The sequence below is a fragment of the Anabas testudineus genome, chromosome 21 (genome assembly GCF_900324465.2).
Source record: "Anabas testudineus chromosome 21, fAnaTes1.2, whole genome shotgun sequence".
Lineage (NCBI taxonomy): Eukaryota > Metazoa > Chordata > Actinopteri > Anabantiformes > Anabantidae > Anabas > Anabas testudineus.
Genome location: NC_046629.1, coordinates 169,975 through 230,922, shown reverse-complemented (window position 1 = coordinate 230,922; position 60,948 = coordinate 169,975). Strand labels below are relative to the sequence as shown.

The window sequence follows — 60,948 nt, the reverse complement described above, 5'->3', positions numbered from 1 at the left end:
GTGTTTTACCTGGACAACGACTGGATGGAAGACTTTTTCCAAGTTTTGATGCATTAAAATTTAAATTAAACTTTAGACAAAATTTTATCACAAAATTGTCATTAGTTTCATGTGAAAGACCAAAATGTCAGAAAGAACCTGATAAATCTAAGGTCACAACTTCAATTTATTCAGTTCTCCTGTCCCACCACATGTTGTTTTCACTTGTTAAGCCGAGCTTGACGCAGGTAACAGCTGTGGGGTAAACACAGCTTCCAGAGCCGTCTGTAAATAGCTATTTGCCTTTTTTATTTTATAGATTTATATGCACCCCCAACCCCCCCCCCCACACACACACACACACCCTGTACAGCCCTTTAAAATGAAACAGGAGCAACAGGACAAATGTTCCAAAGCTTTTTCTTTTCTATTTTCGTGGGTTTATATTTTCTCGATCACTCCTCCTGGTCCGACTTGCTGTCTGTCTTCCCTTCTCGTGAACTCTCGTCCATCAGCTGCGTCATGTCCTTGCCCTCCTCATCCCTCGCTAAGTCCATCTGGTTCCTACTGTCGCCTTCCTCCTCCTCTTCCTCCTCTCCTTCCCTGAAACTTGCCTCCTGTCCGTCTGTCACCTCCTCGAACATCTTGTTGTCCACTTTCCTCTCCTCCCGTTGTCCTCCCTCGCCACTGTCCCTCAGGATCATCCCTCCACCTTCCTGCTGGTCCTCAGGATCGGAGTATCCGAGGGGCCCCAGGCCCTGCAGGTAGGCCCTCCTCATCAGCAGCTCGGTGGGCTCCAGATCTCCTGCCACACCTCCTCCTCCTCCTCCTCCTCCCTTGTCCCGCGCCTCCCTCTCGGCTGCTTCACGCTCCTCCGCCTCCCTCTTGCAGTAGGAGTAGCGGTGGTTCATGTGCTGCGAGTACGACCCCGAGTGCGAGAAGCGCTTGCCGCACTTGTCGCACTGGTAGGGTTTCTCTCCTGAGTGCAGGCGCGAGTGCTCAATGAGATGGTGTTTGTGTTTGAAGGCCTTCTTACAGATCTGACACTGGTGAGGACGTTTCCCTGCAGACACACAACACACAGGAGAGAGGGACAGTCAGCGACACGAAAATAGACACAAAGCAGACAGACAACATGCAGCACCAGGAAGAGAAATCAGCTCGTGACGGATCAGGAAACAGAGTCAGGCTGAAATTGACAGATAACACTTTGTTTTCCTCCAAACTGAACAGCACTGCGCTGCGGAAATGTAATTTAAAAGCTCATATTTTGGTTTGGTGTGTGCCCAGTTGTTGGTTTTTCAGACAGGATGGAGAAACATACAATAAGTGACTGAACTGATTCGTCAAACACGTTTTTTGGTAGTTGTCATTACCACCTGTAGGCTGTTTAGTAATGGTCAGAGATGTTTAAGATCTACCAAACTTCATCAAACAACACATACATTTTAGTTTGTAAAAATCTGAAGAAACAATATTTAGTTCTTATGGCTGAAGCTCCAGCGTCTTTAATAGGAATATGTGCAGACTTTTCACTGGAGGAAACTATGACACCAAACAGTTCCATTAATCAGTCCCTACCAGCAGTTATGACTTGTGTTGATTATATAACTTTGTGTCTGTCACACATGGGCATGTCTGCTTGGTCAGTGATAATAATAACGACCCCCTCCATCCTGGCACACTCGCAGTACCACACTGTGGTGGATTTACTACAACACTGGGACGAGCAGACATGTCTTCCATCTGACTGAACAGGATGCTTCAGTCTGCTGCCAACCAATGGGCTGAACGCCGTCCAAACACGTCCTACGCACACATGCACCAAAAACATGTTTTCACCACGACCATGCCAGAATAAACACACACATGCAGAAAAACCATGCACATACATGCACACCTCCTCGCTCACACACATGCAGGCGACTCGTAGCCACAAATAGACCTTGAACGCCTGTAACATCCACCAGAGCTGGCACGGCTTTACTGCAACACACACTCACACGGTGCAGCAAAAATAACCGAGACGGCAGATTCCTGCTCTGAGTGACAGGAGGGTGGGGGTGGGGGGCAGGCATGAACGAGGGATGATGCAACTGAGTGAAAGAGACGAAGGTAGAACAGGTCACAGCTTTTAGAGAAGATGGCACTCAGGTAAGAGTTTTGCTTTCTGCCAAACTTCAATGAAAAAGCGTTGAATTGTGCCAAGTTTTCTGGTTTTTGGACAGAAAACCTGCTGCAAAATGATTCAACCACAGATCAGCCAAAATCCCTACGACAAACTCTAAATCTGTGTAAATGTTTTCCTAACACCTGCACGCTGACTCCAAACTTCAGGCTTAGTCACACGGTGTTTCAACACAAAATGCCACTCAGGTAGGTCTTAAACATCGACTGGAGTAGATTTTCTATTGCACCACAAAGTGTGGTTTTCTGTGCTGTGTGTGAGGCGAGAGGCCAAAGAACAAGACTCCAGGAGGAAAAATGCCTCCATATTCGACAGCAGAGTAGCAAGTCTGTAAAAAACTTTAAATCCACAGTGTTTGACCTACATATGACAAAAAATGGTCAAACACGTCTCGGTGGGACTGTTCGGAGTCAGTGTGCAGGCTTATGCCTGTAATTATGTATTTTTATTCATCTCCATTCGTAGTGTGTTCCTACCAAGCCCCACTGAGATACTAAAGCACAATTTGAGTTACTTGGTGCCCAGATTTTATATTAGTAATATTTCTTGGACAGATGTAAATGTAGATCAGAAGAGAAACTCTTTGGTTATGTCTGTGAATGGATTTATCTACAGACCAAAAACATGAGAAAAATAAGCTGGTAGCAGTGGTTTCAGTAAAGCCTCTGTTTCTTACAGGTCCAGGTCCCAGTGAGGTGATCAGTTGGTGGTTTGTACCAAACGTGAGGATAACTATGTTGTGTGAGGGTTAGATAAATAAATAACCTTTACATAAGTTCTGGTTGATTAGTATTTAATGTTTTTCATCCTTACAGAATATGTTTGGTACCTTTAGGATCTCCATACTGTGGGTTCAAAACTGTTTACGTCATGTAATGACTGAAAAAAACTGAACCACCTGAACAAGGATGATGAAAGCAAGGAACAATTTCAGATAGATTATTAGTTACAGTTTTAGTTTTCAACCAAGCTCTGGGGGAAAATCTTCTGTATTTTGTACTTTTTAAAACTCACATTAGGGAGATTTTATGTTTGTCCACTGACATGTTGTGTGTGTATAACATCTGATTTTCATGACAAATCCCTCAATTTGATCATCAAACCTCATTCAGTCTGAGTTCATAAACCAGTGTTTAGGTTGGTTGTAATAAAGTTTTAGACTCAGACACACACACACAAGAACAGATCAGGCAGTATGAATCCATCCACACAGTGTTGGAGCTACAGATGGTTTCTATAGAGCCAGTTCACTAGAGCAAACATTGAATGAGACATGGTGGTTTGTCCTCAGACGGTTTTCACCCGTCTTCTGTTCTGTTGGATTTGACACTGTTCTGTGAGTGTAGACGCCGTTTGTCTGCATCACATGCAGCATACAGCTACTGTTCTGTAAATTACATGCTGCCGTCCAGTAAACATTTACAACTTAGTGAATGATGCCTTCACATTCACGAGTTCACCAGGGTAAAAGAGAATTATTATTATATTATTATTATATGTGTGTTCTCTAACGAAGATTTCCCTTTGATCTTCCCGTACAGTCAAAGCACACATCCTCTACCACGTCTCTCTCTACACAAACACCAATATGAAAATGGTGCAGATATTTGGGGGCTGAGTGTTTATGTAATCCTCTCCTTATTAAAGGATCCCTACCCCCTGCTGAAAAGAAAGGAACATGTTAAAGGCCATGGTTTACAGAGAACAACAGAAAAATAACAGAAGAGAAAAAGAAAAAGCGGGGGCAGGACTACGTGACTAAAATAAAACCAAAAGGAGAGGATGGAAATCTGAAGACATACGTAAGATATGAAGGAGAGGACACAGAAGCATCGGGGGCGGGGTGAAAAAGAAGTGTCCAAATGTTATATATACCTGTGTGCTCATATTTGTGTCTTAGGAGGGAACTGGTCTTCTGGAATGTTTTGTCGCACAAGTCACACGCGTACATACCACTTTCAGTCTTCTTAATCTTCTTCCTGGAGAGAAGCGAATCGCTGTCTGTCAGGTCGTCCAGGCCTGACAGATAGTCCGCCGTCCCGTCCAGCAGCTCCCCCTGAGACACAAACACAGATCATTTCAGTACGTCTCATAATCCCACACCTGTCGACTTCACGCTCAGAGACACCTTCTGGCCCGAGCCCCCCACTGCCTCGGTGATCCCAAGTCTGGACAGAGCTTAAAGGCCCAACCTGGGTAAGTCCCTGTCATCCAGGGGCCACTTAAAAAAGGGGGGGGACATATGGAACAGGGAGGTGTGGTGCGAGGTGAATGGAAACACCAGGTCATGTACAGCAAGAGATCTTCACGTTATACCCATTTCTCCATAAACTGACAAGAACAAAGCTGATAGAATAAGGCTGACTATTAATCTCGCTTCAGTTCCCTGAGTTTATTTTCAGGATTTATTTCAGAAATAATAATAATAATCAGACTTTTCCTCAGAGAACAGAAAAAAAACATTTTCATCATGAAGGTTCATTTCATCAATGTAAATGAAGTTCAGTCAATCTGAATTTTTCTTTAGTAACAGTATAAAAACAGATACACATTTTTATGAAAATACTACAAACTTTACTTCGGGCCATCAGCAGCAAAACATTTACTGCTTTCATAAACCATCTGTAGCTTTCAATCATATCACACTGTCTTCCGTAACAACATCACAGTAAGATAGGTGTTAACAGTTGGCTGACTTCTAACCCTAACCCAATTTAAGACTAACAGCCGACTGTGAAAAGATCTACTCTGGACTACCGCCCCCAAGTGACAACTGGTAAACTCCACTGAAAAACATGACAAGATTAAATCACCACAATAACATTAACATGAACCTCGCTGGATTGTTTTCTCGACCTGCATCTACGTTATGTCAGGAAACGGAAGTGAAGTACCATGATGATGACTTGCTTCCTAACATCAAGGGTTTTTTTTCAAGCCTACACATCAGTTGCAAGTCAAGATACACCAGCATCAACAAATGTCAGTTATCCAGAAAACAATTCTAATTCTGAAACATTCTAGTTACTGGGCCCTGTCTTGCTACTTCTGTCTTCATGACACAACTTTCCCCACTGGATCAATGAAGTATCTGAACATTAAAATCTACATCAGTCACTAGTTTTACCTGGAAACCTGATTTCCGTTGGTACTTTCTCCTCTGCTGCATTTCAGCAAATGTAGCTGCCCCAGTGGCGTAGGTGTAGGCCATGTGGGGTAGGAAGCTCATGGGGTCAAGACCTGGGTAAGGCCGGAGGCCTGGGATGGTGGCCTGGGCAGGAGACATAAAGGTGGGTGGAGGAAAGGCTCCATGAGGTGGTAGGGAGGTGTAAACAGGACCACCAGCAAAGGGATTAATCCCGAAGATAGGACTTGTGCTTTTCTCCAGTTGGACAACAGAGTTCCCTCCACCATCAGAGCCCAGGACCTCCTTCTTGATGTTGACCAGGTCTAAGGGCCTGGACCCCTGTTCTCGTCCTTGCACATCACCATTGCACTCAATGACAAAGCCATTGGGTCTGGGTCGCTTCTCTCCTATAGAGACGAGTTTCTGCGCCATATGTTTGGGCAATGACAGATCCAGTGGTATATCCCCATGGGCATCCTCAGAAGCTAGGCTGTTTGGAGTGTAAGAGCTACTCTGAGAGTTTTTGGAGGAAGTAGAGGAAAGGTTGAGGGGAGACGGAGTGTTGCTCCTCAAGTGGTCCAAGGGGTCTAGTGGTTTGTCCCCTGTGGTCTGCCTGTTGGCTGTAAACTGGTTGGACTTTGTGAGCCTCTGGGATGTGTCACTTAATTCTGAGGCAGGATGAGACATCGGTGACCGGCTAACGCTGTGGTTGACGTCCAGTCTGCCACGGCCAGGAGCTGGCGACTTCTTCATCAGACTGCCTGCGTGGTGGCTTTGGTTCTTCCACTGGGCAAACCACTCCTTGACAAGCTCTTGAGGGACGCCAACAGCAATGGAAATCTTGAGCAGTTCCTCTGAGTTGGGCTCAGTGTTCATGGCAAAGTAGGCCTTTAGCACTGACACATGGTCCTTAAAGGGGTTGGTGGGGCTGGTGGCCCCCTCACTACTGAGCAGGTCAGAGGGCATCACCCCCCTACAGCTGATAGGACTGCTGTCAGCCGGCTGCAGGACTGCTTTGATCTCCTCATTCATTTTGCACAGGTAGCGCTCATGTTGGTGCAGTGGAATTGGGCCGGGAAAATTCTCCTTGCAGTATTGACAGGAGTATGGCAGGAAGTGGTTCTGACTTTCTTGAGATGTTTGCTCACCACCAAGATCAACTGAATTGCTTGTTTTTTCCTTCTTGACATTCACTTGACTCTTGGAGTCATTGATCAGACTCTTGGCTTCGTTGACCTTCTCCAGCGTGTAGTCGATGATGCTCTTTGTTGGGCTACTGTGGTCCACCACTTGAAAGCTGGCCTGAGCCAGCTTTTGCTCCTCCATCTGAGCACCTAGTTCCTTCATGTAGGCCCTGAGCTTGGAGATTTCCTCTGGATTGCCGTCCAACTTCTGCCTACACACCGTGTTGTCGACGATCTGAAGCACCTTTTGAACCTCACTCAGGTTGTTACCAAGAGATCCTGCATAGCCCAGCAGAGGGATGTCTAGCCCTATTCCTCCTAGGTGTTGAATGGGGCTCTGGGAGGAGCTATGAAGACCAAGGGGGCTTCCGCCACGACCATTTAGGTATACCCCTGGTCCCCCAAACCCATGCTGAGAGGCCATAAGCAGCCTGTAATCGTTGAAGTCCATGGGCTCAGCTTTAATGTCAAGCTGACCCTGTTGGTCTGGACCGAGCAGTCGTCCATTTTCCAGTTTGTGACGGAGCTGGGCAAGGGCAGGGCTCCCTGGTGAAGAGGTCGTGGAGCTGGGGGAAGAATTGGGCTTGCCGCTGCTTCCGTTGCGCACTCGTCCGTTGACAGCAATCAGACCGATGCATTTCTTGCTGCTGATGTGGGAGCTGTAGGAGCCGGAATGGGAGAACCGCTTTTTACAGTTGGAGCATTCGTATGGCTTCTCACCTGCAACGAGTGTGAAAGGATATGAATTCATTTTATTTCTAGGATTACTTACATTATTTTTTTATTTATTGAAAAATACAGTTTATCCAAGGAAATTTGTTGTGTGTGTATATATATATATATATATATATATATATATATATATATATATATATATATATATATATATATATATATATATACTTGTGTGTGTGTGTGTGTGTGTCACACAAGCCAAACACAATGGACAAAAAGTTGTTTAAATTTTAATATGTTAATATGTACTCTAGCACTTTTTACTGATTTAAATAAATGTGTGTTTGTTATTTCACTGCATTACAAAAGACTATATAGGCTAAGATATAATTTTATATATATATATATATATATATATAAATCATATAATATGAATCAGGGTTAGGGTTAGGATCAGGATCAGTGACAGTGCTGCAAAAAAGATAAAATCGCTCAATGTTCAAAGAAAGGTTGTGTTTGGTTCTGATAGAGTCTACAGGACTGAATCAGTCAGATATAAAAGTGGTTGACTAACTTCAGAAGGCCTGAGTCATTCACAGATGAAGGTGATGAAATGTACAACATGGATCCGCAGTCAGACTCAGTGTCACGGTGAAGGGGACTCACCACTGTGGATACGAAGATGCTCCTTCAGGTGATGTTTGTATTTGAAGGCTTTTCCACACTCGCTGCATTTGAACTTGCGGTTTCCAGCTCCTTCATTGAGCAGCGGCGACTGAGAGAGAAAAACAAAGTTTTCATGTGATGGAGGAGTAGGAGTAGGAGTCGGTGAGCAGATTATGAAGCTGTGGAACAGAAGCTAACGGGGAAATTTAATAGTATTTAGTAAAGCAGATCTGATAGTGGCAGTCTCTTTTTATCTGGAGCCATTCTGAGAAACAGTGTGGGCTGACTTTGTTCAGAGCTAACAGTTTCTCATGTAGGTGCATTCCCACCATTTGAAATGCAAATAAAGAGATAAACACAAACACATTCGGGGGGAGCAGCTGAAAGGGGGAGCACTCACTGAAATCCTGTAGTTTGAGCTGCAAAAATCTAAACGCTACAGACTCACAGTCATTTCTGTTTATTAGGCATTTTGTCCTGATTGGTTTGAGATGACAGATAAAATCAAAGAAATCACATGAAAAATAAAAATGAAAATGAGGAAAAACTCCAGAAAGTTATGTTTGTCTAAGCTGAAGAAGGCTGAGTCAGAAAATGAGACATGAAATGCTGAATGAGCTCCCTCTATATGCACACATCTCTATTTATCAGAGATATATCTGTTGGGTTTGAAAAAATAAAATCTGAGAAAATATTTTTTTTAAAAACAAACATTTGGGGACATGTGCAGTCACTATTTCTTAGTTTTTTATGACGTATGAAATATGATGTATGACCCAGATTTCACACGAAATTCTTGTGGTGGCTAACTGACAAAAAGTATTTTACATTTCTGTTCTTACTTTCTCTTAACTGGCATATTTTCTCTCCTCTCAGCTTCTCGTCACTGACTTATTTTGGCTACATGTGAATGTAAATGTATTTCTCTAAAATCATTTCTCACACATGCTGTTACAGATAAAAAGATGATGGTTCCCAAAGCTTCCCTCAAAAGCTTTAAAGACTAAATATGCTGACTATTGGCTCATTTCTATCATGGATCAACACTTAATAAACTACATAGTAATTAATTAAATATTTAGCTGCTATAATTGTCAACACACTGAAACTAATGTAATCAGCAATACATTTTCAAATCAACACATCAAAATCCCTGTTAATGATCTGGTTAAGAAACAATGCCGGGGACGTTCTGTAGTGATTTTTCTGATACACATAATTTTTTCCCCCTGAATTTTAGATGTTTTTTAAACTACAGTCTTAGTGATATTAGCTTTAGACAACATTATTAACATTACATTTTATATGTACTAGTGTGTAGCGTAAATATTAGTTCTGTATTACATACAAGCATATTCATTTTACTTTATGATGTTATACTACTGGTTATTAGGTATTATGATTTATTATTGGTCGTTATAATATTACTGTTCTTACTTTTATATGCTGTGTTTATTAATAACCATAAACCTCAATCTGCAGACTTTATTTTACAATCTTCTCTATGATTTACTGTTTTTTTTTTTCTGTTCCAGATAAACGCAGCATGTTGGCTCAGCATGTTCCTTCCTGATAAATAAAATTGTCTTTAATAATTAAATATAATGCAGAGGTAAAAGATGAGAAATAAAACTACTAAAGCTATAATTAACGTGTTTGTAATGCAGCTGTAGAGAAGTCGTGTGCTGGTTTAAATCACAATACATGTTTCCTTTTCAGCACCTTTTTATTGACGTAAAACATATTTTGTGCTCAGTGATGATGCTGATGTGAAACTCTCCTCAGAGTCTCTCTTTAACACTTTGACTCAGACGAAGTACAAATAAACAAGCACTTACAGTCATTTCAGGATTATGATTCTTTAAACCAGCAGGGAAAAGACCATCTGCTCCTGGTTAGGGTGGGAAGGGGGATCTGGCTGTTCGAGGAGGGAGGAGGGCAGGTAGAGAGAGGGAGTTTCTGAGGAGAAGTGAGGTCTGAAACCGAAGGGCTTAACTCAGGAAATCTCATTATCATCACAGTGTAATTGGAAAATTGAAGGATTCACTGCTTAGTTACCGACTCTAATGTGAGTTTTGCATGATGAGGGGCAGCAAACAGGCGTGTGCAGGAAACATTTAACACCGGGCTGTTATTAGATTACTGCTGTAACACCCTGAAGTATGTTTACATGCTGCACAAAATTACACAGTGCCAGATATTCTCAGTTTTAGAAAAGGGGAGACACGTTTCTTTATTAGAGCTGATTAATAATCAAATCTGTTCCAGTTTCACTTCCAGCAACAGCTGATGTAAAAATTCAGATGGCCCGGGGAACTCAATATGCTCGCACATCCCACACATGCAGCGCTGCAGGCAGCAGCTCGAGGTGGAGGGGTGGGGGTAAAATGCAGCTGCTAATGAGCTGAACGGGATCAGGTTTCACTTCAGGTCAACACATGAAAACTAAAATGAGAAAAGCTCAAAATCTATCATATCATCACTGAGGAGGTTTTAGGTCACTATATGTTCCTGGACAGAGCATAGAACAGTTCCATGAGTCTAAAGCAGTGGTGTCCAATCCTGCTCCTCGAGGGCCACTGTCTCCCTGCCCTTCCCACTGCGGATCATCTGGATCAGGTGTGTTCAGCCAATCAAAACTGTACGTGCAGGGATGGTTGGAAAACACCGGACAACAGGATTGGACACCCCTGGTCTAAAGGGTAATTTGAAGGATATGATGATTTTGAGCAAAGGCAGCAAAAATTGCTGCTTTATTGTGAGAACCACTAAGTCTGTGTGTTTTACCTGGTCGCTGGCAGGTTTGTGGGTGGTCATGTGACGCTCCAGCTGTGTGCGGTGGCTGAAGGTGTCGGCACACAGCAGACAGCTGAAGCTCTCCTCGTTCTTTTCGTGCCGATACTTGATGTGTTCCTTCAGAGATGTCAGACGCTTGTAGCCGCGGTCGCAGTATGGACATGTGAGCAGCTGGGCAAAGTCGTCTGGCGTGCCAGGCAGCAGGTCTGCAGCAGAGGCAGCAAAGGTCAAAAGTCAAATAATGAAAGATGATGGACTACAGTGATTTGGTGCAACACAACAAAAACTAAATGAGATGGAATTGAATTCCAAAGTCTGAATGTCTCAGGATTAAAGCCAAAAGATTCCAACTTTATCCTCTGACTCTTCCGATTCAGTTGTCAGGATATTTTAAATTCATTTTCACAGTATAGTTTTATTAGCGTATAATCATGCGTTTCATAGTTGTCAACAATTGACGCAGCCGTCTTGGCCAGGTACTATCTGATTTAGAAATTGCTAATCTCAGTGGGATTGCAAAAGTTAAATTAAACAAGGCTTAAATAAATAAATTGAGGTGTTCTCCCCCTCTTACCGTGCTCACTTTCATCCTGTCCGATGGCGTCTGGTGTGCTAAGTCGCGTCACCTCCTCGGGGGCTTCGGGGTAAATTATGGCAGTGTCGCTGCGATGCAGGTACTCAGCGATAGTTGCAGGTGGACCATCTACCTCCTCCAGTTTACGTTTTAGAAAATATTCGTCCAGCTCGGAGACACCGTCCAGTCGTCTCACTAAGCACAGGAAACAAAACAGGACGAGGTCAGGGATGGGACGTTTGGAAAATTACAAATTAAAACTAAGAGACCTTTTAAAGTAAGCTCCTGTTTATTAGGAAAAGACTGACCGAACTGAGATGAGATTATAAAACATAACGATCATAGCACTGTAAAAACAGTGAAGCAGAGAGGACCTGGAGTTAAACCTTGCGGGACTCCTTTACAGTCATTTTTATATGTAGATGTGTGGCCACATTTGTTTTTTTTTTGTTTTTTTGCACTAACTAAAGGTTCAGTTGGTGAATGTTGAAGATTTTTCTCAGTAACTGTTCAGAAATCAGGTTTTTTAAATGCTTCTCTCCTTGAATCTGTTCATAATTTAAGTGTGCAGAAACCTGATTTATGAGACACATGTGCAAAAGCTGGACTCAATCAGTCATGTTATAAACAGCATCAGCTTCCACACTGGGTAAAATACTTTGGTTTTATCAGTAACTCAGATAAATCACTATTACTGCAGTACTGGTGCTTTTGTACTTACTAATCCTAGTACACAGAGTGTATCGTTATTACCTGCACTGTTGCCCATGGCGTGTGGCGACGCCTCCGGACTGAGAGGTTCATACTCATCCTTCCTGTCGTCTGTTGAATGAAACAAGAGAAAACACAGATATTTATTGACGTCGCCTCAGCTGTCTGATGGAGATTTTGTGGATAATTGAAGGTCTGAGCGCTCCAGGCAGGTCAGCTGGATTTCTCCATGACAGAATCACAATCGGAACTTAAATGAGAAGAATGAACAGAATGAGCGAAGCTGCAACTGTGGTCTATTGTGTTTGTTCCTCATGGGCCTCCTCGTGACTCCTCAAGAGGAGTCACAAGTTATCATAAGCTTCATTCAGCCCTTCAAAGGAGGGACACACCTCCTCCTCCACAACAACAGAAAGAGGAACAGGGGAGGAAGAGTACCACCTCCCCCATCACCCACAGGAAATAAATATATAGTATAATACTAAGTGTGGCATGTATGGTGGGACAGACCTTAAAGCTTCTTGACCACAGGTCATTTGACAAATTTCCACCGTTCAACATCCAAATCTACAACAGGCCCTGATGTGGAAGATTAAATCTGTAGTTCGACTTTTACTTTGTAAAATGTCAGGAAGCAGTGACGTGTTTACAGCCTCAAGTATTTCAGTGTCTACGTACAAGTTCACATACTTAAATTAAAAAGATCATTTTAATTATCAATTAACCTGTTAATTAACCCCTGAAACCAACCAACGTTTCTCAGTTTTGCTGAGAAATGTTTTCTAATGGGCTCGTGTCTCGCTCTGTTGGTGTTTTTCTATATCCAGTGTAGATGAATAAAAAGTTGGTTCCGAAACCAAACTGAAAGTGTTAATCAGTCAGAAGCGTCCAGTATAAAGCGGTGTTAGGTTTCCTCTGATGGAAACACATTTCACCTCCTCCTCCTCCTCCTGCTGTTGTTGTTGTAGAGAGGAAAATGGAGGCTCTTTGTGTCTTCATTCCTCTTTTTTTCTTTCCTCGAGAGACAAGATGGTGGTGACGGCACAATAATGAGCTTTTCACTTCTGTTTGTGGTTCAGATGTTTCTCTGAGTCAACAGCTGCTGCTTCTTCTTTTCTTCTTTCTGTCTGAAACTGCTTCACTCCTTCAAGTTTTGTCTTTTCTCTGACTCTGACTAACTTTGCGTATTTCTTCTCCTTCCATTCGTCCCACACTTAATTTTTTCTGCCTTCTTTCCTCTCTGTTTCATTTCTACCTTCCTTTATTTTGTCCACCCCATTCTTTCCTCTCAGTCTTTCTTCTCCATATCTTTGACTTATACAATTTCTGCCGTTTCTTATGCATCTCTTTATTTTTCCAGTCTTCCTTTCTTCTACATCTTTCTCTCCTTCCTCCGTTCCTCTATGTTTTCCTCCCTATCCTCTGTGGAGGATCTGTGGATCAGTAGTTTTCAGTCTGGAGTAGTAGCAGCTTTCCTCGTCTCTGTCAGATCAGTGAGTTTCTTCACCCGGAGGTGTTGTTTGTACTCGAGAACATCGCTCGCAGACGCCATCTGCCCCTCAAACAATCAGTCTCATGAAAGAAAGGCTGGTACAACCAGATTCACTTTGAACAACACATTTAAGGACAGAGCATCTTTCTTATATTTAACAAGAGGCTCAGACGAGCCTTCACGCAGAAACGTCAGATTAACAGTCTGGGGATTGACTCGAATAAAGACACCACGATACAGATTCAAGTCATTTCCAACATCCTGTCTCCCTTTGTAAACAGCTCTCAGATCACATGAGCTTTATTATTCTTATCAACCAGGGCTAAAAGACATTTCCTGGTTGAATGCACGTTAAACCAAAGAACCACGTGCGGACGTCTTTCCTGAAGTAAAAGTATCGCTATCTGGAGAAATATTCCATCACACGTCTGCCTTCATTCGATAGCAGCAAAATGAAAGAGTCTTTATATTATCACCAGTGTGTGTGTGAGCATCAGTCTGTTTCACATCCAGTTGTAGAAAACCATGTGTTGTGTGTATGTGTTCACATTTACTAGCAACTAAATACAACCTGAGTACCTGCACTTTCCACCACCAATGATTTCCAGTTCAAGTTTGAGGTCTGATCTGTGCGAACAAACGTGACACGTGCACGAGTCTCCATACTCACTTTACCTCAAACGAATCATTGAACAATAAAACGAATTTCTTCTGCTGAGTCTGCTGAGTGCAGCAGCTGCTAATGTGTCTTCCCTCTGATGATGATGACGTCTTCTGTGTTTGGACACACGTTTTACTCAGGATGACTTTTTCAGTGTTTCTGGGTTCAGTTGGTCATTAGCGCTGATGAATGGATGCGGTGTCTGTCTCTGTATTTGTCGCTCTGCTCGCCTTATTATACATGCAAATGACTGTCATAAAGCTCCAGATTTCATTTAGCTCCGTTAATGAGCACCGTGCGTCCTAATGAGGGCGTTTGAATCCTAATTAAAAGTATTTGTCTTTGTGGCTCCGCTGACACCAACTGTCCCGTCAGCAGCTTCAGCATCTATTCTCAGTTCATCACGAGACATTACATCTTTATATCAACAGGGACTCGATCGTCGAGGAAGATGTTGTTCTAATGTGAGCCAAAGTACTGAAATAGTGAAATTTATATTATTTATTTTGGATCCCCAGCTACAGTTTGAGATAATACTGAGCTCCCAGGTAGACCTGCAACAGTTAGTGAATTAATCAGCCAGTCAATAGAAAATGTATCTAACTTAACTTTTTTAAATGCAACTCACAGGTTCCACCCTGCCACCTCATATAGGACCCATATATGGGGTGTAGAAATGTATTCTCTGGTGTCCAAACTGCCACACGTTGGTCACCTGATCCCACCTGGAGCTATGCACTGATGAAGACTGTGAAATGCATTCGAAAGCTCTGGGTCGGAATAATCTCTGGTACATTCATTGAAATAGTTTTTTACTTACTAAAACATCACCATCTGCTGAAGTAAACCATTTGATACGACCTTTGAGGTTTTTTTTTAAACTGTTTGATGGGAGTTGATGGTTTCAGAACTAGCTCTAGTACAGTTTGACTAATACCAGGTCTCTACAGTATTTTCTGTTGTGCTGTGCCAACTCACCAGCGCCGTTGAGGTGACTGTCTCTGACTCTCCAGCCATGGTGGTGGTTCTGCAGTCCCTCCCGGCCTTCTGCGTTCTCTTGATCTCGGTACGACAGCAGGGCGTGGGCAACCCGGGGTGACGCCTCCAAAGCAGGCACACCGGCCGGGCTGCCTGCCTCTTCATCCTCCCCCCCTCCTCCTCCGCCGTGTTCCTCAGAGACCAGCACCCTGTCATCCTCGTCTGTCTCCGAACCCGTCTCCACCACATTCTCATAGTTCAGCACTGCAAAACAAACACAACGCAACCATGTTAGGTTTCAACAACAACATCCGGACTAAGACCAGCACATTCCTCAACTGAGATTTTTTTCTGTCCGACTCAGACTCCCAGGGGACTGAAGTCTGTAAATGTTCCCTGACTAAACATAAACCTGGTTCAGACGGGGAACAGAGCAGGGAAACTCGGAGTGGTAACACCACCCAGTAAAAATAAAAGGAAGAGTTAAGTTGGATAAATGTGAAGCTGCAGTTGGATTGTTGTGTAAAAACAGCAAACAGGGAAGAATTTTGTAGGTAAGTGTGTTCTGCCCACGTGGCTTGAACTGACCTAGCTCCAAACAAGATGTTGTGGATAACAACACATGTTCTGAAAATCTATCTCTGCTAATAAACCTTTACTAAAATACTGTTACAGGAGCTGAGCTGATGGTGACAGATGACAGATATGAACGGGGGCCAGACGTGGATTCACAGAGTGATGGAGGTGAAGTAAAGAGAGGGGGACCGGGGGCGGGGGGACCAGGGAGGAGGAATAACAGCAGAGAGTAAAGCACCATGACATCATGGGAACCAGCGAGCAGGGCCCGAGGTCGTCCAGAAAAGGACAATTTTCAGCTTCATTTTCACTTCAGTGTATGCCTAATAAAGCAATATTTCGACAGGCTCTCATGCGTCTTATCTGTGGAGGCTGCCAGCTCAGGAGCGAGTGGGAAGTGGCTCAAGCTTTTTCTCCTCCGGGGATATTATCTACTGCCAGTTTCCAAACTGTAAACCTTTACATCCGAGTGGTGTGCAGGTTCCCAGGGAAGGCAAAATAAAATACAGCTTCCCAGGTTTTTTTCCTTCCCCTTCGGGTACGTGGAGATTAGTCTGTGCATATCTGTTCATAATATGATCTTTGTCTGCCTGCGAGCTGCGGCACTTGCCTCCCGGACAACTGCGCAACAGGTGCAAAATTAAAAAGGGGAGCCACGGTGGGCCGGGCCGAAATCTGCTGACCTGGGCTGAATACCAAGAGCAGGGGTGGGGGTGGAGGGCGTGGGACAAAACCGGCTTTAATAAGAGGTGTGACCGCCAGGATTTAGGGGGAGTTGAGACAGGGTAATGCCCTCTGTGATGAAGAAAAGAAAAGAGGAAGAAAAGAAAGAGCTGAAAAGTGAGACGTGAATGCTCGTTGTGTGGTCTGAGGTATATGTTGGAATATAATATGATCTCACTCAACGACTTAACCCCCTGCCGAATCCCCCAGCCCCCTCTACACCCACTCCTATTGTGGTTTTTGCCTTTTGACTAAAAGAATTTCTGACCTACTGCAGCAGGAGAAGAAATATTCACACCCTCCACAGCAGTTTGGTCGACTGACGACATCCAGACATTTCTATCATATCAGAGTTTGAGAGTCTGTCCTGGACGGAAATACAGTTTCATTCATCATGTGGGTCACCCCAAATCATTAGTGAAGCACAGAGCAGTAACGTCCTGGATTTCATTTACCGGCCCGCTATAACAAACTCGAACACATTAACAAGAGCAACAAGACAACAACTTCGCACACTGATTCCCTCGACACCATTTATCAAAGAAGAGCGAGCTACAGGATAAATCATAAATAGTAAAGTAAGCTGCTAGCACCCTTAACACCTTGTAACACTGTAGAAACAAACTAGCTGCCTGTCAATAGTATCAATAATCAAAGCCAACCACTGCTAGACAACTCCAGTTTTAGTTTTAGTGTAAATATCTCACTTATCTAATGTATATTTCATTTTATTTTGAACAATTTTATTTAAGTCACATTAAAAATAAGTAGTTTTATGTTAGATGTTTGTGCTGTCTATGTACAATGTTTTTTTAATACTTGTAAAAAGCAGATGTTCCTTTTTGCCCATTTAATAATATACTGCACGTGTTTATGTGTCTGATTTTGCATGTCACTGCACAGCGATTGGTTGGTCGGCGTGTTGGTGGGCAGCAGTGACCTCCCAAACAAAAGCCATTCACGGTGCTGTTTGCCTGCCGGGTCACATGACTGTGGTAGAGTGGCAGATGTCACTGGGGGCAAAGCAGCCGACTCACATCTCTGAAAACACGTCTGTCCACCATTTTGTCCCTCACATGCACACACAGCGACAGCTCAAACTGCAGCTCTGCTCTTCAAGAAGAAAAACTTGGGTTTTTCTGACGCAGCGCTCTCGTCGCCAACCCGCTCATCTCACAGAGCTCTGTTGTCTGCAGCCCTCACCTCTGCAGCCGCCCGTCCTTTGTGTCCATTCAGGGAGTTGAGGACAAAGCAGCAACGACACATCGCAGGGCATTACGCCCCCAAACCTCCCCCCTCCTCCCCTCTAACCAGGGTGTTTTACAAAGACACATTAATCTTCTCCCTCTCCTCCCCCCTCCTGAGTTTCATCATCCTCTGCTCAAACATTTTCTCTCAGACTCTGGATGGAAGAACAGACTCATTTCTAATGCAAACAAATGCCTCCAGCTGTTTCAGTGGGGGGACGATGGGGGGAGTCCGGGTTTCCGGGCAGGTGGTCATGGGCAGAAGGTATGCTACAGGGATCAGACGGAACACTGGCTCATGTGTCCTGACTCGTTTTTTTACAGCTCGGAGACTCGAGCGCAGGTGCTGCAGCCAAGCCAGAGAGAAAGAAAGAGACTGAACACTCGCTCCTCAGTTCAGCTGCAAGCGTCGGACCGGTCCTACTGCACACGTACACGAAAACACAAAATATGGATTAGAGTGTGAACACAGGGGAAACAGGAACATAAAGAAGAATCTGAGAAAACATGAACAAACCCAGAAACCTCAACTCAAAATAGTATGAGTGAAAACACACGACTCAGCTCGAATGTGAACATACAAGCTACGCGTTCGTGGTTTGGACTTGAAGTCAAACTGTCAATTTTTGTCTTTCTTTAAAGTATGAACCAGCACATGTGAATTTTTGGCTCGGCCCAAATCAGCGCTTCATTGTCTGTCGATCTGCTGATTGACACGTTGGTCTTCTGACATCAGACCATGGTATGAACCATCCCACCAGCTCTGAACCTTAATGTGAGTCTCAGGAACAGCGGCCAATCACAGCTCTAACGATCCAGAGTGAGGAGGGCGGTGCTGCAGGGTTGATCTGATCAGCAACAACTGCAGCAGATTTTCACGAGCCTCTTTGAGAACAAATGGAACGTGCACAGATCCCAAACGGAGCATCTGAAACATACCTGACAGGTTTGATCCCTTTTATCTCCATCAGGTCACAGCGGACAACTCCTCCGTTATCCAGCAGCACATAAAACATTTCAATCCTCCTATAATCATCCTGGTGTCCTCTCTGTCTCCTCTTACAAATAAAATACTCCACAGGAGATCAAACCACTATCGTCCAGGTGCTGTGTCCACATCCTGCTGCTTACTGCAAGGTAATGAGATATGAAACCAGCTCTCTCTCTCTTTTTTCCTCTCTCTCTCTCTCTCTCTCTCTCTCTCTGTCTGTCTCGCCTGAGAGCAGATCACCTGAGCGAACAACTGGAGGGGGAGGAGGGGGTGAGTAGGTAAGACAGGAGCTGCTTGTGTGGAAAATGAGGTCGCTGCCTAGCGGCTCCAAGGTGGATCACAGGAAAGCAGGAAAGCAGGTAACAGAATCACTGGACCAGTCAACACTATCATGGTACGGGTCATTTCCCCATAAGCATAAATGAACTCCGTGGCCAAACCTACGCAGACAGCTGAGCTCTAACTAATGTGGAGACGTCTGTTCATCTGGCTTCAGTTGATCCTCTGAAATCACCTCATTTCAATGACTTTGTTAAATTTGTGATTTTGGCAGCACACTGCTTCAATTTTGGGTCGTTTCCCTAGAGCGATAGTTCACTACAGTCCACATGGATCCGGTGGTGTTGGACAGGGTTAAATTCCTTCACATAAAACCCAGAGAGGCTTTTCTCTATGCAGCTGCTTCGTGCACTGAAACAGGAAAGAAACAAACACAAACTGTTGATGCAGAGCTGGAAGAACACTATTGTCTAACACGTCATTGTGTGCTGCAGCATTAAGAGCTGGAACTAGCAGGTCTAAACCTAACGATGGAAAAGAGCTCCAGACGAGTCGGTGCCCACCAGCCTTTGGACACCTTAATGCTGTAATGACTTTCTGGCTTTCTGCCGCATATACATCTGTAACACGTTGATCACCTGGTTCACACCACTAACCTCTATCTGCCAGCAACTGTTTAACATTTTGTCTGTTTCAGATGCTTGATTCCCAGGAGAAGAGCTGGATTTTCAGGCCACACAGTTTTTAAATGTGACGTTATGGAAAAAACATGCTGACACTGATGCAGCAATGTGATTTAGTTTAAAATATGGGATATATGAGGATAAAGAGGTGGGACAACAGCATGCGATGCCTGATAATATTTACAGAACTCCCTTTAGAAATCTGACAATTTAATTTCTTTTGCTTGTGGTGACAACCTGCCCTGAAAGTAAATCAATCCATCTGAAGAAGTCACAGTTAGGTCAGCAGGATTTTCAGTTTTCTTGGGCTAAGCTAGGCTACCAGTTTCCCCCTGCTCCCAGTCTTTTTGCTAAGCTAGGCTACCAGTTTCCCCCTGCTCCCAGTCTTTTTGCTAAGCTAGGCTACCAGTTTCCCCCTGCTCCCAGTCTTTTTGCTAAGCTAGGCTACCAGTTTCCCCCTGCTCCCAGTCTTTTTGCTAAGCTAGGCTACCAGTTTCCCCCTGCTCCCAGTCTTTTTGCTAAGCTAGGCTACCAGTTTCCCCCTGCTCCCAGTCTTTTTGCTAAGCTAGGCTAACAGTTTCCCTCTGCTCCCAGTCTTTTTGCTAAGCTAGGCTACCAGTTTCCCTCTCCTCCCAGTCTTTTTGCTAAGCTAGGCTAACAGTTTCCCTCTCCTCCCAGTCTTTTTGCTAAGCTAGGCTACCAGTTTCCCTCTGCTCCCAGTCTTTTTGCTAAGCTAGGCTACCAGTTTCCCTCTCCTCCCAGTCTTTTTGCTAAGCTAGGCTACCAGTTTCCCTCTGCTCCAGTCTTTTTGCTAAGCTAGGCTACCAGTTTCCCTCTGCTCCCAGTCTTTTTGCTAAGCTAGGCTACCAGTTTCCCTCTGCTCCCAGTCTTTTTGCTAAGCTAGGCTACCAGTTTCCCTCTGCTCCCAGTCTTTTTGCTAAGCTAGGCTAACAGTTTCCAATGTTGGAACTGGGTGTGTCCTTGTCACAGGAAGTGGTCAGCTGTCTTCCTCAGTGTGGTGGTGGTGGTGGGGGGTCAACATTGTCTGGTCCTTGATTGAATTAAAATCCCATTTATCTGCAGGGGCCCAGTGCAGCAGGCTGAAAACTCCAGGAGACCCCCCACCCCCCACCATCTCTGATATGAAGCCACCATCTGTGCCCGGCCTGCACACATGTTCCTGCTCTCAACAAATGTTCAGGGGCCCCCACCGCCACACAGACACACCCCCTCACAGAGAGAGCCACAGAGAGGGGGGGGGGGGGGGGTCCTTGTGGTCATAGTGAGTTTCTACAGTCCACCTGTGTTTGACTGTGGATCACTAAGTGTCGAGCACATGCACGCCGACCTCGCCCTCACACCAGCTGCTGACACATCAGTCGGTGAGGGGGGAGACCCGAGTACAGGTCACAACCCCTGCAGCGTGCTGTCTCAGGTGACCCCTGAGGACAGACTGACCTTCAACCTCTGACTGATGCCAGGTCACTGATGATCTCACCCATTAACCTCAGTTTCAGCTGTAGGTTATTTCCTCATTTCCTTCACCACCTTTTTCTGTCCTCTCTTTCCTTGCTTTCCTCCTTCTGAGTCCTTGTCTTCTCTATGTTTCCTAAACACCTTGTTTCCTTCCCTTCCTCCTCATTGAAAACCTTGACTTTCCTACCTCCTTATTTTCCTTCACAGCGTTTGTGTCCCTTACTCCCTCCTTTGTTTCCTTTCCTCAGGTCCTCTTACCTTTCTGAGCTGTGAAGAAGAAACACCTGTCAGTGTAAATGATGTCAGTAAAAATTAAGAGGAATTCATTCACAGGAAGCCCCCACCCCCCCGTCTCAGCTCATAAATCTTCCTGCAGCTCCTTTATGAACTAAGCGACAGTAAATATTTGAGTGTCTATTGTTTCTGCTGTTTCCTCTGAGGCCTCACCGGCTCCTCGGGGAGCCCCCCACCCCACCGCAAAACTCTCTACTGACTGTAGACAGGATCTGAAGGTAGTTAATTAATCCGTTTGTGAACCAACAGAAGAATCAATCTGTCATATTATGAACTGACTGATCTGTTTTTTTAATTCACAGGATCCAGGTCCCATTTCTCACTGGCGTTAAACCAAATGATGGTTTTTCTGTTGTAATTTTATATCAGCACGATGGAGACTGAACCTGATAATGAATAAAAGATTCAATAAAAACATTTCTGCTGAACCTCAGTTCAGATCTGACGTTTAGGTCCTGGCAGCAGAAACCTGATCATTTCTCTGGTATGTACTGTAGACGGAGGATCTAAGAATGGAGAGAAAAATCCCTAAAAGACAGCGGTGACGGGGGAGGACGGGTGAGGCCGGGCTGAGCGAGAGTTTCCATGGCCGACCTGTTGGCAGGCTGATGTGTAATTACAGTCACCACATCCCAGCCTTTTCCCCCATGTGGTCTCCCATTTAGAAAACAAAAAAGGAGATTCGCTCTGTAATTCACCCCTCACAGGGGGGAGGATGGGGGGAGCAGAGGGGAGGAGAGATGTCTTTGGCTAAAAAAAAAAAAAAAAAAAAACACCCACCGCAAAGAGGTTCAGGATATTTTACTCTCCAACTGAAACGCCAAGGAAAATGTTTCTGAGAAAGAAAGCAGGGAGTCGCTCGCCGACAACATCTGAAAACTTATCACAAAGATCCTGAAATGTGCAAAATCCACCCAGGTGTAGTAAAGTGTCGTGTTATAGGTCATCTGCTGTCAGAGCCAAACCAAAGCTGATAGAAAAGTCAGAGGAGACAGGACGCAGGGAAAAAACAGAGGACGGCGTAGGGAAGGATGGAGGAACATAGGGAAGCGAGAAAGGAAGGGAGGGAATGAAGGGAGAAGGAAAGGAAGCTACAGAAGAATGGACCAATAGATACTGACTTTCTGAGAAGTTGCTGTCACTGAGCAGTTTAAAAGTCCTCGACCAAAAATAAGTGAAGATTAAAAAAGTGAGAGAAAATGATGCTGACAGGTGAGACTGACATGAAACCTGTGGTCGTCAGTGTGTGTACAGTGTGTTTTCACAGTTACACTGTGTTATCAGTAAAAGGTGTGACAGTAGCAGTTCCTCTTTGAACGGGTCGAGTCACGCCAACACGTCTGCAGGACCTTAATCACGTTTTAACACCTTGAGAGCTGCAGGTCGGTTAAAAACAGAGAGTTAACACCACCCAAAAAAACTACCACCCTCTGACACCTACAGCCCCCACACAAAATCAGATAACGTCACAGGTCCACACCAGACTCCATTCACATTTCACCTCATTTTAAACTATTCAGAAAATGTAGCCACTCCACTCTGAGGGGCTCAGATCCAGTAAGATAAAATCACTCTGGCAGTAAAGTGGGTACGTTAAACAACAGTTTAAACACAAAACCTTAAACACAACCTTTAAACACTTTAAAATCTCCCTCTGAAATGAGTGAAAACAGAAAAATGTGAACCAGCAGCAGACAGGAGTTCGGTCCTTGAAAGTCAGACTGTGTTAATCATGTTTTTATTGCAAGAACCTGGAGGTGGAGTGAAGGTGTAACGTTAACCCTATCAGCAGCAGAGCGTGACAGTTACAGCCCTGCCCGTCTCACCTCGGCCTCGGCGTGTCGTCTGATTAGAGGAGAAAACACTGCTGCTGCTCCGTGATAAGACGCCACACTGACAGAAACAGGCGAGCAGAGAAGGAGCAGGTCAGAGGTGGAGCGAGTCAGCGGTGATGAAGAGTGTGGGCTGTGATGAAGAGTGTGGGCTGTGATGAAGATAAGGAGTGTGATGAAGAGTGTGGGCTGTGATGAAGAGTGTGGGCGGTGATGAAGATGAGGAGTGTGATCAAGAGTGTGGGCTGTGATGAAGATGAGGAGTGTGATGAAGAGTGTGGACTGTGATGAAGAGTGTGGGCTGTGATGAAGATGAGGAGTGTGATGAAGAGTGTGGGCTGTGATGAAGATGAGGAGTGTGATGAAGAGTGTGGGCTGTGATGAAGAGTGTGCTGTGATGAAGAGTGTGGGCTGTGATGAAGAGTGTGGGCTGTGATGAAGAGTGTGCTGTGATGAAGAGCGTGGTCTGTGATGAAGAGTGTGGGCTGTGATGAAGATGAGGACTGTGAAGAAGAGTGTGGGCTGTGATGAAGAGTGGGCTGTGATGAAGAGTGGGCTGTGATGAAGAGTGTGGGCTGTGATGAAGATGAGGAGTGTGAGCAGTGATGAAGATGAGGAGTGCGAGCAGTGATGAAGATGATGAAGATGAGGAGTGCGAGCAGTGATGAAGATGATGAAGATGAGGAGTGTGAGCAGTGATGAAGATGATGAAGATGAGGAGTGTGAGCAGTGATGAAGATGATGAAGATGAGGAGTGTGAGCAGTGATGAAGATGAGGAGTGTGATGAAGAGTGTGGGCTGTGATGAAGAGTGGACTGTGATGAAGAGTGTGGGCTGTGATGAAGAGTGGGCTGTGATGAAGAGTGTGGGCTGTGATGAAGATGAGGACTGTGATGAAGAGTGTGGGCTGTGATGAAGAGTGTGCTGTGATGAAGAGTGTGGTCTGTGATGAAGAGTGTGGGCTGTGATGAAGATGAGGAGTGTGAGCAGTGATGAAGATGAGGAGTGCGAGCAGTGATGAAGATGATGAAGACCAGGAGTGTGAGCAGTGATGAAGATGAGGAGTGTGAGCAGTGATGAAGATGAGGAGTGCGGGCAGTGATGAAGATGATGAAGATGAGGAGTGTGAGCAGTGATGAAGATGATGAAGATGAGCAGTGTGAGTAGTGATGAAGATGAGGAGTGTGAGCAGTGATGAAGGTGATGAAGATGATGAAGATGAGCAGTGTGAGTAGTGATGAAGATGAGGAGTGCGAGCAGTGATGAAGGTGATGAAGATGAGGAGTGTGAGCAGTGATGAAGATGATGAAGATGAGGAGTGTGAGCAGTGATGAAGATGATGAAGATTAGGAGTGTGAGCAGTGATGAAGATGATGAAGATGAGGAGTGCGAGCAGTGATGAAGGTGATGAAGATGAGGAGTGTGAGCAGTGATGAAGATGATGAAGATGAGGAGTGTGAGCAGTGATGAAGATGATGAAGATGAGCAGTGTGAGCAGTGATGAAGATGATGAAGATGAGGAGTGTGAGCAGTGATGAAGATGATGAAGATGAGCAGTGTGAGCAGTGATGAAGATGATGAAGATTAGGAGTGTGAGCAGCTGCTGTGTTAAAGGTAAAAAGCAAACGAAGCTGCAGAAGTAGAAAAAGGGAAAATTCTCTTTTGAACTTTGGATCTTGTTCTACATCAAACTTCATCTTTCTGTGTAACCGTTCAATTAATCATCAGCTGCTGTGGTTGGGGGGGTGATGGGGGAGGGCGGTGGGGGTGTAGCGCTGACATCCACCCGCCTATAAAAACACAGGCTGCCTTAAGAGACAGTCAGACTGTAGGTGTGAATAATGCAGCGGAGCTCGCTCTGCAGTTTGAGGGTTTACAGCCCAGCAGCCTCTCTGGAGGGAGGAGCAGGGGGCTGAATACCCAAAAAGTGTGAATTATTCACCCCCCAGGTGGAAGAGGAGAGTTATTAAATCCCTCTGATGAACAGCAGCGTTAGAAAACTGCAGGTGATTTAACTTCCGACAGCCGAGGGTTTAAACCTCACTCTTCAACCATCTGGTTTACTGGCAGATCAGGATCCTCCTGGATCCTCCTGGATCCTCCTAGTCCACATAAAGTGAAATTGGATCCTGTTTGTGAGCTTCAGCCCAGAGACTGTTTCATTTTTCACATCAGAGAAACATCTGCATGAATACAAACCTCACACACAAGTGTTACCGCAACATAAAACGTGACAGGTGACGTCATTCAACGTTAGAAGAGAACAAACTGGAAAGTCCCATAAGTAAGGACATAAAAACAAAGGTGAACGTTAGGAAACGAGAAACATTTGAACTGAAACGTAGACTGTACTGAACTGAACAACAGAGGACACAAAGAACGCTTAATTAATCAGAGTAATTCACACTGTGACTTAAGAGATTCAGATTCGATGTTGAACGTAACCTCGGATTTTAACGTGAGTCCGAGACAAAGTACTACTTTTGTTTAGAGACGGAGAAAGAAGAATTTAATAATAACCAGTCTGAGCCGAGACAACGCAGCTTAACGAGCTGTAATTAACACAGACACACGGAGTGTCAGGTATTGCTTCACTCCGCCTTCAGACCTTTTGTGGATCTGTTCCTGGAACAGTTTGCAGTAGTGAAACTGCTGATGGAGTCACTTTACCGTTGACTCACAAGACCTCTGTCCACCACAACCTGCAGCTGGACACAAGAAGAAGCAGAAAAGTGTAGCTGTCATCAGTTTGTACTCACACATCTGAACTTGATTCTCGGGAAGTCGACACCTTTTTTAACTGACAGTAAAACTGTATGAACCTAAACCTCTAAACCTCAACAGGAGGCGAAGAGGAAGAGTCTTTTCTGCACCAGACGGTCATTTTGTGTCAGGCTGATCTTCCCGACACTGTGAACCCTGGGTACAGGCTCTACGAGGCCCCCCTCCCACCCAGGACCAGGACACACAACATACAACGGTAATAATGAATAAAACGAGGTGAGGTTGGCAGCACAGTAGGCGTAAGTTAGAACAGCAGCATGTGCTTTTAGTACACCAACTAATTTCATCATGATCACATTTCTATCTCACTAAGCCTTCAGCTTCCCCTCTGCGCTCTTCATGTGAGGAAGAATAGTTTGTCCACATTCTTTGCTAAAAGCAAACTGCTATGGTTCCCCAGTCCAAAGTGTTTAGGGTGGAAATCGCTTTGCTTCCAAAATGCACGAGGGTCCGAGTGGGCTTCACTTCTCAAATTCTGCCACACGTTCATTCATGCTAGTTGTGCCACTGTGGTAGACCAGCTTCCATTGACACGTTCACAGTAGGGTTAGGGTTACTCTAACTCTAACTTACTCTTTTCCATCCTTTGCCTTGTACCTTGTTCAGTTGCAAGGTACATAAGATAAAAGTCTGATAAATGGTTAAATGTGTATACATAGATATATATATATATATATATATATATATATATATATATATATATATATATATATATATATATATATATATATATATATATATATATATATGAAACATGTATTTGTATTGTATTTCATGTAAAAAGAATATCCAGAAAACGGTGAAGGTAAAACTGACAAAACATCAGAGAACCGTATATCAATTTTACGTGATGTTTCATTTCTCTCAATCAACTTATTGATCCAGTTTTGTTGTTACAGGTTAATATCTTATCACCCAACCACGGAGCTGTGGTTGGTATGTATAACCAACCTGGTCGTGGATTCAGCCAATCAGAGAGCTGATTAAATCAGATGTGTATCTGAGTTCACTGTGACCTGGGAACAACCACTCTTTCCTGCCCCCCTAGCCTCAGGCCCCTGGTTGGATGATGACCCCAACCCCCACCTCCCCTTTCTGCCTTCTCTGAGGTGATGTAAACTGACAGGCGTTTGGGCCCCGGGGCCGAACTTTCCAGGCAAGTGAACACGTACATGAAGGACGTCTGAACCGTTGCTTGTTCATTGTGAGTCAGCATGAGGCTGACCAATCACATCAGTGACATGACAGGTCACCTGACCAGCTGACACCTGAACACACCTCCAGGTATATGTCAGATGACATCACATACTCTGAACCCAGAGATGTTCATTTTACTGTGGACTTGGATCTCCACAGGGATAACACCACAATCTCAAGGGGACACAAATGGTCCAAAAAGCCTCTTCCCTCAGTCGTCTCTGACATGACAGGAACCAATTATTCTAAACTGGATCAGTCCAAACTGCATTCACCAAAACTGGACCACAACCAGGCACCTGTTCAGAGGTCCTAGACCCCCAGGGACCCCGATATCCACAAGATTTAGAATCTGATTCAGTTCTGCCAGCATCTCCATGCTCCATGATGTGGTCCTGGTCTTGTAGCAGGACTCTTAGTGTAAGACCTGTTTTAAGACCTGACCTTGAAACCCTTGTATTATTCCATCTCAGGAGAACCTGTTCTGTCGTCTGTTCTCTGACAGTGATAAACCAGCTGTTGGCATGACACCTGAAAACGTTCCCATAGGACAACCCGACACCTGATTCAATTTAAAAAGACTCACTGCTTCTTCATGAGACGGAACCTGGATCTGGTCTTAGCATATTCCTGCAATCTGCTGACTGGGTCTGATCCGGTTTCCAGACTCTGAGGTCTGATTGTGAAGCTGCTGCTGTACTGAACCGAGTCGCATCTTCCCGCTAACGATGTAAATCACAGGTGAACTGGTAGTTTCTGGACTGTGTCCTGCAGCAGCTTAATGGCCAAACCACAAACATCATGTGCAGAAGAGATGAACACTGCTGTAAACCGAGCTCGTCTCTTACGATGCTTCTGTTTCTGCAGTTCCTATATTCAGAGGTTTCTTACGCCTTCACGTCTGTGTCGCGCCAAATGACGGCAGACTGCGTCAAACTGTAACGTGTTGTCGTTTTCACTCGGGTTCCTTTGAACCGCGTGTTCGTACTTTAACATGTTCTGAGCCACTTAAACTATAAGAGCAGCTATACAAACCATTTCTGGTTCTCAACATCAAATATGAATGTAATGCATTAGAAAGTGGATCAGCAGCCTGCAGATACACAGGCGATGTTCAGGACGAGTCACCTGTCAAGAGGAAGTAGATTTAACATGTCTGAAACATAAGTGCTGAAACTTTCAGTTTGTTTTTAGCCAGAACTCTTTTTACAAACAAACTAAAACTAGTGATAGTTCCTGAAATCCTGGTTCCTGATCAGTATGTTAAAGATACAGTTTGTCAGTGGTGCAGTAGCGCAAAACCTGGTGTAGGTCTACAGGATCTGCCCAAGTGTTTTTGAACAATGAGCAGCAATAAGACGCTATAACTTCCTGAAAAATGAGATTACACAACGACTGAACTTTATCAACTCTTGAAACTGAAAACTTAACATGTCTGTCTGTCTTGTGTCTAAACCCTGCAGAGGAGGAGGTCCGGTCTTTCTTCAGCCCAGCAGGACTCGGCCATAAACGCTGTTCCTTTTGTTGGTGCACAGTTGGCAGCAGGAGCATGGACAATACGAAGCTGCAGCCCGAACTGAGACAGAAAAACGGGTTGAGACGGGTTAATCTTAAGAGATGAACACTGAAAAAGTCCCAGAGTTGTCACTGAGCTCTGAAAACCTCAAAACTACATAAAAACCTGCTGCATCGTCTTTATTCGGGATCAACCAGAGATGTTTGCAGACAACAGTCTCACTCCACTCGTTTTACAGATGCGGTTTGAGATTGAAAAGACGACTGTGATGATGAGGGAGATTTACAGGTCAGTTCATCTCAGGTTCAGCTCTGACATCAACACGGCCCGAGTCTGAATCCACAAATCGAACCTGTTGTTTACAGCAGTTTCACAGACGCTCAGTAAAATCTCAGCTCCAAATTTTCTGAACTGACTGAAAATAGAAACTCGTCCCTGTCGTCGTTCATTCCTGAGTCATGCTGCCATCGTACCGGCTTTAGACCTCACTTTACACCCTGGCGTGCACACACACACACACACACAGTGTGTGTTAATGTCAGTGTTTTACAGTGTGTGTTAAAGTGTGTGTTTTACAGTGTGTGTTAAAGTCATTGTGTTAGAGTGTGTGTTATTGTCTGTGTGTTACAGTGTGTATTACAGTGTGTGTTACAGTGTGTGTGTGTTACAGTGTGTGTGTTACAGTGTGTATTACAGTGTGTGTTACAGTGTGTGTGTGTTACAGTGTGTTTTATTGTCTGTGTTTTACAGTGTGTGTTAATGTCAGTGTTACTGTCTGTGTTACAGTGTGTGTGTTACAGTGTGTGTTTAACTGTGTGTTATTGTCTGTGTGTTGCAGTGTGTGTTAAAGTGTGTATTTTACAGTGTGTGTTAAACTGTGTGTTATTGTCAGTGTGTTACAGTGTGTGTTACAGTGTGTATTACAGTGTGTGTTACAGTGTGTGTGTTACAGTGTGTGTTATTGTCTGTGTTTTACAGTGTGTGTTAATGTCAGTGTTACTGTCTGTGTTACAGTGTGTGTGTTACAGTGTGTGTTTAACTGTGTGTTATTGTCTGTGTGTTGCAGTGTGTGTTAAAGTGTGTGTTTTACAGTGTGTGTTAAACTGTGTGTTATTGTCTGTGTGTTACAGTGTGTGTTAAAGTGTGTGTTTTACAGTGTGTGTTAAACTGTGTGTTATTGTCTGTGTGTTACAGTGTGTGTTAAAGTGTGTGTTTTACAGTTTGTGTTATTGTCTGTGTGTTACAGTGTGTGTTATTGTCTGTTTGTTACAGTGTGTGTTATTGTCTGTGTGTTACAGTGTGTGTTACAGTGTGTGTTATTGTCTGTGTGTTACAGTGTGTGTTAAAGTGTGTGTTTTACAGTTTGTGTTATTGTCTGTTTGTTACAGTGTGTGTTATTGTCTGTGTGTTACAGTGTGTGTTACAGTGTGTGTTATTGTCTGTGTGTTACTGTGTGTGTTACAGTGTGTGTTATTGTCTGTTTGTTACAGTGTGTTTTACAGTGTGTGTTACAGTCTGTGTGTTACAGTGTGTGTTATTGTGTGTGTTACAGTCTGTGTTTTACAGTGTGTGTTACAGTGTGTGTTATTGTGTGTGTTACAGTGTGTGTTACAGTGTGTGTTACAGTGTGTTTTACTGTGTGTGTTACAGTCTGTGTGTTACAGTGTGTGTTATTGTGTGTGTTACAGTCTGTGTTTTACAGTGTGTGTTACAGTGTGTGTTACAGTGTGTGTTATTGTGTGTGTTACAGTGTGTGTTACTGTGTGTGTTACAGTGTGTGTTATTGTCTGTTTGTTACAGTGTGTTTTACAGTGTGTGTTACAGTCTGTGTGTTACAGTGTGTGTTATTGTGTGTGTTACAGTCTGTGTTTTACAGTGTGTGTTACAGTGTGTGTTACAGTGTGTGTTATTGTGTGTGTTACAGTGTGTGTTACAGCGTGTGTTACAGTGTGTTTTACTGTGTGTCTTTTTAGTCCTTTCATTATCAGCCAACCTGCTGCTCTTTGCTCTAGTTAAGGTGCAGCAGTGTCCACAGCTGCTGGTTTCTAACAGTCCAGACATGTAAAATTCTATGATCTGTCTGAAGCTGAAAACATTTTTCTGATTTATCTTCTGATTTCAGTTTCTCTGTCTACAACAATAAAAACAACTTTTGTGACCTACAGACATGTCATGCAGCAACAAAACCAGACTACATGTTTACAGGTGTCCTGGATTAGCAGCATCCAGGTTTGTCAGAACCAGGACCTGATGTACACCAGTTAAATGGCGTCTGTTGTAACCAGGATAGATGTGTGCATGAAAACGTACTGAGACGTCTTCAGTTGTGTTGTTCAGACCCAGAGATTCAATTAGTGTGACACAGAAACCATCAGCAGTTCGTAGTAAACTGTGTGTGTGAGGACCAACACATCACATCTAACTGTCCCATTCAGACAGGAGGGGTGAGGACGGGCTAAACAGAAATGTTTAATCCTCTTCAGCCACACTCTCACTGCTCTTCAAAATAAAGCCCATTTATCAGCAGCCTCTTCACCAAATAAAGCATTTAAGCAAAGTAATGTTCTCCAGAGTTCATCCTGTGACATCCAGAGGGTGAGAGAGTGGACGAAGAGGAGGAGGAGGAGGAGGAGGAGAGGGTTTTGTTGCTGAAAACAGAGTGAAGGGGCTCTGAGAGCTTGTTCACACACAAACTGAAAACATGAGTAAAACTGAGGAAACCAAATCAGTTTCATGTCCAAGTGACCAGAACAGACGCTTGATTAGAATCAGACTAATGGATGTTGTCACCAAATCATCAAAGTTACTGTAATGACCCTGACACTCTTCATATCTGACAGCAGCTTCTAGAAAACTTAATTTTATTATTTTATTTGTTTGAACTGAATCAATAGATGAACATATGGATTTATGCTCAGCTCGCCTTTATGTCCCAAAACATAACGTGGCATTTGTCAAATGTAGTCTTGTGATTAGAAATAGCAGCCACATGAAACAGTGTTTGTCCAGATGCCCTGTTCTGACTGTCTGTGTTTTATGTGTCTAGTTAAACATTTAAAGAACAAGTGTTGTTTAGCAGAAGTGACACTCAACGTATGTATCCCCACCAAACTCCTGCTCACAAATAAGGCGTTTTAATCTGTGACAAACTGTGAAGTGGAGCTATACCAGAAGTGCATGAAGAGGATATATTATATGGTGTGACTTGAGAGGAGGCTCAGCAGAAAGAAACCGGCCCCGTTCCCAGCTCAGTGATGGAGTTCAGTTCATCATCGGTACAAACCGGGCCAGGTTTAAGAGCTCACAGTCTCTGAAGTGTCACATTGTGCAGCAGTTACACACCTTCAGTCTTATTTTAACTCGGAGCTGATGAAGCTCAGAAAAAGGGAAGTGACAGAAAGAGAGCTGACGACGTGCACATGAAACTGAGCTGAGGCGGTTTCCAAAACGTTTTATTAGTGTGTCACCTCTCGTATTATTCTATTCATATCTGTAGTGTTATTGTTATTCTTATGGATGTACAGGCTGTCATAGTATATTATTTTCTGTGTATATTAGACTCTATTCTAGTTGTTATTTCATTCTATTCACAGTAGACTTTATTTAGTCTGTTTAACTTGAGTGCCGAGTCTCTGACCTAATCACCACGAGTATCTTAGTTTGTTTGAAACAGCCATCATTAGTTCAGTTTTACTCTTTTATTTCAGCTGACAACCATTATGCAGATATACATGGACATTATGTAAGCAGATGTTCTTGCACATGTCATATTGTGAACTGCGGGTTACTGTATCAGCGTTTTTCCTGACTTCAGCCACCGTACACTGAACCACAGTGTACGTCTGTGCTATACTGATGAACTATTCTAAATACAGTATATTGTGTGGACCTGAAAATGAGCTATGAAGTGGGAAAAGCTGCTTTGTGCACGACAACATTGTACCATTTAAACAGGAAAGAAACAAACACAAACACTATTGTACGAGTCTCATTGTCAGTTGGAACGTTGACCAAACCAGGCAAAACTGACCCCGGCGCACTGATCTGATCTGAAACACATCAGAACTGAAGGAGGATATAAAAGTCTTTCTAATCGAAACCAGCTGCATGTGAAGAGAACACACCTGAAAATAATGAATTGATGATGCAGTTCATAGGTTATAACATATAAGTGTAACCTGTGAGTATCTACAGATAAGAATCTGCAGTGAAACGAATATTTGATTCAGAATGGTGTAAACAATAAAAGGCCACTGTGATGTGTGAACATCTTGTTTTGTGTGACCAACAGTCCAAACCCAAAGAAATCACTTTCCTTTTGTACAAACTTCAGAAACTCAGACTGAATGCTGGAACAACACGTGTATTAATTCTCTGTAAACTGACACAGTAATTAAATATGAATTAATTACTTAACTAATCAACTAATTGTTGCAGATCTGGCCCCTTTCAAGCCTCCACATACCAAAGAACCTGATTACACGTACCAACCGCTGTCCTGTGTTTTATTCATGATTCTGCAGAAGCAGCATTACAACAGAGCTCTGGTTGATGAAAACCTTTCGAAATCTCTCTCTCCAAGAAGGAAACTGTTGGTGTTACTTCCTGAACAACAGCCAGCAGACACGAAAACACACACATCCAAAGAATTCGAGTGAAGAAGGTAACAGAGAAGTGGGAAGTGTGAGACAAGAGAAGGAAATACAAAAAAAGTGTGTAAGGGGAAGGTGTGTGTTTAAAGAGTGTGTTCTGAGAAATGGAAGAAGAAGCAGCAGCGCGGTGACGAGGTCAACAAACCCCGTAAAACAGAGTGTCAGCAGATTACAGCAAAGGGAACTCAAGGACACACGAGCTGTGTCGACACAGAAAAGAGGAAACTCTGAGTGCTTTCTTCCTTACCTGGTTTTCACACGTCAAGGCCGAGCAGAAGAGCGGCACCGGGGGAGGAGGAGGAGAAAAAGGAGAATTAGTGCAAACAAACTTGTAGATTTTTATCAGTAGCACTGTCATCCACCTGACTCATGGTGTTCACAGGGTTTGTGCAGAGACAGGTTTAGTCACAGCAAGTCAAACTAATCATGTGAATTTTAAAATAAGTATTTTTGTGGCTGCAGAAAAAGACACTGCTGCATCAATCCTTTGATTTGTTGGTCAGAACATTTTAATCATTATTCAAGCATTAGACAGTGACGGATGTATAATTTCAGCTTTGTTTGTAGTGAATTCCATGTTTTGAGCTTTTGGACATAGGTAACTGTGATGGACATTTTTCATTGTTATACACCAACTAATTAGCAGGTTAATCGATAATGAAAACTAAAAACTGTTGGAGCCCTAAAACAACAAGGGAAAAGGGTTCGTAAATCACAAAATGACATACTTCAGCACCAAACTGTGCTTGAAGTACATGTCAAAATGTTTAAGAGTTCATCAACAGTCAAACACAAACAGATTTTATTTCCGTAAGTCACTGTCAGCTTTGACTGTGTCATCGAAATGACCGAACACAGAAGAATCCGGATATTTATCCATAACAAACAATTACATGTTGAATGTCAGACAACAAATTTAAAAAATAAGATAATATTACAGATTCTGTCTGAAACCGGTTTAAACCCTCAGAGTCATGTTCACATTGATTAATAATTAACAGAAAAATAAGTTCTGAACTGCCGCAGAGCTGCTAACAGTGCAGCTCTGAGACAGAAATGTCTGAACGTGGATTTATTTCCAGAAAATGCCTGACTGATTTACAGTTATTCATCCTGACTCACTTTCCTCTGAGTCGGACTCGGTGGGGACGGTCAGTTTAAGGTTAAACCACCACGAGTCTGTGTGGACGTCCTTTGTGTTGTTTTGGCTGTCGATGGATGGGGGCACAGTGCTCACACATGCAGGTCTTATTGAATTCTCTTCTGGTCTGCTGCACGTACACATAAGTCGCATGGTAATTATTGTCTGGTATCGCTTGGATCAATTTGCATTTAACCCAGATTTTGGGAGCAAAGAGGATTGTGGCGCGTCAAGCCAGTACGAGGCGGCGGAGAAACGGGGACAGGAAGTCGTCTTATCTTATCAGCTTCTTTACTCCTGCGTCTTCGCAGCAACATGAAACAAACGTCTCAGTTTTTACTTAATCCCATTCAGCACAGCCATAAATCACTGTCCTCACATTTTATAACGTGCCAGACGTCCAGGACAAAGGGGCTCCTGAGACGATTTGAAGATGCCCCCCAGACCCCACTGCTGACACCCCGGGGCAGGCTGTGTCCACTGGGTCACCTAGTTCTGTTAGGGGGGGGGTCTTTTCCCAGGCTCATTAGAAGTCTGGAGGAGGGACGGGGGTCAGCCCTGGTGGAGCCATTAGTTTCAGGTGAACTGGTTTACACAAGTACTGCACAGACTCCCACTACTCCCAGTATATCATTTAACAGCTACACCTCATGGAGAGCAATTTCAGGACATGGCTAGCTTAGCACAAAGACTGAAATCAGAGGGAAACTGTTAGCCTAGCTTCACCAAACAAACAAAAAAAACTTCAATGCTGCAATGAGTCAGCACATAACTATACAGAGAGCTGTTGGTTGGTGCTGCTGTGTTAGCATGTAGCCTGCTATCACTCACTTACATGTTTGCTAAACTATTAACATTAACATACAATTCTATATTGTAGCGTGTACTAAAGTGTTAGCTGTGTGTGCCAAAGTGTATTCAGATATGTTACTTAATGTAATATACTCAAAGCTAAAATGTTAACATACAGTCCATTATGACTCGGTGTATACCAGTGCTAAAGGGTTAGCATAAAGTCTGCCATGATTCACCACAATGTAAACAACGTTTAGCCCTCAAAATAGCATATTGCTAATTCATAGGATGTTTACTGCCATTACAGTAGATGCTAAAGTACTCCAAATACTCAACAATAAACCCCAATATCAGTAAACACAGAATATTATTACATCCGCATCAAGAGTTTGCTAAGTTGTTAGCTCATAGTACCATACTGGGAACACTGGGATGGTTCTGGCTCACTGGACCAGCAGACCTGTGCTCTTCCTGCTGTAAAGTATCAGAATGTCCGAAACATGTAAATCTGTTTTTTACGATGTCTGCTCCCTGTAACCTACATGTTTGTCCGGATTTGGTCTTCATCACAGCAACTCATCGATTGACCTGTTTACGCCTGTTTGCTTGTCACATCATCACCGTTGCATCTGAATCCATGTCTGACCCGATCTAGACTTTAACATGCTTCATCTGTGTCACATTGACCCCACCATGGCCCCCACCCCTCCGTGACAACATGGCCGCCACAAACACTGATACGACTCATAAAGTGAGAGAAGAAGAGAAACGAAAGAAGCGCACACATCAATGACCTCTATTGAATCTGGCCCCTTTGAGCGCGGCACAAACAGCCAATGAGCGTGCACAAAGCCAGCCTTTCAAGTTCATCTGGACTGATGTAATAAAATTGACACATGGAGTCGGCTGAATTCTGGGGCGCCTGTTACCTAAACTCTCATTTCCAAAGCTCTGTCACCTCCCCTCACTGCAAATGAATCAATTACAGAGCAGTATAATCCTGTTAGGGGGGAGATGAATGCATACCTCCCTGTTGGCAGGTGCTGCCAGGCTGAAGGGGCTTATTGGAGCAGGCGATATCAAAGCTGGGGGGTTTATCTGTCACATTAGAACCACTGCAAACCACTCGCACGCTGTCTTTTTCTACACAATGTAATATTATACAGAACGGTAACATCAGAAACAAACACCACAGTGCAGATCTGATAGTTTCCTCATAAATCCTCCTCTTTCACACATTTCTGTTTGACACAGATCGTATCCTCACACACGTGATAAAAAAGGTCCCAATTTCACAGCGTCGGGACAGCGAGAAATTAAGTCATTCTGTTGGTAGCTGGTGTTTTATCACTAGTCACAAAGAGTCAGGTCCCCCTGAACCCTTGTTCTAGGTCTGAATCAACCTGTTTTCAGACCAGATGCTGCAAAACTATAGATGCAATTTCCCCAAAAATCTGATCAGTAGGTTTGTGACCTGTGGAATTTTTGGTTTCTCCACCTAAGTTTTTGTGAATCCTAATAAGGCGGCTGTTGGCGTCAACCAATCAGACATCGTGTTATTGATCTCATTTATAAAACACATGAATTAAACTCATGTGTATAGTCAGAACCACACATGAGGTGTACAGAAATAAAGTAAAATTAAATGTATTATTTTTCATTCTACAATCGAACTTCAACAAGTTATTAATTATACTTTTGATGATCTAAAATTAAATCTTGAACCTTTTCTGGTTTTGACTAAATTCTTTATTTGCATTGTATCTGAAGCACAACCCAAGCTGCTGGATCTTTTTTTCTGACCATGAGCAGCCTAGAAAACTTTATTTATTGTCAGGTGCGACTGTCACTGTTGGACGACACAGAGCAGGGGATGGATGAGGGTGGAGGGGGGAGTCGGGCCAGGGGGGTGGGAACCAACAACACAGCTCATTGTTTCCAAGGCGGCGCTCCTGGGTGCGCTCAGCGGCAACATATTCACAAGGTCCAACGTGTCTGGCAGCAGCGGCCGACATTCTGAAGCACCTTGTCAGATAACAGTGAGGAGCAACTGCGCGGAGCGAGGTGGGGGGGGTAATGAAACAAACAATGCCTGGGGTGGAGGAGGGCAGGGTCAGAGACAACAAGATGGAGGGACAGAAAGAGAGTGAGAGAAAGAGAGAAAGTTGGGGGGGGTGCGACTAAAGCCCCAGCTTCAATCCACCCCCACCCCCCACTATCAGCCCCTTCTTGCCCCAACTATTGTGCACCCGTGTGTGTTGGGGGGTTCAGGAAATAGATGACTGCATGTTAACCACGTTTGACAAGCTGCACAAAAGGGGACACCTTGGGTCCCATGATGCAACCTGTGCACCCCTCAACACACCCACAGAGGTATCTGCCCCCCATCACCACCCAAACACGGGAAGTACAGGGGAATGTTCCAGGGAGGGGCCCCAGGAAGTGTTCTTCAGTCAACGTTTCAGAATAAAAGCCCGGCCAAAAACACATACGAGTTGAGCATCCTGTGTGGGGCAGCCATCTTTGATTTCACAGATGATCAATACCCGCACATTTAGTAATACTCATCAATAAGCACCGTGTGCGGTCATTTGTTGATCCCAGAGCTTTCGTCTGTAACACAGGATCTTCATCAGCAGCTGGTCTCCATGAAAACCATCAGATGGGCAGGAACAAAAGCTGTGACCCAAACGTTCATCGCCAGTGAAGACGGGACGTCTCTAGATCATCATTTCAGGGTCCGGAAACACACAAACAACAGTTTGTGTGTTTCTGATGATGAGTATCCTGATCTGACATAAGCAGCAGATAAAGATCCATTTCTGAATCTGACTCTGCATCTGATGTGTGACTCTGAAGTCACTCTGGTCTGCAGCTTGGATCTGGATGGTTCTGGAATTTTCTGAGCTCACACGGTATCCTGAAGCTACTTTGACACGTAGTAGTCTGAGTCCAGAAAGAGTTGTTTCCGGGCTCTGGCTGTTCATTGTGGACCATGTGCGAAGCTGTCTCTGTCCTCAGCTGTAGGCTGAAGGCTGGGAGGATGTCAGGGGCTGGGGGGTTGGTTCGGGATGGGAGGGGGGATTATTCTCTGCTAACCTTTTCACTGCTGCTTCTTCTTTGATGGCTGACAGGACTCACAAAGGCACCTGCCCCATCCCATAGTGCCCCCCGCCTCCTCACACTCCTCCCCTGACCTGACCGGCATTCCTGGCCTACAGGGGGTCCTCCCCATGGCTACCTTTACACAGCAGCCCTCCCCCCAAAACCAAAGTCTGGTAATCCCACAGCAAACAAGGTTGGCGAAGCACGGGACTTCTCACAGCCGCTCTGCAATGCCCGTCGCTGTGGGAACAGCACAGGACAAAAAGTATTATGGGATGGACCCATAGAGAATGTGTTTGTACTGAACGTACAGTACAACGTATGTTTTACTGATGTTTTTTCTATCTTGCGGGTGACAACTTTTAATTTGGTGAAAACTGCTCTTTGAGTCTTTTCACAAGTTGATGCTGCTTCTTTCAGAAACTTTTCCTCGGGTTGAATTATCAGTGATTTTACACAATGACACATTTCTGAGTGATTTGCTCTGAAAATGATTTTTTCACTCTTTGCGTCTGTTTTGAACTTCAATATATTCGATCGTTTGTGATTTAGATTTTTTTTATATATAAAACATATTTTTAAGCCCCCTTCAGTTTTTCCACTCACCAAACACACAAACCTCTGGGCCTTACACAGGATGCTCATGACACTGGGTCATGACCGATAGCTCTAGGAAGCAGTGAACATTCTTACATATTACGTTACATTCTCTACGTTTTAGAGAAGCTCTTGCTGTTTGGGTTTTAGTCTCGGATTATTTTGGACTCTCTGGACGAAGTTTCCTTCAGACTGGACCTTGTGGAGCAGTTCTGACAGCAGTGTCAACTCAGATAGCTCAGACTTGTTGGTCAGTAATTGGTAGATCTTTGACCAGGAAGTGGTGTCCTGAAACCCTGTTGATCTGATGTGTCCTGACAGGACGTAGAGGCAGAGTTTTACTTTTACGTAATAGCTGACTGGGAACTTTGTGCTGTTGAGGTTTGATGATGACGATGAGTCCTTTTAACTGAACCTGAAGCTTAAAGCTGGCCAGCTGCAACATTTCTAGCTCACCTTTACCTTTTTCGCAGCGGGAAACTGGCTCTGGCTTTGGTTCAGAACTTTACCAGAGACCCAACCCCCACCATCCCGTTACTTCAGATACAGCCAATGACTCTGAAAAACGTGCACCATCTGACATAGTTCATATCTACAAGACGCACCTGTACGACACACCTGCACTTGCAGCCATGACACGTTCAGTGACTGCAGAGTGGAACACATACTAATGAGCAGAAGCAGCAGTTACCAGGAACTTTGTGATTGATCTGAAACAAACGAGGTGGGTGGGGTTAGAGCTATGAGATGGAGGTATGTTTGTGTGTGTGTGTGGGGGGGGGGTTGTGGGGATGCGGTTGATCGACTCATTCAGTCGTACGTTGGCGGTCTGGACACACAGATGTCATGACACCTTAATCCAGCCATCCGTTATTGATTGTTCCGTGTGTAACCTTGCCGCAGGAGATCAGCCGATCCAAAGAACCGCTCCTGTTGGTGGGGGGGTCATGAGAACAACACACAATAAACCTGGACCAGGTTTTTACCTCTGATCACATGGAAAATATAAAACAAAAAAATGAACTGTTGTATTATGTAACTGTAATAAGAAGTTCAGAAAAAATATAATAATAAAATATTTTCGAGAACACTTCAACATCCTGTGGGTTATAAAATCCATACTAACATATTGGGGAAAAGTAGTGTAAAAAAGCTAATATGTTATACAATGAAGAATGAAAAGTGAAGTAAGTAAAGCATGGTTCAACATTTCAACAAATCAAAATAAAACCATTTTAAAAGACTGGAAACGTAGTGTTCATATCGCTAATATTCTTGGTCTGTTGTTGTCTCATTGACTTTTGTTGTAAATGTCTTTGTAACAGTGTTTAGAAGTGTTATCAGTTGCTGCTGCTCAGTCTCTGCTGTGACGTATCTCTGCTCTGACCTTGCTGGATCTGCTCTGTTTAGGCTGTCGGCGACAAAATGTCACCGGCCGGCGCTGAGCTCACTCATGAAGAAAATGTGCACATGGCAACATGGGGGGGGGGCTCACAATACACGCATGTCAGTCACCTTGAAACATCCCAAACACCAGAGGAGTTTTACACCAACACTGCACAGATGCATGATGGGAGGCGTAGGAGATGTGTGAGGAGTTTTTGTTGTTGGTGGCACAGAGACAAGCTTTGTATGAAGAAGAAGGGGTCCCCCCTCCCTCGGTGACAAATGTTATCAGAGGAGGAATAAAGCTGTGGAGATGGAGGAAGCTGATAGACGTGGGGGGGGGGGGGTTATGGTTTAATGCACACAAGCTTAAAGAGGCGGGTGTGTGGGGGTCACGGGGGGGTCTATAACAAATCTGGAGCTCATAGACAAATAAGACAGTGGCAAATCAACAAGTCTTATTTTAGGGACTCTTTAAACAACATAATGTAAAGAAATATTTACAGAACATTATACAGAAACTTTGATGCATGGAATAAAAAATCCAAAAATATGTAAAATAAAAAAAGCGAAGTAGAATCAATATGAATAAACACACCAGCAGAATTCAACCACTCGAACTCAGAAACTGAATCTAGTATATATAGATATATTTTAGTCATTGTGAGATAAATATTATAAATAATTATCTCACAATGACTAAAAAACATTAGACCAGAAAACTGCGAACAAAAAATCTTTGGTCAAGAAAATGAAAAAAAGAAAAGAGCAGAAAGCAAAATACTGATGAAAGAACTAGGAGAAAACGTTTAAAGACTTTTAAAGAGATGTGGAGTCAGCATCAAAACAAAAATCAGAAACAGAAGAAAATGTTAAAAAACAAATTCAGAAAGAAAAAAGAAACAAACAGAAAAAACGTTTTTGAACTTTAATTCTGGAACATGTCAGAGAAACAAAGTCACATGACTGTCATGTCTCTGTTTTTTATTTTGGCGGGGCTGTGGGGGGGGGGGGGGGGGGGGGGTGCATTAACCAGACTTCTTGTTGTTAATATAATGTGTCTTGCCTGCTGCCCCTCCCAGAACAAAGGGCCCCTTCTTTCCCAATCGGGGCCCCGGCTCCTCCTCTTATCCAACCAGAGGTGTTCACTGAAGTAAATCTGCCTAAATCCTGGAGGGGGGGGGGGGGGGGGTGAAGGTGAATAAAGATAATCTGCTTTCCTTCACAATAAAACTGCTCTAGGAGGGAGGGGGGACAAAAATTAGGAATTCATATCACATGCTGCATTTTTAACTTGATTTCTGACCTGACACAAAGCTGCAGTGAAGGGGCCCAGGGCCGCTAGGGGCCCCCAGAAGCCCCCTCCAGGCTGAGACTTGGAAACCTTCGTGTTCTACTGAAAGGCCTGAGTGGAAAGTGACGTATCATCAGCTGTAGCTACATCAAAACATAAAGTAAAAAGTCACGTTTCTGATTCCTTCTGAACAGGAAGTAGAGGAAAACCACGGAGGGAAAAATGTTTTGTGGCTTCTTAATGAATTGTGAGCAGAGTCCCTCGAAGGGTTTATCTCTCATTCCTCAACATGATTTTAGGGTTTAGGGTGATTTCTGTCAATGTCTGAAGTCTCTGTCAATGTCTCTCAGCCGCCTGGTGTCCATCCATTGCAGCGGGGTGGGGGGTGACGGGTCTTTATGGAGCACACACACCTTCACTCCACCTTACGTGCTCCTTTCTTTTATTAACCTCACTCTCTTTTCCATTTCGTCCCCCCTCCATCCCCTCCATTACTTTTCTTTTCTGTGCTCCGTCTTTTTTTCTTGGGTTCTTTTCATCGGGGACGGTGCCGAGCTGAGCTGAGCGGCCCCGGCGGCACTGAGAGGGTCTGAATTGTGATTAAGAACGAGCAGAGAGGAGCTGCTTTTCTTTGTTCTGCCCTCAGGGAGGTGTTTACTGGGGGGGGGGGGGGGGGGGGGGGTGGCAGAGCAGATATGAAAGGCATTCAGGTCAGTGGGAATGAGAGCGACAGTGCTGGTATCAGAGGACACTGACACTGTGAGTGTGTTTGTACCTTGTGGGGACATAAGACCTGATCATTACGCTGAGTTTCAGGGACACAGGATGGGACCTTTTCATTTGTGGGTAAAGATGGTCGTGGCCTCCAGAGAATGAACCAGTAACACACACCGTACATTAGTCACTTTCTAACAGAAACACCACAGTTCCTACACAGGTCTGAAGTCAAATTTGACAACTCAGCAGAAAGAAAGATGAAGCGGATGACGCAGCAGCAAATACACAAAAATTAAAGTTTCTGGAAGGAAAACTGTCGGGAGAAATCAGTCATAGTCCCAGTTAGTGACAGAGAAGTGCAGCGTGGTGAGTCATGGTGGCACCACAGCGAGAACACTGAGGTTTGGTTTGTGTCTCCACCAGATCGAGCGGTTTGAGACAAACAAAACAACAGAAACGACAAATCACATGACTTCAAAACACAGCAGCTGCCAAATGTGAGGAAACACAACAAATATCACAAGGAGGTGAAAGGACGAGAGACAGACAAATAAGTCCTGCAGTCGGACATAAGTCTGATAAACAGCAGCACTAAACATTCTTCGTCTTAGCCTCTGTCCGGTCTTTATCAGACGCGGTTCTGTGGTTCTGTCTGCTGAAAACTGTCCACCTTTTCAGACGCTGAAGACACTGCAGGACATCGTGGCTCTGAAATGTCTAAAGAACAAACTGAATGTGGAGGTCTGGAGGTGTAGGACCCAGGTGTCTCTGGTTGGACCTGGTGTGTTCTGGAATGGAGCACTGAGTGAACCCTGTGTTTGAGTCTGAGCAGGAAGATGCCGGCTGCTCATCTCCACACGTCACACACTGTGAATTATATGAAACATGTGGACACGTCTCCTGTCTTAAATGATCCTCTACAACACAAACTCAGTAGAAACCCGACCGAGTCTCTCTTCTGCATCGCAGAATCATAAAACCCTGTCCAGCCCACGTCATCACGTGTCCTGTCTCGTTATCTCGCCATCCTGGACTCGATTTGGACCAGGTTCAGGGCTTAAAACAACAAAAACCTGTGACAATTTGTGATTTGTGATGGATTCTGACACTGAAACACCAGCACGCTGGGTCCAGGTCTAAAGCTTCTGGTACCCCCCCCCCCCCCCCCCACATATCCCCAGGTCCACAGAGCAATGAGAAACAAACTGTGTCTCCTGTAAAACACAGACTCCAACGCGTCACACTCACTGAGAACATGGAGGCAGCAGCACAGCGTCCGGCTGCTCGCTCACACGCCTGTGAGACATGCAGCACGGCCCTGAGACCAGAGACCACCACCCACACTACCCACAGCTGAGACCACACGGTCTCTAAGGTTTAACCTCAAAATGAACAGGCTTCTAGACCTGGTTCTGGTCCTGGTTCTGGAAGCCCGACTGTTTTTTATCAAAAGTCAGAATTAAATTGTCTTTTGTTTTCAGTGTGTGTGAAAAATGAAGATAAAGACAATTCAACTCTGTCCTGTAAGATTCTGTAAAAACCTCGGCCCCCTCAAAATGTTATTTGACTTCTACAGGCCACAACTCAAGGCTTTACAGCCTCGGCTCGGAGAGAGAAAATCACTTTAATGGAAGTAAAAAGCGACAAAGCTCCACACACACACTGATCCATCGGATCATGTCCAATCTGCAGTCTCCACTAAAATAACTAAATAAGCTTCAGAGGGTCTGAGCTTGGTGAACACAGAGACGCTGGTGCCACCAACTACCACCAAACTTCATGTAATAAAGAAACAATTTAAAAACCCTTCATCAGAAAGCAGCTGCAGCATCACAGCTGGATGTGTGACGGGCAGACACCCAGCGGTGGAGGGGGCAATTCAGTCTCTGAGATCCCGTTACACCAGGCCCTAATCTGACCTCAGCCCCATCAACAACCCCCCCTCCCCGGGACCCCTGAGAGGAGGAGACAGAGCTGCATCCAGAGACAAGAAAAGAAAAACACCACTACAGAAGGAAACATCGTCACCAAACTTCACATAGAAAAGATTAGATTGAGTGTGTGAAAACATTTAACAACAGGTTCAATTTAATTTCAGTGTTTCTCACTTTTTCTAGACGTCTGCCTTTTACGACAAATATTAGTATTTCTGTCAAACTCAACAGAAAGAGAAACGTCAGCTGACATCATTACAAAACAGTCAGTCATCCTTTAAATTCTGATACTGCTCCTTTTGTGTGCATTAAGTTGCGGATTGTGCCTTTAAAGCAAAACGAAAACTTAGTGTGAGCGGCTGAAAGAATTAAATACGTTTCACTAATCACTAATAAAAAATAACCTCATGAGAACAAGTGGTTTCATTATTATTGCAGCAGCGGCGACACAGAAAAACGTTTTTAATTTTTAAACGGAGAAGAAATAATAAAAAAATGAAGTGAAATAAAAAGAAGAAGATTCAAATAAAACGAGGACGATGGTTTCACGTCATCAGGAAATATTTGAACTAATTTAAAAAAAGAGAAAGAAAATGTTTGATTCGACTTTAATTTAAATGGAACCGGAAAAATCTCCAAATTCAACCTTTTTATTTAACGGATGTTTGACGCACGCGGCTCGGACAAACACAAAGTGACAAACGGAAAATAAAGAACCTGAGCGTGGACCCTGTCCCGGGACCCTGTCCCGGTTTAAACCTTTTGCGCTCGGCCCGGGGAGACGCGCCGTGGATCCACAGGTTTACACGCGGAGCGCGGCTAAGAAATAACGGTTTTCCTGCTCTAATACTCGGACCTGCTCCGGGTGCCGGCCCCGCTCCATCACTCCCCTACCCCCGCAGCCTCCACACAGTCACCCCCACCCGTTAAAACCTCCACGAAGACTCGTTATAAAACTTTCCGTCGCGTCTCGGGGACACACGGGACCTCCCGGCCCGGGCCCAGCGGGCGGAAGGCGGGGACACCGCAGCACAGAAGCCCAGAGTTTGCGGGAGTTGTTACGGGACCTTGTCTAGTGTGCGTGCTGTCTTACCGTTCTTCCTCCGGGGGTTGGCCTGTTTTCGCCTCTTGCAGCGGGGACCCTCCGCCATGATGTCCTGCTTCATTGATAAGTCAGTCCAGTCCGCATGGGCTCCTTGATCCGGCTCCGCTGCTCTTCCACGCACCCTGACAACCAGCACATACAAAGTAAATCCCAGACCCAGACCCTGGTCCCGGACCTGCCCTCACTTCAGGGTAACTCCTGACACATAAAATCCACTTTAACCAAAGTCTCTGGACTTTCTTTGTGTTTGTTTTGTTGGAGAGCGTGCACCGAGCGACCCGCCGCCCCGCGTCCCCGTCCGCCTGGTCTCTGCTGAGGAGCGTCTGTGCTGGTCTGACAGACGAGGAGGAGGGACACACACACACACACACACACACACACACGCACACACACGCCGCCGCTTCCTCCTCCCTCCACATTAAACACTTTGACACCAACTTTTCTCTGCTGCTCGTTTCTGGTCCCGCGTCTCGTTCCCGCACGCGGACACTGCGTATCTGTGCGCGTGAAAACACCTGAGAGGCCTCGGGTCATCAGTTAGTCATCAATCACTAATCGATCACTGATCAAAACGCGTGCGGGACGCTGCTCGCTGCAGCACCGTGTGCGGTTATATAAGCTCGGCCTGCGGGTGTGTGATGTGTTTAATTTTCTCCTAAACGTCCGGAACGAGACCGGAACCCGCAGTTTGGACCCGGATCTGGCTCTCACCTCACACCTGGTTCACTTTACTCAGTCTCTTCCATGGGATGGGGTGGAGAAGGTCTGTCCCCGCGTCCTGACCCGCGGACAGCGCTGCGGTGTAAGCGGGGAGCGGCAACAACAGGACGCGGGGACAGACCTCCTCCACCCCCTCCCGCCGCCGTCCGCCCCCCCCCCCCCTCACCTCCATCCTTCTCTTCCTCATCCACACCTGGAACAGTAAGGTAAGAGCGACGGGAGCGCGCCTCTCTCTTCTCACCTGGCTGCAGGTAGAGCGGCGCAGGTGAACGGCGCGTGTTGATTGGCTCCTGAAAAAAACAAGCAGAGACAGAGGAGACCAACCGGAGACCTACCGGAGACGGGGTCCAGAGACAGTCCGTGATTCCTCCCGCTGAATCTGAGGAGCAGTGAGGGGGGAAAGTGCTGCAGCGCGCCCCCTCACCGAAACACACACCGATTAAGAGATGAGGACGGTGTCCCCGGTGAGTCCCGGTGTTGGGAGAGGAGCGTCGGTCCGGGCTACAGGTCGGGACTGCTCCGGTGTCAGAGCGGTTGTGTGCCGCCTCCCGCCGGATCCTGTCACCGGGTTTTCTGCAACATAAACAGGCGCGAGACCTCCGAGCAGCACGCGCCACCTATCTTCCCGCGGAGGGATAATTGAGGAGTGTCCTCCACCCTCAGCCCGCCCCCCTCTTTGATCCGGATCACTATTTGATTATGGGTCTGGGTTTAAATCTGCAGCTCGGGCCCCAGCACCTGGTTATCTCACACCTGTAGATTTACCTGAACAGGTGAACCCTGGGCCAGCTGCACGCACTCTGTCTGAAAGCATCTGTAGCATGCGCAGATGGAGGTGAGGTGGAACACCTGAGACCCGCCACCTGTGACACAAAATGACTTCTGTCAACAACCCAATAAAGAATGATTTGAAGAACATTATTTTAAATATTACAAACGTATAATAACAGTGTGACAGATGACGAGATACCGTGGAGTCACTCAGCGTCATCACCTTCTGCTAAACCTTCAAATTAAAGTTTTGAGCAGTGAACTGCTTCAGATTACCTGTCAAAATAAAATCTCTGTGTTGTGTCAGGCCTGACAGAGCTTCAAAATAAAGGTGTGAATATATATTTTCCTGTCAGATCAGTTTGTTTTTTTCACCTCAGGAGAAGAAACCGTAAAAGAAGAAGTGAAAACGAATGAGTCATAAACCTGCAGAAGGTCTCTCATCCCTCTATCATGGGACACACACACACATACACACACACACACACACACACACACAGGTTGGTCGTATGGCTGTGAGGACATTCCCTGATACTATGCAGTCTGTTATAAACGTCCCCACAGACATAGTAATGTCCCTGCAGTGTCTGAATGTCCTCACAGACCTGTGAGGAGATGCGCTGGCCTTCCTCACAACATATTTAACAGTAAAAACATATTGACATTACAACTAGTTATTTATCACACACTTTTATCCAAAGCGACTTGAGGAACAAAGAACTTTTAAAGTTTCCCTTTCATTGGCGTAAGTGCAGGATTATTTTTTTAAGTGCAGAGAAAGATTCTGAAGAGTTCTGTTTTCAGCAGGTCTTTGAAAACTGAGACTGAGGCAGCTGAGCGTACAGAGGTGGGTAGACCACTGAGCTGAAAGTTTAACCTGGGATCTTTAGAGGTGAGGGAGTCCAGGTAGGCCATTTACATTAATGAATCAGTCGACAGTCAACTGTTATCAAACTGATTATTGATTATTGATAACCGGTGTATTTTAGTTTTGTCGTCCACTGTAACCCCCCAAACAGACAGAGACCTGATCCAGAGTCTGTCCATAAACACAGCAACTGTAATCTGCTGCTTAAACCACTAATACTGCTCTATGGTACACAGAGGGAGGGTCAACTAATCCTTCAGGGAGGGGGGCAGAGGGACCAAATCAGTGTGTGTGTGTACATGTGTGGATGTGAGGGGGGTTAGAGTAAAGGTGTAATGAGAGATAGACCAGGTGACCTTTGACCTCTACAGTCTTACAGTACATGCTTCCATACACAAACTGAATTAAAGACACACTTTAACTTGAACTTTGTGTTGGTTTCAGTTTTAGTTGGACTTGATTTAAGGTCAGGTTTCAGCTTTTTCTGATCCCCTACCCCAATTACAGAAACCAGGTTCTTGTTTACAGGACAGGGAGGAAATCTAACTTTAACCTGGTTCCCTCAGTGCATGTAAACAAACATGTGGATTACCTGAGTCTATGTTTTGGGTTGGGGCTGTTGGGGGGTTTAAAGGGGTATTACACTAATCACAGTGTTGCCCTTAGACTTACAGCAGCGGGGGTCCACATCTGTCTACTGTTCCTGTCTGGACCTCATTTCTCTGGGAGTCTGTTACAGACACGTGTTCTTCAGTGATATCATCATCACCACCACCACCACCATCATCATCATCATCATCATCATCATCATCATCATCATCACCATCATCATCACCACCATCATCATCCTCAATCATCACCACCACCATCATCATCATCATCACCACCACCATCATCATCATCATCATCATCATCATCACCATCATCATCACCACCATCATCATCCTCAATCATCATCATCATCATCACCATCACCACCATCATCATCATCCTCAATCATCATCTTCATCACGATTATCACCACCACCATCATCATCATCATCATCCTCAATCATCATCATCATCACCAAAGTGTTTAAAGTCAAATGCTGCAGATTTCCTCAGAATCTCGCTGAGGAAGGAGTCATACTGGTCCCAGATCATACTGGTCCTAGCTCAGCTGGTCCCAGTTCAGCTGGTCCCAGCAGAGCAGGAGGAGGAAGTGGAGCAGAGATAGAACCGGAGGATGTGACTGCGGCCAGATTAAAGTGTCAAGGTGTCAGTAATGTGTCACTGTGAGCTTCAACAGGAAACAACTGTGAACACTGATAGTTCAACTGTCACAGCACCAACTGATCCACAGCCTCTGGAGCTTTCTGTCCCTGCTGTTCATTTTCATCCATCAAACATGAAGGTTTCGTCAGACCTGATGCAGAGCGTAAGCTTCCAGGACTTTGTTCAGGTCCAGCTGCCACTGTTCTGAACCTCTGTGGTCCCTGTGTTTGCACATGCGTTGCATGTTTTCCCCATGTGTCTGTCTCTGTCTCGTGTCCTGGTAGCTCTAAAGGCGTAAAAAGCCCAGAAACGAGTTTAGAAGGAGGAAACCCACATTATGAAAAGCAGCAGTTGGTTCTTTAAATAAAATCCAGCTGCAGGTGCCAGTTCATCCTCCTACCTGCCTCGCTCTTAATCCCTCAACAAACCCTCAGGTTTACTGAAGCCTTAGCCTCTGATGAACAGACTCTGCCGGACCTTTCATGTCCATGGTGTGACTTCATCACGGCTGGGGAAGACGGGACCCTCAGCAGCTTTGTCCGTAGAACAGAACGGCAGAGATGATGGTGAGTTTGTGAATGAGAAGCAGAAACGGTTTGACTTTGGATTAGTGAGAACGGCTCAGCGCGAGCCTCGGGGCAGGATTAGCTCGTACCTGTGAAAAGCCTGTCAGGTAGATTGAACAGGAAGCTGTGACGAGAGGAGCACAGCGGAGGAGTCTTATTCCTCCTGTTTAATCCGGTTGCAGAGGAGTGTGTGGGATCAACGTGTGTGTCTGCTAGCACAGTGAGGGCAGTGAACGCACCATCAGTGTGTGGGGAGCTGCCCAACTTCAGCACGTCTGTCAGGATGTGACAGAAAACATTGTCAGGCTCACAGCCACAGGTCGTCTGAGTTCAGACGCCAACAATCATCCAGAGTCTGAGCCTGGTCTAAGAACAGGTCTGTTCATGGCTTCATGGCTGTTTGTTCTGATCCATGTGAGGCCTCAGAGAAACCCAGTCACATGTATTGTTTTACAGTTCACCACCAAACTGCACTCAGAAAGGAGCCGGCTCTGCAGCACCTAGACTTAAAGAGAGAACCAGCAGAGCGTCTGTCCTCAGCAGCAGGTTCCTGTCTCAGTCTGATGTCCAGGCGATTTTTAGCCTCTCTGTGTTTGTGCAGGAACCAGAGTCGGTTCAGGACGTCCCGACTGCTTAATGCCCCCCACCCGTGTTGTTTTAGGGGGTTTCTTCTGTAAGTGTCTCTGCTCCTCTGGACTCCCTGTGGACTGAAATGAAGACGTCACGGTGCTTAGAGATGCATTTTTACAGAGATCTGATCTGAATGATAAAAGAAAGTTCTAAAGGCTTTTCTCTTGTTTCTCTGCAGCGCCTGTGGTGGTTCTTTCTCCCCATAAAACACATCCACCCACTCGCTGCTATGAAAACACAGTGTGGCAGAGACAATGAGGACGTCCTACGTGCTGCATAAGCCTGTCAGCTCGCAGATGGAAGAAGAATAGGAAACGGCAGAGAGTGATGAAGCTGCAAAGAAACAGAGCTGGAGGAAGTTGTAGGAAGAGTTTGTCCACTGGTGTTGTTGAGGCCCTGTCACAGCGACAGGACGCTGGTTTTTATCTCTGTGTAGGTGGAGCTGCTCAGGACCATTTACCGTTTTAACCATTAAACAGTTTAACCATTTAACAATTTTAACCATGTTGGGGTTAAACAGCTCAGGTGTCATCCAGCACACACAAATTTACACACCTGTGTGATTTGAACTGAAGGTGGAGGCTAAGATATGGATTACTGAATAGTCCTGCTGGGCCAGGGGGCCCCTGGATCTGGTGGACTGGTGGTCTGGGGGCTGCTGGGCAGTCTGTGTGTGGGTGTACACCTCAAACACTGGTGGTAAACTTGACAGATATCAGATTCTGCTTTAATCACGGATTTAGGTGTCAAATCCAACATGTAGGAACACATGATGTGGAGGAAACCTCAGCTCCTAGTTCAGTGCTCACATCTCCTGAGGGATGACGGACTGAAATCAGGTCCAGATGGAGTCCAGGTCTGCTTGAAAGGAAAAAAAACTCTTCAGTGGCAGAAAGTTAAAATCTGTTCAAAGAAGGTTTGAAGTGAAGCCTGCAGCTCACAGAGCAGGTGGGTCAAACACATCCATATGAAGATCTCACACACACACAGCAACTGAGCGTGTGCAGAACAGATCTGTTCAGCAGGTTAAACCCTTTTCACTAAAACCAGGAACTGAACCTGAACCAAAAATCTTTTCTTTGACATCACTTTTATTTATTTGGTGGTTTGTGATGAAAACAGTTTTATTTATTTGTTAACTAATCAAAGTTAATTCATCCCAACCTCCTCCTGACAAACTGACGGTGTCTGAGTAGCGTTGACTGCATCTGCTCATCTGTCTTAAAGGTACATATGAATCGTTTGTTACTTACTATCTAGCACAGGTCAAATGGGTTTGGCTGTTTGCAGTTGTACACTCAGCTGCCTCACTCTCAATTCTCATATACCTGTCAAAAACAGAAATCTTCTGGACTTTCCTCTGCACTTAAATAAAAATAAAAATGTCACTTATACCTCTGAAACTGAAACAGCTCTTTGGAGCTCTAGAGCACTTTACAGTTTTTCTCCTTAACTGAGATATTTTGCTTTGTACCTCACTTGTAAGTCGCTTTGGATAAAAGCACCCGATAAATGACTTAATGAATGAATTCAATTACTAAATTAAATATTAGTAGTTTGCTGGTGTCTTTACAATTCAGACCGAAACATGCACTCTATATGTTTCTGCTTCAAGCTCTATAAACGTATTCTGACATTTTGTAAACCAAATCATTCATTATCAGTACTTTCCGTTTGTTCCTGTATCCACAGGTGGACCAGAAAAAGGTGAAAGGTTCCTCACTTCGCAGTTCGCATCAGGCTGAAAGCAGGAGGTCTGAGTAAATTTGGATTGGATGAACTTTTCAGGTGAGTCATACAGAGAAAGAAAGAAAATGAGTCTGTTGCTGAAGGATTTCTTCCAGTATAAAGTTCAAGCTGTTGGCTGTGTTCATTTATTGCTGTCTGAATGACCGCCCACAGGTCTGCAGGAAATTACTGTACAACAGTTTTAATCAAATGTTCAGTTTTTGTATTGGGAAATGACACAGATTACACGTAGATACTTGCCAGTTTGCTTTTATAATAATAATATATCTGGATACATCAATTTGGAATCTAAGGAAAGTGTCAGGACATGAAGAAAAATGCTGATTACAGATTATTCATTCACAAATTTATCAGCAAAAAATCAAACTATTGTAATATTGTCTTTTGGATCAGATGACCCATATTCCAGGTGAGCAAAAGTACTGGAACATGTGACTGAACTTGTGTCCTGTGAGATTGATTGAGTCAAACAATACCTCGCCCTAAATGACCACTCTTAGTTTTAGTCTGTATCCGTTGTTAAAATGATCAGCGCCTGTGGGAGAAAAGCTGCCATTTACAATCTGAGAGAAGAGGGAAAAATAGACTCTACACAAATGTGGAACACAGTCGATACAACAATCGGGAATGAAAAAGAAAGAAACTACTGAGCTACTGAGCAACACAAAACAGGAAAACAACAACAGCTGGTGACGGAAAACCCCAAAACAACAGTCGGGGAGATCAGCAAAGATCTGCTCATGATCCAAGCATGGTGGAGGTAGGGTGATTGTCTGGGCTTCGTGGCTGCTTCTGGAACAGATTCACTGATCTTTATTTATGATATAAGTCATAGTGGCAGCAGTGGGATGAATTCAGCTGTCAGGGACTCTGCCCTTCACCCCCCCACCCAAGGAAAAACTCACTTGAATGGAAGAAAAACACAGCAAAAACACTGGGCAGGTTGGCAGGACCAGTAACTGGACTCTGGAGATATACAGCTCCAAGGAGGAGGATACCTGCAGAGGACAACAGAGAGAGGGAGACAGAGAGCAGGTAGCACAATAAAAGGTAGTATAACTGTAATAGCTGTAATAAACCTGAATCTAATTAAAAAGATATCTTACAACAATTGAACTCACTAAAAGTCCTTTGGGTCATGAAAGCTCTGAAATAAAATAATAATAATGCAGATCTGATGTTTTGTCACATTTTAACATATTCCTATACTTGAAAAATGTTGAACTTAGCTGCTGAGCAATGAACTGCAGAGTTTTTAGGATTTAGAACAAATAGACACAGAAATACTGTCCATGGCTCTACTGACCCTGACCCTTGCATATACGAAAACCGCTTTTGAATAGCTATCCACTTTAGAGACCACTATGCATAAAAGTGTTAAAGGAAGAGGAAAAACATTCTTATTGTCTATCTGATGATGAACTCCATGACAGCTAAATGCCTCTAAAGTGTAGTTAAAAGGTTTTCACATGGCAGCAGCAGGTGGTGCAGGCTTGTGGCTGCAGTCCTCCGTTGCTTGATCCAGGATCTGCACTTCAGCTCCATCACATATGCACATACAACCTTTGAAGCTGGTGGCTTTAAAAGTTGGAGTCGACCATCTGTGAGATGCCTGCAGCGTGTCAACACTCTGCGTTTGTTCACCTGTCTGAAGCAGCGTTTACCTACAGCTCAGTTCAGGAGAAAACGACAGGAAGCATTTCTCAACTCATTTGTGGTTTCACAAGCCAAAATGGTCAGCAGCCTCTCTCAGGTGAGGTTTGCTAAAGGAGGAACTTAAGTGTTGCCTCATTTCAAAATGCCACAAGGTGTCTCAACGCCTGCTTCATGTGAATCTTCACACACACGTGAAACTGTACCAGTAATACAACACGTCAGAGATGCTGCTTTCAGAGTCATAGCATTTTTATTCTCATTGAGTATTTACTCAGCTTGCGGTTGTGAACACCTTGACTCTGGAACATTTATTTCTTGTTGGTAGCGTGACTTGTTAACTGACTTATGTCTCCTGGGAAGACAGGAAGAATGAACAAAACCACCTCAGCCTCCTCACAGTGAATTTTCTTGATGGAGTTTTATACTTTGTTAACTGTGCTGCAGTACTCAGAGATACTACGTTATTCTTAGTCTGAAAGGTTTGCACTCTCACTAAATATACATTCACCTTATAAATCATCTGACTGTAATCACACATAACTGTTATCTCTTCTCTTCTCTCTCTTTTCCTCTTCCTGTCTCTCTGTCGAGCTACATGTCGTTCCACCCTTTGCCCTCTGGACCTGTCTGACTCGTCCTGGTGCCCCACTTCTGGTTTGAGATCTCGTCTCTTGGATGCCCTGTGTGGTCTCTTGGGATGCTTGTGGTGACTGGGGTTTATTCCAAGCTACCATGAAGATGGTCCTGGCCTCGGCTGATGTTGACAGCTGTTTCTCTGAGGTCTTGACTTCGGCAGTCACTTCATAGTCCAGGACTGGAATTTCCAACAAGTCTACCTGAGCCTACAATAACTAACTGGACTCCACATTAACTTAAAGACATTAACTATTATACTGAACTGCCTGCTGCCTAACACAGCATGTAATCACCCATATGAGGATGGGTTCCCTGTTGAGTCTGGTTCCTCTCAATGTTTCTTCCTGTTGTCTTCTCAGGGAGTTTTTCCTTGCCACCGTCGCCCTCAGCTTGCTCATCAGGGACAATCTGATTATTATTATTCTTACACATTCACTGTTCATGTAAACTTCTATAGTTTCTTTAGTTGTGTAAAGCTGCTTTGCGACAATGTCAATTGTTGAAAGCTCTATACAAATAAAATTGAATTGAATGGGATTAAAAGGTTTTATCAAGTCCATTAACACATTAGTGACATGCTGAGCGCAGGTGGAAGAAGGATGGTCTGCAGGTCTCTTTTCAAATTCTAAAGGGTTGTTGGCGTCAGTATCAAAATACTGTTAAAGATGCTAAAAGAGAATACCTTTCAAACATTATTGCATCAAATAGCCAAAATCCACGTGTGTTATTTAAAACAATTGACTTTGTCTTAAACCCGACAACTACAGTGTGCTGCCTGGAATCCTCTGCTGAAATGTGCAATAATTTCCTGCACTTTTTTACTGAGAAGGTTGTTGCCACAAGGGCCTCCATTTCAGCTCCTGCTGTTGATCCATCTGATTGTGCTCCTTGTTTGGCTGTGTTTGATACGCTTGAGCCGGTAACACTCTCACTTTTGGAGGGAGTGATGAGCCACATCAAGCCATCGGGCTCCCCTCGAGATGTTCTTCCTCCTCATTTTCTTAAAGAAGTTTTCCCCAGTATAGGGCAGTTGGTTTTGTCCATTATAAATGGCAGCCTGATTTCAGGTGTTGTCCCGGCAAATTTCAAACATGCAGTGATACAACCCCTGCTTAAGAAACCAGGTCTTGACCACACTGAGTTGGCAAATTTTAGGCCCATCTCCAAGCTGCCTTTTATCTCTAAAATCCTAGAGAAAATTGTTTATGCACAGTTGAAATCTTTTTTACTTGAGCAAAATCTTTTGGAGGTTTTTCAATCTGGTTTTAAAACCTTGCATAGCACAGAGTCAGCATTGCTAAGGGTTTTTAATGACATTCTCCTGGCAACAGATGCTGGTGATTTTGTGATCCTTGTTTTGCTGGATCTCACTGCTGCTTTTGATACTGTGGACCATAACATTTTATTATCTCGGCTGCAGCATCTGGTGGGCATTCATGGTACCGCTTTAGAATGGTTTAGGTCCTATTTGGCGGACAGAACCATAAGTGTGAACCTTGCTGGTTCTGAATCATCTTCAGCTCCCATGTTATATGGAGTTCCTCAAGGGTCAATTTTAGGGCCTCTCCTTTTTTCCCTTTACCTACTTCCTCTGGGTTCCATCCTAAGGAAGCATGGTATTTCTTTTCATTGTTATGCTGATGACAGTCAAATCTACATGCCACTAAAGAAAAGTGATGACTTCTGCGTAAAATCACTTCTGTCTTGCATTGATGACATTAAGGAGTGGATGGCCCTAAGTTTTTTAAAGTTCAACAATACAAAAACTGAGGTGATGTTGATCGGTCCAAATGGCCTCGGTAAACCCTCCTTGGTAGACCTTGGCCCTTTGGCACAGTTTGAGACGCAGACTGTGTCAAACTTAGGTTTTAAGATGGACTGTGATTTTAAATTGGATCGTCAAATTAGTGCAGTCGTAAGGTCTGGCTTTTTCCACCTTAGGCAGCTGGCTAAAGTAAAGCCTTTCGTAACACGGCAGCACTTTGAAACAGTAATCCATGCCTTTATTACATCTCGGCTGGATTACTGTAATGCACTGTATTTTGGAGTAAATAAATCCTCCATTGCACGTCTCCAACTGGTCCAAAATGCAGCTGCTCGTCTCATGGTTGGGGCACGAAAAAGGGAGCACATAACTCCCATCCTGGCATCTCTCCACTGGTTGCCTGTGCATTTTAGAGTTCATTTTAAAATGCTTTTATTTGTTTTTAAATCTTTACACGGTCTTGCCCCCACTTATCAAGCTGAGCTACTTATCCCCTATGCTCCTTCCCGGTCTCTCAGGTCAGCTGACCAGCTCCTCCTGACAGTACCGAAGTCAAGGTGGAAGCCTAGAGGGGACAGAGCTTTTGCCGTTGCAGCACCCAAATTATGGAATGCCCTACCACTGCACATTAGGCAGGCACCTTCATTGTCCATTTTTAAAACTTACTTGAAGACTTATTTTTACTCTCTGGCTTTTAATTCAGCATGAAGACTCTGTGTTTGTTCCTTTGTTTTATTCTTTTGTTTTTATTGTCATCTTATTTATTATTCATTGTTTTAAGTATTGTCTTAATTGCTTGTCTTTCTTTTGACTAACTGTGTACAGCACTTTGGTCAGCCAAAGCTGTTTTTAAAGGGCTTTATAAATAAAGTTGAGTTGAGTTGAGAATTAGTGAAGCAATTACACTGGCACAAGTTACACTTTACTACATTACTCTGAAGTAACATGCTGCATCATTACAGCAAATGTTTACTTCCAGTACATGGCCAGTGTCTGTTTGCAGTATCTGTACTGTGTTCCAGTGAGGAGCTGAGGTGAAGTTCTGTGTACAGATTTTTGCCCCTTCTGATAAAAACTGAAGCTTGTTGTTTCACAGCGTGTTTACTGATTCACTGGGTTCAGATGTGCTGATGCAGACACGAGTCAAGTCTCTAATTGTTGCAGAGCAGCTCCCGAGTAAAACAGGATGCAAATGAAATCAACAGTTTCCGATCGCAGTAATTAGCTGAGTGACTCAGCTGATGGGCTGTTACGGTGTTAGAGCAGAGACCCGCCCTCAACTGCTCAGACAACACAGACACGCTTCACACGCTGAGGCAGAACAACATGTTCACATGAATTATTCTGCAATCAACAGTTCTTTAACTTTTCTGCTGCTTCTGTTCATGAGCAAAACAAAATGGTTCGTTCTGTCAAAAATTACTTTACTAAATGTAAGAGCAAGACCAGCAGCAGATCCTACATTTCAGAAGCTGGAAAATGAATGACACTGCACAGTATTCTACATTCCGATACTAGCCAGGAACAGAGCAGGGATCAGAAACTGTACTGTACTGATAGAAGGCTGGTTTTTCTTATCCTAGGAATGTTCAGGTTTAGTTAATGTGTTCCTTTGTTGTTTGGATCAGTCTGAACATTTCCCTTTGGTTCACTCTGAGTTTTGTAATTGTTCACTTTATTGTTATTCTAGTGTCTGGACTGTGGGTCGGCAACCGGGGACCTGTTTGTGACCCCCCCTCTAAAACCTACCTGTGGTGGATTATTACCTTCACAGAAAACGTTTCTATTTCTCTACATGTCTTGCCCCTGGATATAAACTGTGTGTGTCAGTGTGTTAACGTCATTTCAATAGGGTTAAAGGTGATGCCGGGAACAGGCGTCCTGACAGTTTTATGAGCTGCAGACTGAAGTGAAGGAAGTGAAGCTGGCTGAGAGCCCAGAGCCTGCAGGTAGTCATGCTAATGCTAGCAGTGAGCTAACAGAACACTAACACAGGTCTTTACAACAGACTTTGGAATCTGGACTTCGTTTAGAGTTTTAGTTCCTGGCTTAAAAGTCACTGACACACAGACGGTGGGATGACACAACAGGCCAAACGGTGCCAGATCTAGTTAGAAAATCACTGAGGCTACAAGACAAATCCTCAGGAAATAATCATGTTAGATCCTAGTTTTTCTTACTCAGAATCTTCAACATCCAGATCCTGCCCACATTTCTGTTCCCACTTAGTCCAGGAACTCAATCATCCAAAAACTCAATGATCCAGGAACACAATAATCCAGTTCACAGACTGATCCAGGAACAGAATTATCCAAACTGCAGAATGATCTAGAATTATCAAAAGCATATAGATCACAGAATGAGCCACGAACAAAATGATTCAGATCACAGAATGAGCCACGAAGTGAAATATCCAGATCAGTTTATATCAATCTTAGTCTTTTCCCTCTACAGCAACATGAAGTCATGTCAGGATTTGTGTGACTACAGACTTTCAGCTCCTGTGAAGACCTGCCAAAACCTCATGAGTCACAGCAGAACCAGGACCACACCACCACCACTCCAGCCCTTTAACAACAGGCTGTAGGGAGTCAGATGAAATCAGTTAACAAAAGCAGATTTTATAAATGGTCAGATTATTAGACATCGTAGTTTGTTACCATAACAGTAAGTACCACCTCCTCCCCTGAAGTTTCTACTCTGACTGAGGTGGTTAACCTGTTCAGGACCTCAGATTTACCCGTTTGCTCCACCTCCTGTGTTCTGAAGGAGGAGCTTTCTCCTGATCTGTTTCTTTCTTTCCTCTGAAATCCCTGTTGGTCTGACTCATGCAGGGAGGCATCATGACACAATCTGCTGCTAGAGGAAGGCTGCTCCTCCTCCTCCTCTGGTATGTCACCAGTCGTCTGGTCTCTGGCAGCCACCACAGAGAGAGGGAAACACCGGGATCTGCTTTTTACCAGTGCTGTGCACAGATCCAGATGTAACCTCGCTGCAGCAGGGAGGAGAACAACTCTCAGAACGTTACACTGTTCAAAGGCACTTTGATTTCTGTGTCTTCTCCATCCCTGCAGTGAAAGCAACAGTGAAATATGGACTTGTAAATTAAAACAAATGATTAATTTTGACTTTGTGACAAAAGGAATAATTTTTCTTCATCACTTACTGAGAGTATTGTTTCTTTGTAATGCCGCATTTCTACACTTTCGTATTTTGTCCAAGTACATCGAGGTTTTACACAGATAATCTTTACTCTCAGTACTTGTGTACTTTTTTATCATGCCTGCTGTCCGACCTCTGACCTCAATCCTGCAGGATGATGAAACTCTGGACCAGTGGTTGAGAGTCACACTGACCCCTCATTGTGTGGCAGGTTACTGAGCGTGCTCAGACCCCACCCCCCCCCGAATTGGTGGCTAACACTAGCTCATCAGAGGAATTCAGGGGGAATTTATGCACCGGCTCCCGGCTAATTCAATTAGACGCATGGTGTCGACAGTGTGTCCATTGTAGACGCTGCACAATGTTAGGCTTCATGCATCCAGAGCTCAGGGTGGAATTCTGTGCCATTTAGACCCCCACACACAACCCCCCCCCCCCCCCCCCCCCCCCCCCAACAACGGCATCCCAACCACTGGCTCTTTATTTTGTTCCAGTCACTGATCTGCCTGAGGCTTCAGCTTCATCAGTGGACTTGGACCACCATAAACCAACGGGAGGGCAGTGAGGGGTGGGATGTGGGTGCACAACAGGACTGGGCCAGAGGGGTTGAGTCACCTTCAGGGCAGCTAGGGGCGGAGGGTTGGGGCGAGTGGTCATTTTCTTCACACACAGTGGGTTATACATGTAACATGGCCACATATTAACACACTGCACATGTTCACATGTATCTGGATTAATCCCAGTGCTGAATGAAGTAACGCTGGTCTGATGTGAGCACTGATGTTGCTGACCTCTCAGTCCAGAAAGAGAGAACCAGACCAACACATATCCAAAATGACACAAACACAAAGTTTAGTAAAAACTGAATAATATGAAGGTGGACTTAAAATCTCAGGAATCGGTTTGGGTTGCAGAGAAGTACATGGTGACGATGATGACGGTGGTTAAAAGTAGGATGTGAAATTGTGATCATACAATAACAGTCATAATTTCCTGATCCAGCTTCAGTGGACTGTGGACTGTAGCCTAGGCCATTATTAAGAAGTTTAACTAGCAGAAAATTTGTTAGCATGTTCTGAGTTCCATCCATCCCAATTGCCAGATTCTTTGTCCAGGGATTGGGTTGTCGAGGCACCTCCACACGGCTGCCACCCAATCCACACTGCACCGACCCCTTATGCGCCTTCCTGCGGGTGGTGGGCCTACGGGAAGGCGGTCCCACGTCGCTCCTTCGGGCTGCGCCCGGCCGGGTCCCGTGGGAGAGATCCCAGCCACCAGGCGCTCGTCTACGTGCCCCAACCCCAGGCCTGGCTCCAGGGTGGGGCCCCGGTGACGCCAATCCGGGCGACGTATCCGACCTTGATTTGTCACTCGTCATGAGGGGTTTATGACAGACGGATTGGTGCATCGGCAGCAGTAATGCGGTCGGTGTACCGGTCCGTCGTGGTGAAAAAGGAGCTGAGCCGAAAGGCAAAGCTCTCGATTTACCGGTCAGTCTACGTCCCTACCCTCACCTATGGTCATGAGCTTTGGGTCATGACCGAAAGGACAAGGTCGCGGATACAAGCGGCCGAAATGAGTTTCCTCCGCAGAGTGGCTGGGCGCACCCTTAGAGATAGGGTGAGGAGCTCAGTCACCCGGGAGGAGCTCGGAGTAGAGCCACTGCTCCTCTGCATCGAGAGGGGCCAGTTGAGGTGGCTTGGGCATCTGTTTCGGATGCCCCCGGGACGCCTCGTAGGGGAGGTTTTTCGGTCCTGTCCCACCGGGAGGAGGCCCCGGGGAAGACCCAGGACACGTTGGAGGGACTATGTCTCTC

General features: G+C 44.6%; 1 protein-coding gene across 5 annotated transcripts; it reads right to left on the bottom strand.

Moving 5' to 3' along the window:
* Window positions 1–324: 324 nt before the first annotated feature.
* Window positions 325–46,630, bottom strand: zeb2a (zinc finger E-box binding homeobox 2a). Of its 5 annotated transcripts, none has more exons than XM_026375594.1 (10): window positions 46,411–46,630; window positions 45,344–45,477; window positions 15,032–15,295; window positions 11,943–12,011; window positions 11,190–11,384; window positions 10,607–10,821; window positions 7,820–7,928; window positions 5,295–7,198; window positions 4,043–4,223; window positions 435–1,042 (listed from the first exon to the last, which is right to left on the bottom strand). In XM_026375594.1, exons 2-10 carry the CDS (start codon window positions 45,414–45,416, stop codon window positions 435–437), a joined length of 3,618 nt encoding a protein of 1,205 aa, XP_026231379.1. In that variant the 5' UTR covers window positions 45,417–45,477; window positions 46,411–46,630. The 5 variants fall into 5 exon arrangements, with proteins under 5 accessions (XP_026231383.1, XP_026231384.1, XP_026231379.1 ...); XM_026375595.1 differs by lacking the exon at window positions 46,411–46,630 and adding an exon at window positions 46,242–46,398; XM_026375597.1 differs by lacking the exon at window positions 46,411–46,630 and adding an exon at window positions 46,067–46,085.
* Between the last annotated feature and the right edge of the window lie 14,318 nt (window positions 46,631–60,948).

What these genes read in the sequence shown, in the direction of transcription:
- zeb2a (XM_026375594.1), bottom strand. Translation starts at nt 45,416, where the DNA reads ATGAAGCAGGACATCATGGCGGAGGGTCCCCGCTGCAAGAGGCGAAAA. An exon ending in ACAAACCTGCCAGCGACCAG is followed by an intron (nt 7,929 to 10,606) that starts GTAAAACACACA and finishes TTTCTCTCTCAG; the next exon opens with TCGCCGCTGCTCAATGAAGG. An exon ending in AACGGAAATCAGGTTTCCAG is followed by an intron (nt 4,224 to 5,294) that starts GTAAAACTAGTG and finishes TTTGTGTCTCAG; the next exon opens with GGGGAGCTGCTGGACGGGAC.